The sequence below is a fragment of the Ylistrum balloti genome, unplaced genomic scaffold (assembly GCF_031769215.1).
Source record: "Ylistrum balloti isolate Yb309-2 unplaced genomic scaffold, AGI_CSIRO_Ybal_v1 Utg370666, whole genome shotgun sequence".
Lineage (NCBI taxonomy): Eukaryota > Metazoa > Mollusca > Bivalvia > Pectinida > Pectinidae > Ylistrum > Ylistrum balloti.
The window spans coordinates 555,044-627,132 of NW_026782403.1; the positions used below are offsets into that span (position 1 = coordinate 555,044).

General features: G+C 36.8%; 1 protein-coding gene across 1 annotated transcript; it reads left to right on the forward strand.

Annotated features, from left to right (window-relative positions):
* The first annotated feature begins 18,137 nt into the window (after positions 1 to 18,137).
* LOC132557382 (uncharacterized) lies at positions 18,138 to 27,338 on the forward strand. The gene is made up of 2 exons (XM_060221886.1): positions 18,138 to 18,233; positions 26,230 to 27,338. The coding sequence occupies exons 1-2, from the start codon at positions 18,138 to 18,140 to the stop codon at positions 27,142 to 27,144; spliced, it is 1,011 nt and encodes a 336-aa protein (XP_060077869.1). The 3' UTR covers positions 27,145 to 27,338.
* The last annotated feature ends 44,751 nt before the right edge of the window (positions 27,339 to 72,089 follow it).

A 72,089-nucleotide genomic window follows, 5' to 3' on the forward strand; every position in this document is an offset into this window, starting at 1 on the left:
ACACTGTATGGGTGTAAACACAAGAATTTGATGTGACGAGAACCATATTTCATTATATAGGTACATATATATGTATATTCCTTTCAACATGGCGTTTTATATGCACACCAATGTCTGATTCTTACAGAATACGTCACTATATGGTTAACAGATGACTGACACCAACACAATTCTTATTAGACATTCTCCCTAAATCAGCAGACTGGTTAATGTCATCCCGGACTCCAGTTCCGAAATTAATATCAAAAGAGTTTGTTTCTTTTTATTCTTATTTTGAAAGAAGTGTAAAGGAAATTATAGAATGCCGCTGTCGTGTTTCATTTTTATTAGTTACAATTATATTTGTCATCGCGAAGAAAACAAATTATATAAACGTCATTGTGACATAATGACGTAGATTTTGTATAAAGGTCAGCTGTATTAATACAAATGTGGTTGAGTGTGAATGATGAAATATATACAATATCTACTTGCTTTTTTTCCCTTTAATTTTGTTTCATTCTGCTGCGATGTTTGAATATATCCTAAGTGTAGTTTAGATGAGCTTAACACTAGTAGAAGAGAGACATTCTCACATCACTGAAGGTGTCGATTAACGTTTAGAATGAATTAACAAGTGAAACCCCGTTATCTTGAAGGTCATGCTACGCCATATCGGTTTTAAACATGCATGTGTTTACTAAACAATCTTTATTTGAGTTTATTTGAAGTGGATTTCCATTTAATGAACTATAGGGTTGGTGATAAAATAAACGGTATGTTTCTGGGCTGGAACTCCTTCCTGTTTGACGCCATATTGGGGCCACCATCTGGCACGTTCTGTACGTGCTTTGTAACATGGTTTCAACTGGCCTTTCAATGTAGGTCGTTGATGACGCGCGACAAGCGACCGTGGATAAGAATTTTGGTTTACTCAATTTCGGAAGGCTCGTAAGATGTATAAAATACATACTAAATCACTGAGATGGAAATGTACGACTGGTTTGATCTTTAAAAATTTTCAAGTATACATAAATTTTTTTATTATGGTAAAGTGATAAGGAATGCGATTTCCATATTGTCTGTTTGTAATATTAACAAACTTTGAAGAGATTTTTTATTCTATTTCAAGGTCAATATATTACAATTGTTGATTAGCGAACAAAAATCGACTTATTACGATTCTGCTAGCTGACCTTTCTGTAGTTCAGCTATATCGGTCGGACTTGAGGGTACACGTGGGGTTATGTACACTGTTGTTGCACAACGAGACTAGCTAAAGCAGTAGATACATGTACTATAGATTTGAGTCGATCAGACAATGGTATCCCACCGAACCCACCTTTCCTTACCGGGAGGTAGGGGCGTGCCTGACTTTGTCGTCGTTGTTGGGGTTAACCGCATGCTATAGACAAAAGTTAATCCGCTGTTGAATTCAAACGCAAGGTTAATCCTTATTAAACAGAAAATTAAGGTTTGAGATCTCGCGGCTTTCCAATAAGGTAGTCAAGTGCGCCTAAGTTGGGAGTCAGTATTTTAACACTATACGGCAGAATGTAAAGAATTCGACAGGCTAGAACGTTCCCTCCCGATGTGTATTTGAAGTTGTCTAAAGTTCGTCCTAATGATTTATCTTCAGGTACCAAATGACATTGAATGTATTGTGATCAAAGCTTGATAATTATTATCACAACCGCTGTTACTTTCATGTCTTTGAAAATGGTTTGCTAAGTGCTAACTACCTGGCCACGTGCTGTATATTTGCCTGCCCTGACCGCCACATGTATTTTGTCATCGTCATGAAAGAATCTTACCGACACTTGTAACGTAAGGAATGCGTCAAATGTTGTAAATAGTGAAGTTTTTAATATTTTTGAAATCTAGTTATAAAGTTCTGACTGTAAATCATGTCTTGGCTTGACCCTGTCACTTTTGCAATGAAAGAACCTCCTTTATTTAGCCTGCTATCTCCATATTCTGCCGAACAAGAACTGTGATTAGATCTGTCCAGGGCGAGGTCGGGTATAAACATATCATACGGCTATTTTGGGGTGTGTGTTGTCGGTTCTGGATCACTGGCTTTGATGTCGAGTGTAGAACTTGTTGACTTGGGCGTTATAATAATAACTTATTCTTGAAGTATTTTACAAACTATTACCCCGGAAGTAAACGTCAATTCGTGTCATTACCTAGGTTTATCTCCTTCAGTCAGAAATTCGTGCAAAAAAATCCTACACTGCCAAAGTGGTCCAGGTGTCATTTCAAAATATCCTTAAAATCATTACTAAAATCAAAACACAGTTTCTGTTTTACGTGTCTGGCGTCTCAATTGGATAAGAAGTTTTCAGCATTGTTTGCGAAGAGTGTGTCAAACGTCCACTCATCAATGCTGGATGAAATCTGTGATATCCAACACACTGTAACAATCTTTGTTCCTTCGGAGATGTTTAAAGCCATCCCGAAAACAGCCACTGTCCATTTCGATGGCATATCCTTGACTATATCAGATGTATGTATAAACCTAGCTATTTTATAAACAAGTAACCGTAACATTAATTAAAACTTGTTTACATACAATGATAGATATCAATTATTCAACATCCGTGTGGTGGATATCTTATTATACCAACTGATATGACGAAAATAATTCACGTTTCCTGCCTGTTCCTCTGAAGTGAAATATAAAACTCTGATTATATTGCCGAACATTTTAGATATAATAAAATAAACCATAGTATGCAGATTTTCTTTTCCAGATAAGTGACATAACCATTACATCGAAAGTGAAAAATCATTTGCATTTCGGAAATATATATAATCAATTTGTTCTTTCTAATCGCTTATTGTATTTAACGTTGTACACATTATCGAAATTGCTATCAGGCAAAACCACATGTATTAGCGTTCTTGGTTCTTAAAGCCTATTTGGTATAGTTTAAAAGGATTTACTCAGTAAAATACATATTGCCGTTCTTGTTAGGTTGGCTTGAATCTATAACTTTCTAGCTTGACTTTTTTATGAATTGGTTCGACAGAAGACACTTAACAAGTTAATAAGTTTAAAATCAGTTTTCATCTGTTCTCGTAGGCATTTTCCCTTATCAACACATGCTGCAAAATAATGGTTCGTATGTTCAAAAGTCAAATTATATTTAATAGAACGAAATTCATCATCACAATAAAGTATGCATCGAACGACCTTCGAGTCTGAGACAGAATTATGGATTTCCTAGCTTTACGTCTTGGAAGGAGATATAAAATATGCGGGTTTCTCCTGGCAGTAGCTTCTTGACGCAGGGTCATAAATTTAATTGTCTTCAAAGAAAACTGTTAGTATGCCAAAATCTGTCAATCTAGAAAGCTCGTTTATTGTTTTATGTAGTGATATACCCCATCATCCCTGATACTGATGTAATACGTTTTCCTGTGACGCGAGTCGATTGTTTGTGGAAAACGATACTAAATAAACGCCCTTCTGATGACGCCTTGAAGCGTAAGATTGACCACAAAGACCTTTAATTTGCAAAATTAAACTAGGAAAGCAGACAAGGGCAACTCAGGGAGCGTACACTTTAAAGTATGCATTCCAACAATTATAATTAATTTCAGTCACCACTGGGCACCTCTTACGAAAACAAGGGCGACTTCATTAGGTAGTGGTTTACCACAATAGAGCACGAGGTTGAAACCTTATGTTGCACAGAAGAACGAGGTTGAAGACATACATACATGTACATGACGAGGTCAGAGGCAAATAATTCATCAGGAAACGAGTTTGGAGGCACACAGCGACAGCTGACGAAACTTGGATAGGTCCTTTTTGTTGTTTGAACACAAACACATCACGTGTTCACATCATACCGAGTCGACGTCAAAATTTGTGAATTTTTAATTTGTAACAGTTCTGATTATTTATGTACAATGCATAACTTATATCAGTTGTCTTTACATTGTTAAAATACGGTAATAAAATTAACATCAATTGACAATGAAAGTTGATAATATACATCAACCATAACAATAACGTTACTTTAAATAGGTGTATATCACGTTCTACTTAATAAATATTAGTGTTCTGTAGTATGCCGTATAGCAAGTGTCGAACATGAAAACATCAAAGTATCAATATAATTAGCGGGATCGAGTCTACATAGTTTATTTTCAGAATTCAAACATACAAGAGTGATATGAAACATCTATATTATATGCAAAGGTATGCATCCCTGATGAGCTAAAGCGCTCAAACGACCGGAATGATGCGACTATCTGTACATACGTTTGCACTGGGCTGTACAGACGCATATCAGAGCGTAAATTATTCTGAATAAATGACATTTTAAGAGCCAAGCCTATAGGATCAGGTAAGGAATTTGGGCTTTTCAGTTTGTTAAAAGGCAGTAAAAAGTATTTTTATAATCCCTACAATGCAGCTGCACTCGATTGAAGACGAAAGGCGATTATGAAGCTGATGAGGGCTCGCTACAGTACATCTAGGTGTTTGTTGACTAAACGAGGCACGTCTGCCTTATTTTAGCTCTTTAGGACACCTAAATAATCTAAGTAGTTCACTGACATATTGAATGAAGTCCACAAGAACAAGTAAATGGAAGTCGTGGTCCTCAAAAAGGCTATTCTTAGTTCAGTAGGATAGTTTTGAAATGTCAAAGAAGAGTAATTTAGACAAATGTTTGATATGAATAACAATTTAAAATCCAATGGAATTTTCCAATGCAAACGTGGTGTGTATTCTGGTCACAACATCACAATGATTCAGTATATTATCGAATTATCGCCGAACTCGTCACAAATTTGTCCTTTTAGACCAATTTCATAAATATCACCTGTACCGAAACGTTTGTATCATCCTCTCCTCATTATTTTGGTAGAACTGACTGTCTTCGTTTGGTTTGTTTAAGACATGTACATTGTACTTGAGATTTGGTCAATGCGTTGGTAGGAGGAATTGTCAGGACTTCAGCTGCAATATACCCTCTGCCGGAGAGAACTAAGACAAGAAAACCAGACATCTGGCTCAAACACTGGTTGTAACAATGGATAATAAATAATAACTACCGCTGTTACATTGGCAGTCTTGCAGGGACCCGAGTGTTTTGAAGGAAATACTTAGCCCTGCTCCAAAAGCACTGCTTTCCCCTATGAAATCTGTCGAAAGAGTTCTTTCCTGGAGAATAAGTAGACAACCGTGGCAACTTCTAGCTGCATTAGATCGCTCGAGTAGAGGTAACAATTCTTTAGTTCAGATAGTTAAGCTTGAGACAAGATAGTCATATGCCACTGGTTCGATTCCTGGCAGATGCATGGAAATGATAATGTCCTCAGTAAAAGGGGTATCTCCGAAGAGAAACATGTTGACACTTGAAGTTACTGTAAAACCTATTTATAACAATTTCTGGTATTTGAGTGCATATCTTTGATACAAATATTGACACGGTTGAACGATGGCGTAAATGCCGCTCAATAGAGAATGTTTATGTCCTAATAAGTCTATCATGTTTTCATCCATTCTATGGCCTACATTTACACTAATAATCCGTCGAATAAGTGATGTGTTGAGTGAGCAAGTGAGATGAGGCGAGAATGGTTGCATTGATATTCCGCGTCGGTTTACGCTGAAGACCGTATTAAAATACTCGCACGGGTAAATAACCTTGGCTGTTGAGTTTTGAAATAATATATTTATTTTTCTTACCGTAAACTGAATAGCATCGTGATGAAGGTGTATGGTTTGTGAGGCACTGAGGCGGAACTGTACACGTATAGTATTGAACTGTTCGTATATGTTCATTGCTTATACACATTGTCCACTAGCTGATAATAGGACGACATGTTTATTTTGAAATTACACGATGATGTAGCTGAATTTGGCCTTTTACACAAACACTTGTGGTCAACAGAGTGTCCCAGCTGGACACAAGGAGGACAAAACAAGACGAGCACTGGTCATTCAGGCCTCTAAACACTTAAGGACAGGGAGTCATTACCACACTCTGAGTTATAAAGACTCAAGAATGTACCTGGTCATTACAAATCGCGTGTAAGTGATGAAGAGAATCCGTGGTATTTTTCCGGAATGCAACATCGACACTTTGCTGGCGACAAAAGCAATGTCATATAATGTATTTAAAGCATCTGGGAATCTCAGAGATGGTCTGGTCTAGAAATAAGAACCTATCTTCCGTGTCTGATGAAGACATTAAACGTCATTCTATCATGGGTCTGTAGCATAAGTGTTTTGATAATTGGTGCCTCTGCCCAAGAAAAGTCAAATTATACTGTAAAAACGTGTGAACTTATTTAGGTAAATGTCCCCGTTTGCACGGAATAGTCCACGTGATCACAACAGCTGCCTTTATATGCACTGTGGATACCCGTATTGTGTAGCACAGACATACGACATATAAAAACAAGAATTAATAAAACGACGACGAGTAAATCATCTTTATTCGGCAAGGGATTGTTTCCTTTGTTGTACAGTCGATTTCAGTGTTTGGGAAAACCATTAACAACTAGTGTATCCGATCAAATGGACATTTTTTTCTAAAATGATTTTTGGTTTAAGACACCCTTCTTTGAGTCAACTACGTAGAGTGTATCTCGTTAATAACAGAAATGGTACATTAGTTTTCATGTATCTTTGAATATTCATGAGGAAGGTGTATTATTTAACAAAATAGATTTATCATGTCATCGCCATTTGTCTAGTTATGGATTGGTGATATGTATGGCCTTGAAGAAATGACTAGAAAACCACTACTTTGCCAACATAAGCTAGCGTCGATTGGTATAAAAATTTCTTTTCTTTACTGAACGACTCAAATGCAACACAAATTTCCTGTCACACGTTTCCTAGTCACATGATAATGGGTCTAAGATATGTTCTGTATTCTTTTAACTCATCCCTAATACACAGACTTTGTTATTTGTGTATCTATGTTCCTTCAGAGAAGCATAAACCAATGACAAAGTACAAATGAAGCAGATTTTCATCCCGTTCACTACATTCTGTGTGGCGTAGATTTAAGAATGTTTTTTTTTTGTTTTTTGCGTCAACAATTTGAAATCGAGTTTTTCCTTGCGTACAAATCAGGAATCTTCGGAAAGAATTCAACACAATTTTGCAAAAATTATCACCACAAGTCTAAGATTTGAGATACATGGATGCTGACTTGGTGGATAACTTGAATTTTACGATCTCATAATAAGTATTTCGATCTGTTTCTAAAATGAATTAAAACTTAGAGAAACAATAGCATAGCGACCCCCCTTTTTTATTATGAAAACATTTTTTTTATCAAACCATAAAGTCTTCAAAAGAGTGAAACTTCTAAACATTATCAAATAGATGGTATGAACATTTGTTTACTTAATAATTATTTGTTATTAGCGAGAAAAATAAGAGATATAAGCATAAATGCATATATTCTAGAACACGTATTCTGACGACTGTAGTGATAAAATAGAGAGCAGCTGTTTCGTTTCATTTTGTGTTTGCTTTTAAATTACTTCAGTCATCTTATTCTTCAAAAATTCATCACCAGAAGTAAAGTAAAATCTTAGAAATGTTGGGCGTGTTGTTTCATTCATTCTTAAAACTAATGCAGTAGCATGTCGTTAAGTAGTACATCATCCGGAACGACATTAACCTTCCACGGCCGATTAATGCTTACATTGCTGCACAGAGAGATTATGTCTGATTTTCTGGAGAGTCCTACTTACTTTAAAATATGTATAACACATAATAACATTTTTCGATAACGGAGAGGAGAGCATTAAGGTGCAATATAGCTCACGAAAAGAAACCAAACATCATTCTAGCAAAGGTCTGCCTGCAGATGATGTTGGTGTGAGAACTGTGGGGGGTCGGGCTGACACAGTTGGATTCCTCATGTATACCAGAGAAAATGATTTCTCTTTCTTAAATATGAATCCACGTATTTGAAGTAAATGGCATTAAGATAAATGTTAAAATGTGGTTGATTTCGGACATTAAATCCTGGCTTTATGTTGTGGCCTCGGGTAATTCATATACTGCTGAGGAGTCCCAAGGTTTTAAAAATGTTATATCTGAAAGAAAATGAAATATATCAAATTAGGACACTATTAATCATAAGATATAGGTAAATGTACAATATAGAGCAATGACCCTCAAACCTAATGGATATTGATGAATAAAATTTCATAAAATACACATAAATGATAATGGTCGTTCTCGGTGCGTACTATTGAATGTCCCCATGTACGAACGTACCGCGGGAAAAAGTCTATATATAGATTGTGTACCTGTTTGAAGTGACACGAACAGGGACATTATGAGGATGTTTACCTGTTGGTTTTATGTTTTACATTTGACCTTGAGATGGCCTTGAGAGTAATAGCTGAATTAATCATTAAAGATGATTCTACAAAGTCGTTTAAGCCCACTCATACGGAAAATTAAGTCCCATTCCTTGCGTGAGAACCAAACAGATAGTACACAGAATATCACATTGAAACACAATGAGACAGGACTCTCTCGCAACTATAGTTTTGAGTTCTACACTCTCCAGTCTCAATGCAATTGCACGCTTTTGCGAAAGGCTGGGAAACACCGAATAAAAAAATTCATATACTTCGTTGACAAAGATATTCAACTTAAACGTCAACATTTTTTAGCTGTGGACTTATTCGCCTGCCTACCACATATATGTACTTATTTACCGATATTCCATCACTTTGTGTTAATATTTGACGCTTACAAATATTGGTACACCGGTTTGGTGTCTATTTCACGTGCAGTTCACTAGGTACATGTTACTGTTGGGGAATATGTAAATAAAAGTATATGTGTGTATGTTAGATAAATGATTTAATGCCTTTAAGAGATTTGCATAAAGTTAGGGCATGTGTTAATAGCTTCGTCATCTATTTTGTGGGTTGAGAAAGGACATTGTGTTGTTTATATTGTGGTAAGCATATACATGCTGTACCGTCGTGTTTATTTTACCTACACCAAGTGGTCATAGGTCAAAGTTGACACCAGCGCCGTCTGTGGGCAGAAATCTGACACCTGAAGTGCGCGGTAGTATAAATGATAACTTTTTAACCAAATTAATTTAACACTCGACTTTAATTTCATTTTGAAACCAAAGATAATGCCCCATAAATTATGAATATGTTGTGTACATCACGATGCAGGTTACGGAGATAACTGTTTCGTAGCAACGTCTTGAGGTCTGTATACTTTATCACTAATTATATATATAGGCAGTAAGCAATGTTTGATTTTCAGAAACTTCTACCCCATCAGCTTATCTCTTTTGTTACGGTAAGTACAAAAGCTGTATAGCGTGGTCTCACTGTATCATCCGTGACATATGTCACATCACAGACTGGTCATTATCAGATGATGTCACTTCACTTCAACGCTATATTACAGGCATCAAGTAAGAATGATTTAAAGACTTTTGTATGTAATAGAGATAACAAGACCTACGAGTGTGCAACATGTATGGAAAAACGGTGATATTCTACCAATAGCTTGTGACAGGGTTACATATCTTACTGGTATGTTGACGACATGGCTGTTTTACTAGATATAACAATGTCTACAGGGTTACATATCTTACTGGTATGTTGACGACATGGCTGTTTTACTAGATATAACAATGGCTACAGGGTTACATATCTTACTGGTATGTTGACGACATGGCTGTTTTACTAGATATAACGATGTCTACAGGGTTACATATCTTACTGGTATGTTGACGACATGGCTGTTTTACTAGATATAACAATGTCTACAGGGTTACATATCTTACTGGTATGTTGACGACATGGCTGTTTTACTAGATATAACAATGTCTACAGTGTTACATATCTTACTGGTATGTTGACGACATGGCTGTGTTACTAGATATAACGATGTCTACAGTGTTACATATCTTACTGGTATGTTGACGACATGGCTGTGTTACTAGATATAACGATGTCTACAGGGTTACATATCTTACTGGTATGTTGACGACATGGCTGTGTTACTAGATATAACGATGTCTACAGGGTTACATATCTTACTGGTATGTTGACGACATGGCTGTGTTACTAGATATAACGATGTCTACAGGGTTACATATCTTACTGGTATGTTGACGACATGGCTGTTTTACTAGATATAACGATGTCTACAGGGTTACATATCTTACTGGTATGTTGACGACATGGCTGTGTTACTAGATATAACAATGTCTACAGGGTTACATATCTTACTGGTATGTTGACGACATGGCTGTTTTATGGTTACGGCTGTATGATAAACCTAATTGCTCTTACTCCAGACTCCTTCTTACGAAACATGGTCATCTTATAAGTTGTTCAATTAATTCGGTACCCACCGGAAATGTTGTTTATTACTGAACAATCCATTCAGCATATTTCTCACAGAAATATGATCTGTTCTGGACAATATCATTCACTTTTATATCATGGATAACGAGTGGGAACGTTCTCTCTTTTAAAATTTCTCAACTGATAACACTATCTTTGTTTTCATTGTTGAACACATTGACACGCTGCGTTCTACTCTTACATACAAACGACGCGATGAAAAAATGTTCTTTTCTATGGATTGAATTAGCTCTCGCTGTAGTTCATTTGCCGACTGTAATAGATAGATAACGAAATATTTTCTAATCCCATTAATTCCATTTGTAAAGTAAAAGAAAGTATCCGCGTGACTTATTTGCTGTCAGTTTTCAGAGAAAGTGTTTGAAACGTAACTGTGACAGGAGGATGACGGGTAATCTTACATGGTGACGTCACAGAACGTGTCGGGTGTTGTGGTGCCGTGTCGAGGTTTGGCACGGGGAGGGGCTATAGAGCGAGCTACATGGCACGCGGATCAGATTGCCCACTAGTATAAGGGTTGTGTATAACGACCGACCTTGTGGCGCGCCTCAGTACCCGCGGGTCCTCGATTTACAACATGACAGGTGTTTCTCCACTACACACGTTTACAGACATACCTTAAATTGTATTTTGTATACTGTGAGAGAATATACTTCTAACACTTAAAACAAGTGACTGCCTCGATATTGTTTTGGCAAGGAATGAATGTAACACACAAGTTGATATACAATGCAAGACAGAGTTACTTAAAATATGGAACAGAATGTTACAGGGTATGATAGAAGGTGATTGGAAAACACTCGTCATCAGATGATGGTTTAATCAGAAATGGAAGAAAATCGACGGCTGTCGTGTCCGTAAGCCGTGCTTCTCTCTATGAAGTTTACAGCTTTTCTAGTGTTTTGATTTTCTCTGTTTTTCAAGCCAATGATACTTCACACGGAATCAATAAGATAAAGTTATCATGACCTCGTGGTACTTCTCAAAAGGGTCACTGTGTTGGTACATGTTTAAACCAAGTTGTGGAAGGTTAAGCTGAAATATTCCTTATCAGGCGATGTGATGCCAGCACGATCATAGTTAGCTTCAGAAGGCAAGTCACAACTCTGACAAGTTTAATTGGGGTATCATATCAGAAAGACAGATTTGATATTGAGAAGAACCAAGAAAAAACCCCAACATAACTGATGTTGCGGCACTCAAAACTCTAAGAGCTTACTTAACAACACTTTACATATACCTGGACGTACCTTCGTAAATCCGCTTAGCTGAACCTCACATGCAATGTCTAGTTAACAGTCAGATATAAGGTTAGTAATCTAACCACGTTCAGGCTACAATACATAGCTGACGCAGGAATTCAAACCCCAAAAATCACACATAAAGGTAAAACATGATAGATATGTAAAGTTCATTTTTATAGTTGCTTGACTCCGAATACCCAAATATAGTGAAGTTATATGACTAGCGTTATGATGTATATAAAAGAGAAACTTGCTCTAAAACCATTTTCTATTGGTATGTATCGCCTGAACACAGGTACATACCTGTCTCGTATTATTACCTATCACCATATACATATGCAATCAACAGGTATATCTGCTGTACAAAGTCACACAGGTGTATCGGATCGTAATAACATACAATCCCCAAGTTTTCCTGTACTAGTCTAGGCATCTTCCTTGTTGGTGTTGTAGTTCGCTTCAAGTACTGGAAAGGTATCATCTTTGATTTTGTAATCTATTTTTCTATGAACTCTTTGTACCTTTTCTTTGGTTTCTGTAACAAGTGTAGGAGTAAATACTTCATAGCACTTCTAAATGTTTCCCATAAAAACGTGATGTCATAGTTATCAAAACTACAACTTAGCTATAATTAATTAATGGAAAATCAGCTAATTTCTGCATTTTCTATAACTATTTTGATATTATTGGTAAAATGTAGACATGATATTTAGTGTGATACTGTTATGGGATGAAATAGTTTTCACGTGATACCGTACTGAAAATGAGAAAGTTCAGTTGATGCCGTACTGAAAATGAGAAAGTTTAATTGACACCGTACTGAAAATGAGAAAGTTTAATTTTGACACCGTACTGAAAATGAGAAAGTTCAGTTGATACCGTACTGAAAATGAGAAAGTTTAATTGACACCGTACTGAAAATGAGAAAGTTTAATTGACAACGTACTGAAAATGAGAAAGTTAAACTGACAACGTACTGAAAATGAGAAAGTTCAGTTGAAACCGTACTGAAAATGAGAAAGTCTAATTGATACCATGTGTCATGTTAAATATGAGAAAACTCAGCCGATAACGTACTGACAGTGAGAGACTTCAGTTGAAACCGCACTGAAAGGTAGAGAATTCAATTGATACAACATTGACAATGAGAGAATTCAGTCGATACAGTACTTTAAGTGAGAGAATTCAGTTGATACAGTAATTTCAGTGAGAGAATTCAGTTGATACAGTAATTTCAGTGAGAGAATTCAGCCGAGAGAGTACTATCAGAGAGAGACAGAGAGAGTTCTGCGATAACGTAAGACGAACACCTGGATAATTATTATTGTTTATTGTAGTAAGTTCTACCATCAAACTTTTTGATGACTATGGAAAACAGAATGGTCGTTCACGTTATAGTAGTTGTCAAGAGTAAGAAACAAGATTTAAATATTTCAATATAAATACACATTTAATATTCACCTTATACATATGTATAGAGAGTATAATGAACAGGGTCGTATTGAATACACAATTAGTCTGGGGTCTGATGACAGATCATACACTTACTACATTTATAGAAGGTCTGCTCTACTTTAATCTTAACATAATTCATCAATTAGTTGTAATTAATTATATCGGATGTCTAGGTAGTAAAACCGATATTGCCGGGCCTATTTAATCATTTCATGGTTCATGACATGTACGTCGCCACTGGTTTGGTAAATGTTGGATTTTAGATTTAAAAATTCACAACTACTCTAGTCGTTTTAGTCTAAGATTACCACAACGAAGTCAGAAAGGGTAATACAGATATGGTAGGCCACAGCGATGTAGTGGTGAATAACGAAAGTAGAAGACGGGATAGTGGTACGACCCAGTAAAGAAGGGGCTGACAGAGACATACCTGTGCGCACCTAGCGAGACGATCATACTTAGTATCATAGCGAGCTTGTGACACGACGTACTCACCAACGCTCTAAGGCTAAACATTTATTCCAATGGATTTTAAACAAAAACTGATAAGTCCACTACGATACATACAACCAGTATGGAGTAAAGTGGACACGTGTGTGGTTAAAGTTCGATGCGGCATTGTGACTTCCGCATCCTAAACGTGCCATCATTCGTAATACTTACGAAAGTCTATATGCTGCACTTCGTCCCGCAGCTGCTCATTGTTTTACCCTCGTAAGGGACACAGACGTGTGTGTAGTGTTTTACTAGTCTTTAAACAAATACCTCCAGTTACAGGATACTTATTGGAAAAAGATTGTGGAATTTTTACTAGGATTATCAGTGTTGGGACCCTTGTGGTTCTGTACATGTGTTACCTCGAGTTACCCGGAGTTACAATCGATATCAACCTATACTATGTGACATCAGGGACCTACCGTATGCAATGTTGATCTTTGTTAACGACAGGTAAACAAGCTTTTGTACATCTTCATAATTAAAGTATGTATATGGTTACCCATCAGCTGTTGTGTAATTGTTGATGTGTGATGGTGAGCTTTTCTTATTTTCCATTACAATACACTAGTTAGGTAACCGCTAAATATTTCTATCTTTTTTTATACTTGAAAATTGTTCATGAATGTTTTCCCTTCTCCAGCCTAGGCCAAACGTTTTGCCCTCGTGTCTATGATATGTCTGGTTGCTGTGTGTTGGTCTCTAATTTAGCCTCAAGAAATTTATTGGTAGAGCCGTGCTTGAATTTATTAAACGAAAACAAAAAAGAGGGATTTAGGAATCTTCACAGAGCTTTCTTTCTTTATCAGGTTTTGAATAATCCTTTCCAAAGTTCCATTATATCATAATTCCGTTTTATTTAAACAGTGATTGAATATTTAGATACGTATATTAAATCTGTGAATCGTTACTTACATAATATGTAATTTTTTATGGATGTATATTTGTTAAGATGAACTTAAAGATTTTGTGGATGGATGGCTGGTGTCGTTTTGTAATGTTTCATTAAATATATTTTGTTTTAATTGTTGAAGAAAAATGCCGATGGTTGAAGTATTTTTCAGGATGGATAATTAATTTTGGGGCAAAGGACGTTCAGATATACTTTTAACATTGGTTTTGTTTGTTTTTATTCATTTATCTATTTTTTGTTTAAATAAGCGATATCGGTTTTTGTAAATTACCAAGTCTGTGGATTTTGAATTGGACGGATATATTAAACTCGGTAGTTTTTGTTAAGTGTTTAGTAGGAAGGTGCTTGTTTAGATATCAAGATTGTCATTTATAACTGAAATATTTTAACATTCGATTGGAAACGACATTTAATCAGTGGACAAAGAATAAGCATTAGTTCTAATATAGATTTACATGCGTGTAGGTTTAAGATGTAAACATGACCAGAATTCTTTAAACAAGATCAGGAATCCTACTGTTGTCAAAGAGGTATAGACAAGGATGGTTCATCTTGGAAATATTTACAGAATGGTTCGGTATAGATGGGTATCGGCTATCTAATCGGTTTATTGCTGAGGTTTGGACATTGATGTTGCATGATCGTTTCTTACCTAACACCCTCCCGGGTTTTGTACATACAGCGGGATTCATTCTATTAAAATTTACAAGACTTCCATCAGTTCAATAGACGCTCGGTAGAGTGGACATTGGGCACTCTGCTATTGATACATCTGATGCCGTGACCCCCGATGAACGGTTGACCCTCCATTTGTCCGGCCGGCGCGTGGTCATTCCCATCACTGCCCGGACATACCCACCATTGATTTGTGTGTGTATTACTCACCAAGCAATGATGGACTGTCCAAACCTGGGACTGCGTCCGACACACAATCCGGCAACTAATGAATCACCGCCGTAAACAAACACTCCGTCCTCCAGAAATTACTGCAGCATTGTTTGTCGGGAGAGGATACCATTGGATTACATTTTCTACATCATCATGTCAGAGGCCTATATCGGTACTTCTCTCTTATCGCCGACGTATTATTGGACACAAATTGAGGGATAATTGACAAATATAACTGATAAAGTGGCCATCATTTCAAGGGGTACATTGTCTGGTTCGCACGTGTTATTGAGAAACCAACTCGAAAGCAAGTATGTGATCTGTGTAGGTATTATACCGACCCCTGTAATCCACAGTCGGCTCGGTAGTGCCTCCTAACATGTAAATCTTACAGGTATATAGGTCTTACAGGTAAATATGTATTACAGGTAAATATTACAGGTAAATATAATCGTACGTGTAAACCATAAAGGGAAATCTAGGTAAACCGCATAAGATTGAATTTTATCTTTATCTTATTTGTTACTGTAAGAAGAATTTCCTTCGTGACATTCTTTACGCTACGTAGCCCGTATATACAGTGTGAAATGATATGCTTTGGGGAATTGAGAAATTCCTTTACACTGTTAAAGATGTGTTGTCGTAACATATGTTTTGGAATTTTATGTTATTCAAAGAAATGCACAAGTATTTACTATTTATAGACATGGCCGTGACCAATTACAAGTCAGATGAATTTCACTTTTAAAACTTCAACGCCCAGTTTTCAAACCACACGTTCTTTAAGAGAAGCATTGTAGAATGAAAAAGTCTGTGTTTAATCAAACTTCAATATTTATTCAGAATAGAATATGACTGTGTGCTAAGCAGCATAGTTTAAGTAATTAACATAGCGTTCTATAGGCCCGTTATAGCTATGTTTACTCCCGATGTAGAAGGGACGACCCAGGACACTGTGCTAACACATCGATAGAAAAACAGAATTGAAACTTTCGTTAGAAACCAAAGTTTGGTGTTTTAGATGATAACAAGCACTCGAAGCATTTTCTGTTCATACGTCATCAAGCCCGGTATAGGTGTCGCGAGGTTACTTAGAGTACCCCCTCCCTTCGTACATTGGCACCTGGGCAGGTACAATGATCTCTCTCATACACCTGTTACAGGTGAAAAGACTTTACCTGTGGTCTGTGTCCCTTTTAATTAAAACTTTTGACATACCTTAAACTTGGCGTGTCCCGTTGTGCTTTATCACCACAAAACGTGGGAAGGCGCGACCATGCGGCAACAGTATGTGACAATACATATGCACGTGCGTGAAGAATGTGTTTGATGCTAATAATAGTATTATTTAAATGTTCTTTTGACACAAGGGAACATTTCAAACATGCTATTTAAATGGAGTTGATAACGAATTGATGTAAATGTGAGGAAAAATATAGAAGTGATAATAAAACATGCTGGTACGGTTATGGAATGTTCAATTAGTATTCAAGGGATACCACGCGACAACAGAAATGAGCACGCATGAATGCCCAGCCAAATAGCATGTTAGAATGTGTACCGCCTAAATCTAGCCACACCGAGGTTTCAACCAACTTACGCAACAATCACAAATCTACAGAAACACTCGAGCATTTTCTCGAAACTGTAAGTGAACATTATAATAACCATATGCTGTTTTATCATAATACGTGTGGGCCTTTTTTAACAATACTGCTCAGCTCGGAAAGGAAAAGTTTATATTGGCGTGAGAGACAGTAGCCCTGGAGACTGCCAAGGGTCGGATGGAGGCGGAGGGGCGGACCAACTGTGGGCCTTGCCCGTGGTGATGAGGTGTGGGCAGCACATTATGGACATCGATTCCGTGATATGCTGATGAACTGTTTCACTACTATATAAGCTTTATGACTCACAGGACGCTATGTCTATGTGTCGCCTTCTGCACATGTGGTCAGACTTATAGAGGGTATCTGGTCAAGCTTTCTACAGCGAAATATACCTCTTAGCGTTTGACGAAGTCTTGGTGGACACTATCCGACCCCGATGCTTTTACAAAGTATTTGAATTCTTTAGCTGGTTATCGCACATATCTTTTGCAGACTTAATTAGCACTGATCACGCAAGAGCAACACGTGAGCACATTCTGTCTGAAAGTTTCAGCAAACTATCAAACCTTATAGAAACTGATTGATATATGATTTGATAATCAATTAATCGGTAAAACAGCCATGTAAATCATGTTTTTGTTTTAAATAAATTTTGTTTGATATTTTCCAGATATGACCCAATACACTGCACGTGTATGATATCGATTCTGCGGCTGTCCAGCGGGACGTGCGTAGGTGTTGTGGAGGCTAGGATACCTCCCGGACGTTAAGGGCTGTGACACTCAGGACGGATTAATTCTGAGATGGGATTTTTATTTCCGGGGATATATATATTGTAATTCAGTTCGGATTACATTATTATTGTTGTTATTCTGACCTAAGGATTTCCGAAGTGAACATCGGTGTAAATGAGAGAGAGTCGCATTGTCCCGCGGTCTTCCAAACGGAGGGGCGAAATACACGCTTAAATGTGACTCAAAGTATTTCCAGGATTACAACAATCATACTGTTCTATGATAAAACAAAAATCTGGGAATTATTTTTTGTGGATTTAATACGATCAAGGGATATTTTGTGTCCTCGGGGTGATGGCCGAGCGTCCCGTGGGTGAGACCGGTGAGCCTACACCCCGGCGCGTTTGCGCTACCTGATATGATTGCGACTGGACTGCTAACAAACAGAGCTGTGAGAAGTCCTAGTTACCGTTCCAATGGTCGTGAAATGTTTTCTCCTTTGATTGTGACACAGGTATGTATCCCCGACACCATAGGTTACGGGGACAATAAGGTATAAAAACCAACTAAGTTTCTTTTCAACTTATTTTGATGGGAATGTTAGGGTCGTTTATCGGAACATCTTTTTATGGTTTATTCATTGTCTGTAAATGTATTGACCAGTACAGCTGTATACAGTCAAATCGCATTATGCTTGAAATATCAGGCACTATGACTGCTCATTTTAGGTAGAGAGTTACCTTACTTTTCAAAAGATTTCGTCCTTATTGTTTTGAATGCTGTAGGGATAACATGTCCCTCTCAACGCTTTGTCTTGCATCCTTTGGTTTTGGAAAGTACATGGATGGATATTACCATCTTCACCTGGTCCTTTTCTGGAAGGTACATGACTAGGGTAACCCTGGTCTCCATCCATCTGATTTTGAGATAATCTTTTATTGAACTTTTTGCCGTGCTGTCCACAATTCTAATCTATTTTATTTGAAGTATACACTTGCTGATGTTGTGTATAATATTATGCCAGAAGTTGCTGCGGTGACGCTATTGTTATGTCGCCGTGGTATATATTTTATATTGTATTCTACACTTATGTCGATGCTGCTATCATTGTGTGATATTTTATCATTATTGTTGTGTTTTTTGATACATTTGGAATCGCTTGGCTTTAGTTTAGGTATCCTGTTATCATTTTTATCGATAATTATTGAATAATTTCGCGATTATTGTTAATTCGAGTTTTGTCCAATTAACCAAGGGCAATGATTTGAGAAAAGGAACGTGAACAATTTGCAGTGGCTGTGTCCAAATGACTACAGGCAAGCGTTCTGACGACGTTATACAAAAGGAAATTCAGTGAAACATTTCAACAAATTTAAACAAAATAATGCACAGTTTTTGAAGATGTTCTTTACATTTAACGGTCAACTGATAAAGTGAAACCATTTTCGTTTTGCAATTGTTTTGTCAAACTAGATCACATATCGGCATACAGACTTCAGTTTTACGAACATTCTTAACAGAAATTTCGAAACGAATGTTTTTTCTACATGTCTTGCAGATATTATTCGAATTAAGCCGGAATACGTTGATTTGACAAATTTGCGTAACACGTTGTCTAATTTTTTCCAAAAACGATAGAGAAGATTTCGAGGAGTTCGATGTTTTCGTCTATATATCAAAGGGATTATCGTGTGTTAACCGATGCCCTGACCTTGAGATGTAACATCAAATGTCGCTGCTTTCAATGATCTTCCAGAAGTTGATTGCTTAGTTTGTGGCCTATAATCTGAAGTTTTAGTCCTATCTTTAACTATTAGATTTGAACAGGTAGGCTAATAATCTGTTATATGCGATTCCTGAAAAAGGTTTTTTATTGAGTAAGGAGAGTATTATGAGTTGTGGTTCGAATATGAAATGAAATATTTTCTGTGATAACGAAGGGATATTTTGTAACCCGTAATGACCATATCTAGATTTAAACTGATGATGGGTGTAGCCTGATTATGACTATGTATTAAAGACCTAACGCCGTGGTTGTTTTATACAAAATGTAGATTAAAAGATTTCTAGATTTGTTAAAAAAGGTTTTGGCTATACTAAATATGATGTGATTGTAGGTATACTCAATGGAATTTGTAGGAATCAACCCCCTATTATGATTATGAGATTTGAGAGAATACATTCTATCTGTGTCTGTATATATTATAAGTTATCATTACATCTTTTAGTGTTATTAACATATTTCAGAGGATTTGTTGTTTTTGTGTTACTGATATTCGGAAGATATTATAAATCATCTGATTTCTTACGATTTTATTTGATCAATATTGTAGGTACGTCATCAATTAAACTCATACGCTGACGGTATGGGAATATAGACTGATATATAGACTGATACACTGACGGTATGGGAATATAGACTGATACACTGACGGTATGGGAATATAGACTGGTATATAGACTGATACACTGACGGTATGGGAATATAGACTGATACACTGACAGTATGGGAATATAAACTGATATATAGACTGATACACTGACGGTATGGGAATATAGACTGATATATAGACTGATACACTGACGGTATGGGAATATAGACTGATATATAGACTGATACACTGACAGTATGGGAATATAGACTGATACACTGACGGTATGGGAATATAGACTGATACACTGACGGTATGGGAATATAGACTGATATATAGACTGATACACTGACAGTATGGGAATATAGACTGATACACTGACGGTATGGGAATATAAACTGATATATAGACTGATACACTGACGGTATGGGAATATAGACTGATATATAGACTGATACACTGACGGTATGGGAATATAGACTGATACACTGACGGTATGGGAATATAAACTGATATATAGACTGATACACTGACGGTATGGGAATATAGACTGATATATAGACTGATACACTGACAGTATGGGAATATAGACTGATACACTGACGGTATGGTAATATAGACTGATACACTGACGGTATGGGAATATAAACTGATATATAGACTGATACACTGACGGTATGGGAATATAAACTGATATATAGACTGATACACTGACGGTATGGGAATATAAACTGATATATAGACTGATACACTGACGGTATGGGAATATAGACTGATATATAGACTGATACACTGACGGTATGGGAATATAGACTGATATATAGACTGATACACTGATGGTATGGGAATATAGACTGATACACTGACGGTATGGGAATATAGACTGATACACTGACGGTATAAGAATATAGACTGATACACTGACGGTATGGGAATATAGACTGATATATAGACTGATACACTGACGATATGAGAATATAGACTGATACACTGACGGTATAAGAATATAGACTGATATATAGACTGATACACTGACGGTATGGGAATATAGACTGATACACTGACGGTATGGGAATATAGACTGATACACTGACGGTATGGGAATATAAACTGATACACTGACGGTATGGGAATATAAACTGATACACTGATGATATGGGAATATAAACTGATACACTGATGGTATGGGAATATAGACTGATACACTGATGGTATGGGAATATAAACTGATACACTGATGGTATGGGAATATAGACTGATACACTGATGGTATGGGAATATAAACTGATACACTGATGATATGGGAATATAAACTGATACACTGATGGTATGGGAATATAGACTGATACACTGATGGTATGGGAATATAAACTGATACACTGATGGTATGGGAATATAGACTGATACACTGATGGTATGGGGATATAAACTGATACACTGATGGTATGGGAAAAATAATGACTCTAAGACAACGAAAAGTTCAATACTTAATAACTTCATTGCACCGTGTGAAAAATTTTGAACATTTTTTTCTCACAGCTTCGTTCTTCCTGATAATGTAGTTTACATGCATCATTCACGATTTAGACTGGTGATATGTTCTAGGAACACTCATAATTTAGACAGGTTATATGCTCTAGGAACACTTATGATATAGACAGGTTATATGTTCCAGGAACACTCCCGTTATAGACAGGTTATATGTTATAGGAACACTCACGATTTAGACTGGTTATATGTTCTAGGAACACTCCCGATATAGACAGGTTATATGTTCTAGGAACACCCACGATATGTGCAGGTTATATGTTCCAAGAACACCCACGTTATATGCAGGTTATATGTTCTAGGAACACTCGCAATACAGACTGGTTTATATGGCCCACATTTGTTTAATGAGCCACTTCTAGGTGATAGCCTAAAGGTTATTGATAAATACACAAATATTTAGACCATTTTAATGTTATTATTTATGATATCGTTTATTTTTGTTCATTGATTAACACTAAATGAATGCCCGAATGCAGAAGTGTAGCCTGCCGCCCATTATACTGCCAGGTGGAGGACAGTTTTATAGTTGTGTAGATGTCGTGTCCTTTGACGAGAGATCCCTACATGTAGTGCTGGTTAATGTCCTCTGCTGGGGTAACCTTATATACATGTATTTCTTTGTGCAGTGATCTATCCCGACAGAAAGTGTGTTCTTTGCTTAAATGTTCTTGAATAAATTGTGTCTTTTGCCGAGAAGTTCCTGCACAGCGAGGCACATTGAAGACACATTCTTCTCCCAATTTTTTTCTTCGTATTCCACCTGTTTGCATTCTTACAGCATCGATGCTCTGTACTCAACAATACTGATATTGTGTTGGGAAGTGTGGTGTATACCAATATGTTGGGTATAGAGAGTTGTGAATTGTAGTGTCTATAGCTCTGTTGTTTGGTTTACTGACAATTGTGTTAATATTACGGTATATATCGCTGTGTTAATTGGTATGGTGACGGGTGTTTTGGGTTGTATTCTCCTTGGGTGTGAATATCCTGTAAGGTGCACTGCAGTGTACATTAGATGATTGTATGTCAGTTGATATTTAACATTTGATCCCTATACATTTTGTTTTTTTAGTCCCAGTTGAATCTTAAGCATCTAGACGTCAGGTAAACTGATAGGGTTTAGTTGACACACCAGACGGTATGATTCAAACTCTAACCCCGGTAGAACAAACCCACAATAATGATGCTTGTGTTTCTGATACGTTTGAATTATTCTACAAACACTGGGATTTTTCACGCAAACTCTACTTGTCATTCTGTGTGTAATTACAGCTGTTTGAAGGCCTATGAACAGTTACCTCTGATTCATTGGCTATTGATACGTAACTAGTCAGGTTTTGTGAAAAGGTCAACCGACATGACTGTATAAAATACAGGTCGCTGTTGATTGAATATTTACAAAGCTGATGAAATTTGAAATTAAAACCTATTTAATTCTCATGAATAATTATTACGGTGCAAATAACATTCCATACTTTCAATAGCGTTGAGTACTCTACAAATCTATCGCTTTAATTGAAACGGCCAACACCCAAATTTAAATAAAACCCTTTATCAAAGTCGTTCTAACTCCCCTACGTTTTTTTCGGAAGCTTTTTTTAGCGGAGTCACTACAAACACTCTAGGCTATATATGGGATTGTATTGACATCTTGTCTTTAACCGAGAATTTCAAGTATGTTGGGGAAACCTTTAACAGGATGACGCATACTTATTTTTATATTACACACCGTTACGACAGATTAGGGGGGCGTATTAAAACTACTTCATAACTCAGACCACAAAAATATTGTGGGCTACAAATAGACAAGTCGCTGGTAATCACCGTTAGATACTAGAGACATCGTACACGGGACACGTGGGCTGTAGGACAATGTCATTGTTAATTTGTAACTGGACGAATGGACAGAAATGGAATTCCACGGACATTTAACTCGACTTGGGTAATATACGACCATTTCTATATTCTTTTAACTGTTTTTGATCAATGTTTACTCAGTAATTTCCTAGATCGTCTTTGTAACATTTAAGTACCAAATCATTTCTATGTATACTACAGGCAGATTAATGTTTATTAAACAACACTGATATCAAATCGGGGATAAATAAGATTAAGTATTCTAATGAAGACCCTTTCTCGTTTGTAGCTAGATGCTATACTATCTTTTAAGTTGATAGTGGTATATAGAGTACATATGAACTTACACCTGTCACTATATGACTACATATAGTAATGATTACCGGCAAACCCATATCGTTACCGTTTGTTATTTTTCTTGTTAAAGATCTATGAAGACATTGTCAAACCTTTTTGATAATACTCAAGAACTCACCATTAAATTATTGCGCTTTTAACAATTTTTGCACTGTTATACAAATAATAGTCAATGCGATGTAATCAATGAAATAATTTCATCAGCTGCTATATTCTATATCTGTGCCTACCTTGATTAGTATGAAAATGTTATCGGAAACCGACATGGATATATTTTTTGTATATTGTTAAAAAGTTTAGAGTTACAAATGAAATACGCGAATATTTGTTGTCGCTCGTGATATACAAGGTGGAGAGTTTAATTTCATAACAGTCAGATGAATGTTGTGATTTCATAACTGTCATACATTGGTTATACGTGTAGTTAGTAACATAGAACTGTCATACATCAGTTTTACGTGTGGTTAGTAACATTGATCTGTCATACATCAGTTATACGCGTGGTTAGTAACATTGAACTGCCATACATCAGTTTTACGTGTGGATAGTAACATAGAACTGCCATACATCAGTTATACGTGTGGATAGTAACATAGAACTGTCATACATCAGTTATACGTGTGGTTCGTAACATTGAACTGTCATACATCAGTTATACGTGTGGTTAGTAACATAGAACTGTCATACATCAGTTTTACGTGTGGTTAGTAACATTGATCTGTCATACATCAGTTATACGCGTGGTTAGTAACATTGAACTGCCATACATCAGTTTTACGTGTGGATAGTAACATAGAACTGCCATACATCAGTTATACGTGTGGATAGTAACATAGAACTGTCATACATCAGTTATACGCGTGGTTAGTAACATTGAACTGCCATACATCAGTTTTACGTGTGGATAGTAACATAGAACTGTCATACATCAGTTATACGTGTGGATAGTAACATAGAACTGTCATACATCAGTTATACGTGTGGATAGTAACACAGAAAAATGTTACATAATACATCTACCATACTTTTAGTAAATGGTAGTAGATATTTGTAACAGACGGTATGGGGATTGTTCAGTTCACTGAAACAAATGAGTACTACATTGTTCTTTGTCACAAGAAATATGTGCATGTCTATCTTCAGATGCCCCTTTTACGATTTACTTTAAAACAGAAATAGGAATACTTTGTTTTGATTATAAGATTTTATCATCAAAATGGTATTTGGTCACCGAAATAGATATTTGTTTGTAGAAACTTATTTCACTCTATTATCAGTAACACATCCTTGTAAGATACATTGGAGCGAACGCCTTGCCTAAAGTCAATATATGCACATACACTTACACCACAAACGGTCTAGTTTTCAAATCGCACACTATGAAATTGACACCAGACATAGAGTATTTCTCTATCAAATGCGGTATTGTTTATCGATAACTGCAGAGTTTTTTTCATTTCAATTAAATAATACGAGAAAAAACGTAAAATATTTTGCGTTATGTAAGGAATGATTTTAAAACTGGATATAAAGGGAAACCTGTCTGCTTTAAACCATGGAAGTAATTTCCAAGGCAAAATCTTACTTGTAATGATGAATAGTAGCCACGGTATGAAACTATGTCAGAATGAAATTAGATTTATAAAAAAATCCATTTTTTTTCTTTTATTTGTTTGCTCATCGTATCGTGCTATTTTCCCCTTCCGATAAAAAGTGTTCGTTAAAACACGTAAATTGTACATTCGGTGTAGGAAGTAATGTATATGAAGGATAAACAACTAGGAATGCCTATTCGCCAAGTAGCCTGATAATAGGTCGTTATGACAACAACAAAGCGCCGAATTACCCACAGCAGTTTATATTGTTCATTACTAGAGTGCAGATCACAGTGAATAAATAATAACTTTATCAAATATTCCTTATTTTCCACTGTGTCAACAGCATGGTGGACATGGCATGTTTAGTAGCATTCGCTTTCTCCTTGTTACGTATTTTTGTTCTAATATCTATCACTTCGGAAATATATAATAGTAGGAAGACACAGTATTTGTTTCTTGGTGTCAAGAAACAAACTAATATTAAAGTCAGAGATGGCTCGTGTTTTGTGCAGGTTCAATTAGCTTAATAACCATCGCATCACAGCTGAACAGTAAGACTACACATTGATATGAGATTGTGCTAAGTTAAAACAAATAGGTGTGTCCATGTTGATATATTATTGTTTCGGTATACGAAGCCCACCCTTTTGGATACGAAGAATGACGCCTGTATCAGAGATGTTCGGAACAATATATAATTTTCTGGTTGATGAATTGCTTTATTTCTCAGTGTTGCATTATGACTAAATGTCAACTCTCCTGTTTGTTTTTTCAGGCAAAGAGAACCAGTGAGTTTCTGTTCCTCGTGCTTTGTATTGTGATGTTGACTAGCCCAGCGTTGGCCTACCCTAGAAAACGTCCGCCGCCAACTAAACTAAATAACATCACGGAAATTTCCGTGCCCCGCTGTCGTCAAGTGGACCCCGAGCACCTTCGCTACCGTATGGGAAAACACTACGACGATTCGATGATGGCAATGGACGAGGAAGATGTGAAAAGGAGCACGTTAAGAGAACGTTCTATAGAGGACGACGATGATTACGAAAACGATGATGAAGATGATGAATTCAGTGATACGGTAGATGATTTCGATTCGAATATAGATTCGATTTCGAATACAATGCTAAGTGATGATGGTTACAGAAACTCACAAGACAGAACGGTTCGAACGCAGGACTCTGCGTATCTAGATTCTAGAAAATTCATGAGACGGAAAAAACGACAAGCTATAGTCGAAGATGACGAGGAGGAAGACGATTTCGATGATGATGTGACATTTTACCAAAGATTAATGCAATTAAATGTAAGACATAAGAGAGCCGGCGCTCGCAATGGAAGAAGACGAAAGCAAAAACTTAAGCGAAAAGAACACTTGTCATGGAAATGTAAGATGAAGAAGAAATGGAATAAAACTAAACCAGGGTATTTTCCCAAGTATTATAATTCCGTGGAGTGTTTAACAAAATTGTGTTATTATAAGTTAAACGAGTGCGTTGAGCAGGGATACACAATCAACTTGTTTAAAATGGACCCTAACCGGTGTAATCCGGTCCCCACGGTGGGGCTCAATACCACGTATGAGGAAGTTTGGGTGTTCGAGAAACTTCATGTCAACGTCTGGTGTGAGTGTGGCAATCCAAAGAACAAACGAAAAAGAAAAAATCGACGGAGACGGCCACGAGATGTGTGATGGTTATAGACTAGGGATTTACCGTGACATTGACGTGTTCGTGCGTATGCGCCAACTGTGATACAATGGTGCCGCAACCCAATGGATTAATTTTAACAGAGAAAGTTTTCCAGGAGGAGTATTCATTCCATCTGTTGCTATAAAGGACAGGCCTGACTGACTCTTTGGCCTGTGTGTACTAGCCAGAGTCTTTATATTTATTACGTATGTTATGAAATCCAGCGGGGACCGGGGCGGGGGGAGGGGACGACGTTATGTAGCCAGTACATATATGCCGCCCGTCAAGATATGACTTGTGCACGGGCGGTGTCGTGATAAGGATGTGTGCAATGTTCTTCAGACACAGACCCGTGCTTACGTGTTTTGATATATTATTAATTATGAATATTATATTACTGCATTTATGGTTGTTAATGGACAAGTGTACTGCCAGTTTTGTCGACATTCCCTGTAAGTTCCGTGGCGGCGGACATTCAAACATGAAGCATGACAAGTGTGCTAGGGAGGGAATGCCTCCCAGAAATCCACAGGCATATCGTGCAAGCAGTACCAAGGTATATTTATGTGTTCAGTAACGGACGCAGGTGTCCGTCTTGTGTGTACGTCCGAGTGAGTTGGTCATCGGGTATAAACTGAGCACGCACTAAGGACACAAACACAATCCAACGTGGAAAGGCAACATGTTTTTCCAAAACTTTTCAGTTTACAGCTACAGTCATTTTAGGAAGCTTATGGGAAAACTGAATACTGACGAGACGATACAAAGGGCTTTACGAACCATTGTAGTTGATATTTGCCATAGTGAGTAGAGACTTTCGGGCTCGCACCAACAGCAGGTGTAAGATATGCTGGTGCGCGGCGTGTGGTAGACTGTTATTGTATGTATGCGTCTGTTTGGGTGAGAGCTATGTTATTGCTATGAAAGTGGTATTTGTTATGACTATTTAAATTATTGTAAAATTTCTACAAAACATAAAATATAATACAAAAATACTGAAAAAATACGTCTCCATGTTTTTTTTCGCAACGAAGTAAGACCAATCAACGATTTTTCCTCGAAATTCCAGGACAAAGTTACGTTCCTGGGTATACATAGAATACTGTATGGACCTACAGTTCTCACAAAGTTGGAGTGGGCATTGAGTCAACCGTTTGATAAAATAACTATACTGTATAAGCCGATAAGTTTGACAGTACGACATAACTGACTATCTTTAGTGAGTAATATTGTTCTGCATTACTGCTGATGGCAGGAAGTCATCTTGTTAAACGTATTAATTAATACACCACTGAGAGAAATATGTTTAAAAATTCGGTCATACTATGGTGGCGTGAAAGTGGATACACTACTGACAATATAAGCAGAGAACATTAACTGCCCAGATAAATTCGCCTACATGAACATTTATCCTACAGAAAGGACTCCAAGTGCACCTGTAATTTCAACCACATTTCACCGAAAGTAAACCACGCAAGTCATATTGAATACAAGAGCTAACAGTATAAAGAGTAAACACAAATAACTAGTCAAGGGTAACAACAACAACAACAACAACAACAACAACAACAACAACAACAACAACAACAACAACAACAACAACAACAACAACAACAACACTGACACGGAATTATGTGATGTGCAGAAATATTAACGATCAAACGGACGCAAGATTTGTCAGTAACTCGACAAGAAAAAGTACAAATAGTAACTTGGATGATATAACCAACAGAGTACACATCGTAACCTAGGAGAAATAACCAACATACTCACTCACAGTATCTTGGACAACATAACTAATGAGGTCACGCATAACAACTTTAGTGACATAACAAACAAACATCACGCGCAGTAACCTGAGGAAAATAACTAAATAAAATCACTCACAGCAACTTTGGTGATATAAGCAACGGAGGAAGTGTTACAACCATCAAAAGCTCGCACATTTGAAACATGAACAAAATAACAAACATATAGTGTCGTGGGTATTGTAACCATGTGACAATTAAATCCAGAATACTTCCCACAGGAACAAAAGAACAAATACTAACTTTCATGAGTGCAACAAAAAAATTAGTGACAAGGTTGCAATATCGAACAATCATAACAAGGGCACTGGGTGATCGATGAAAAGTACTCGATATTATCTCTTGAAAGAGAGTAGAATGTAAACAGATTTTACAGAAAACAAAACAAAGCAGTCGTAAAATAAAAACTCCTACAAAACAGTGGAACAAAACCCCGTGAAAATAAAATCTTATAAATATATCCCGGAGAGTAAAACAGACAGACACATAACCCAAGGACGACACAGGCAATCAACTTTGTGAGTAAAAGTCTCAAAAATACTGAAGCATAGATCAAGGTCGATGAACAAATCCGAACACAGGTCAAAGTGACAAAGACACCAACGGCACAAACAACCAACAAAACAAAATTATATAAATATCGTATATGAAAAAACTCGCTAAATACCCCCACCGCCTATAAAGGAAATGATGTAATCATATTTTAGGGCTTGTTGACACTTTATTTAACAAAAATAATATATCAATGAACATCAGCGCACTGATATAAATACACGGGCATTAGTTAAACATGTTGTCTGGCCGATAACAAATCAACATTTCACACTAGCGTCGCTGTCGTGTACCTAAATATATTAATAATGCACACGTTTTTCGACGAGATTTAATCAGTTTAGAAAGAAATGAGATGCGCTGATTACCAGATGATGTCCGAATTTATTCCGAAGTTTCGGACTGGCAATACGCCTTTTTTCTTTATGTCTATCGTATCGGCAGCTTTATCGCACGTTGTCGCTGCGTATATGGAATCATTTGAGTGGTTGTAATCAATTTGGTGGTGATGTAAGTGATTCACACAAACCACGCCACTATCTATAATTGATGTAATGTACTAGCGTCTTATCTGCCATTCCATCGCTCAATTAAATATACGTAAACTGTTTTGGATTTTAATCATTTCCATACAAGATGCCCGCAGAGCAAAAATCATTGATATTTCCCTATACGTGGTTTTGTATTCAAGGCTATCCCAATTTTAAAGCGTATAATGTTATACATGTCTGGAGAGTTACCCTGATAGGTATCGCCACTCCATCAAGTGAAGATGATGTATAAGGCAAGGCTTGCTGTGTACTTTTACCTGATCAGACGAGCCTCAAGAAGAATTGAAATAATACTGACTGGAGATAGGGACCAAAGGCATGACAGAGCGGGCAGGGATGATCGAAAGTCGTCCTTAACACCAGTTTGGCAAACAAAAGAAAAATCCAATATGTTGGTAGATACTTCTGGGATGGAGATAAGTTTTTTTATGTCCGTTGAATGAATATATATATACACTCAGTATCCCTCTACGGATGACATCCACGACAAATTTATTTAGCTGGTTTTGCCTTTTCGAGGATGTCCCATTTATGAATTATGTGTGGGATGTTTTATCGTCATTTTCCATGTCGGAAGCGGAGTAAGCGGAGATGATTTGTCAGCCTCACTTTACGGGACAGGGCGAAGATCGCCGTTCACTTTCCAGGTACTTGTCCTCCACTTAAAGACCTCTCGTCAATGCGGTGACTTGAGTCCGTCCTTTTATCTGTTGTGAACCACGATACTTGAGAGTAAAACTGATGAAGTTATCCTGAAACACAGACGACACCTTGTATAATACCGCTTGTTTATACAATTTCCGCAGTTCATTAAGTTTCATTCCATTCAGCTTCCCAAATGAAATAATAATAATGATGATATTTAAACCCTCCTCGCTTTCATTTTACGAGTAACAGATTGTAGTATGATGAATGTAAACGTTTGAAGTTTGCACACACGACTGAAATAGAAAGACATTCACCAAGTACTTGTCCATTAAACATATAAGCATGGAGGCTGTGAGTTTGCAAAAGCATTGGTAAGGTACAGCACCTACACAGGTAAGGTGTTCACACCTAGAAATCTCGGTCCATAAAGTCTATCGTACTTCATAATATCTCGTTCACGTTGGGTATACAGAAGAAACAAATATTATATTAGAAAAAATTCGAAAAAAATGGAAGTGTACCTCTTTTATTATAAACTGACACGAATTATCAGTGACGAGACATAATACTTACTTAATGATATATATTCATTCAGAAATGTGTAACACACGTCCATTCTCTACATCACACCCGCCTGTTCGACGGACAACAGTGTATTTTCTATCGTTCATTTGTAAGGCGCGGTCCTAGATACAGCCTACCTATAAAATCTACATTTTATGCATGATGAAGCCGGGTATGGAACGTGAAAATCTACAGTGGTGGCAAGAGAGAGGAGACAAATTAAGCGAGAATTCTGCCAACAAAAGGGCCGAGTCTAGGGCGAGGTGAGCGCGTGACCTTGACGTGTAAGGTTGGTATGGATAACTATTGTCCATCGAGGCAGATAGATTGCTGTCATGTGATTAACTCCGAATAATTGGAGGATCCGTCGAGCCCCACTTGTCATAGTAGACCTGGTTGGTCTTCAAACACCTTGATTTTTCGCCATTGTTTACAAACATATGTTTCTGCATCGCTGCTCCTAACATACTGATACGCATCCGAAGTCTACCTATCAAAATTCATAAGAGGATTTTTTTTTGAAACTGCCAAGTATATCTTTTGGATCTTATTGGTATATCAGTGGCGTGGAATAGGCCTGCTGTTGTCGTACTGGGTAAACATTGAACGGTTGATCAAATCTGACCAACTCGATCCGCCTATCTCCATCTACATACAAACCGTCTTTATTACCTCTACTTTCTATTGTCTCATAAACACGCACTATTATCACCTGATAATAATCGTCTTAATCACACGTTTATAAAATATACAGATAAGTATTTATCTATCTAAATACGTGTCAAATATAGAAATCCTACCAATGGTGGTATGTAATAAGGATTTAACTCAACGCTTAGTATTAGCACAGTTACCCCCTTGTAGTAACGCATTACTCTTACACGTGGGCTCAACATGTCCAGGACGAGCGAGCTACAAACACTTCAGCCAGCTATTGTCCATTTCAAGGAGGCATGTGTCACAGTGGTGCAGTCCGAATAACTTTTAAGTACCGCACACAAGAGAGTGAATTGATTATACGAAGGGAGACAACCTCTGTTTATGCAAATTACAACATGTTCTACAAAATGAAGAGTATGCCATCTGTTTCTTGACAGTGATTGTAAGGTTGTGAAGGCTCTTACGCATGTGATGAATTGATATACACATTTTGTGCTTTTGTGGATGACAAAGACTTATACAACAAACCTACAAATAAAACACCAGAAGAATAAGGACTTTGATACACACTCTGGAATCAAACGCGGCCAGTTTTCTTCAATACTGAGTTGATGCAGGTTTATTTATGATAGACACTACAGACTTACTATTATGGTAGATCTATGTTTTGCAGTCGGCTTGTTTGTAAAGTTTCATTGTTCTTATAATGATATATATTACCTGCTTTACAATTTACCAATGGTATGACAAGGGTTAACACACTTGAAAGAAAACTTCTTTCCCTCTTAAAGTCATTGATTCAAATTGTATGAACATGAAGAAAAAATGAGATTATAAAAAGAGACAAAACGAGTTTGGGGGAGAGGTGTGTTTGTGTGTGTGTGTGTGTGTCTTTGTCTGCCTTATTAACCAACCGCATTTTAAAATTATCTATTGTGAATCGTTTAGTGACATCATAGCTGCACGCTGCAGATACGAATTGTCGATCTACATATCTCACGAGGAACTATTCCAATTGATATCATGGCGATTACCCTAAAGGATAGTTTCCATCAAACAAATTGTCTTCTACATGGCTGTGTAAGTTTAACGGTCATCAATATGTCGTACATATTGTTCAAATTTCTTGGGATGAAAGAATCACTCATTGCACGATATCATGGTTAAGTCGTAATTCGTGTATAGTTATATGTCCTGTGTAAGAAGATATGTGATTTGCAATTCCTAATATATATGTAAAACCCCTTTATTTGTGTAAGCTATGTTAAAGTCAAGAATAAAAATGGGATGAAATGATCTCTCTACTAAGTGTTGGATGCTGTTTCGTTAGATCTGATCGAGTGTCCCTATTTAGTGGCTAAGTGTACCTCGTCAGGACTGGGCGTGTCACTATAGGGCACCTCGTCAGGACTGGGCGTGTCTCTATAATGTATCTCGTCAGGACTGGGCATGTCTCTATAGGGTACCTAGTCAGGACTGGACGTGTCTCTATACAGTACCTCGTCAGGACTGGGCGTGTTTCTATATGGTACCTAGTCAGGACTGGGCGTGTCTCTATATGGTACCTAGTCAGGACTGGGCGTGTCTCCATAAAGTACCTCGTCAGGACTGGGCGTGTCTCTATATGGTACCTCTTCAGGACTAGGCGTGTCTCTATAAAGTACCTCGTCAGGACTGGACGTGTCCTTATAAAGTACCTCGTCAGGACTGGGCGTGTCTCTATAGGGCACCTAGTCAGGACTGGGCGTGACTCAATAGGGTACCTAGTCAGGACTGGGCGTGTCTCTATATGGTACGTAGTCAGGACTGGGCGTGTCTCTATAAAATACCTCGTCAGGACTGGGCGTGTCTCTATAGGGTACCTAGTCAGGACTGGGCGTGTCTCTATAAAGTACCTCGTCAGGACTTGACGTGTCTCTATAGGGTACCTCGTCAGGACTGGGCGTGTCTCTATAAAGTACCTCGTCAGGACTTGACGTGTCTCTATAGGGTACCTAGTCAGGACTGGGCGTGTCTCTATAGGGTACCTAGTCAGGACTGGGCGTGACTCTATAAAGTACCTCGTCAGGACTGGGCGTGTCTCTATAGGGTACCTAGTCAGGACTGGGCGTGTCTCTATAGGGTACCTCTTCAGGACTGGCCGTGTGTCTGTACTAAGTATTTAAGGATATCTCGTCACGACTGGGCGTGCCTCTATAGGGTACCTTGTCAGGATCGGCCGTGTGTCTGTATTAAGTATTTAAGGATATCTCGTCAGGATTGGGCGTGTCTCTATAAGATACCTCGTCAGGACTGGGCGTGTGTCTCTACTAAGTATTTAAGGATATCTCGTCAGGACTGGGCGTGTCTCTATAGTGTACCTCGTCAGGATTGGGCGTATGTCTCTACTAGGTATTTAAGGATATCTCGTCAGGACTGGGCGTGTCTCTATAGGGTACCTCGTCAGGACTGGGCGTGTGTCTCTACTAAGTATTTAATGGTACCTCGTCAGGACTGGGTTTGTGACTCAACTAAGTATTTCATGGTACCTCGTCAGGACTGGGAGTGTCTCTATTGGGTACCTCGTCAGGACTGGGTGTGTCTCTATAGGATACCTCGTCAGGACTGGGCGTGTCTCTATAGTGTACCTCGTCAGGACTGAGTGTGTGTCTGTACTACGTATTTAAGGATATCTCGTCAGGACTGGGCGTGTCTCTATAGGGCGCATCGTCAGGACTGGGCGTGTCTCTATAGGGGTTCTAGTCAGGACTGGGTGTGTGTCTCAACTAGGTATTTTATGGTATCTCGTCAGGACTGGGCGTGTCTCTATAGAGTATCTCGCCAGGACTGGACGTGTCTCTATAGGGTACCTCGTCAGGACTGAGCGTGTGTCTGTGCTACGTATTTAAGGATATCTCGTTAGGACTGGGCGTGCCTCTATAAGGCACCTCGTCAGGACTGGACATGTCTCTATAGGGCACCTCGTCAGGACTGGGCGTGTGTCTCTACTAAGTATTTAAGGATACGACGTCAGGACTGGGCATGTGTCTCTACTAAGTATTTAAGGATATATCGTGAGTACTGGGTGTGTGCCCCTATTAAGTATTTAAGGGTAGCTCACCAGGACTTGGTGTGTCTCTTACAAGTGTCCAAGAGTACCTCGTCAGCACATGGATTAGTGTTTAAAAGCACCTCGATAGGACTGGGCTAGCGTCTCTGTTTAGTGGTGAAGACTACTTCAGTAGGAGACTGCTTGCGTCTCTACTGTGTATATATGAGCCCTTCGTCAGAATAAGGCTTGCGTCTTTAATAAGTGTTTAAGGAAAGCACAAGTCATGCGTCTTAAGCTACCTCATTAGGTCTAGACACGTCTCTCTCCGTAGTGTTTAGGATGCTTTTGTATCAACAGGCATACGTCTCTACTTAGTAATGAAGATGCATAGGATAAGAATGCGTCTATACATTAATATTAAGAATACGGCTGTGACTCTACGTGGTGTTTAAAGGTGCCAGAATTTATGATTACCGCAGTTAGGACACATTATTTAGATTTATGTTGTAGGATAATTAAAAATATATAGAACCCTTTAATTGACGTGTTTAAGATGACAGCATTGATATGTATATTTACACTGTGGCCTGTGACAGGCACCTATTACATTCTGTAACATATAATGTATAACTGTAGTGAATAACATACCCATCGCGCACTTAGTCTCAATCTCACACTTGATATAAACTTTTTGAAATTTTTAGGCATTTAGAAAAAAAAATCGTATCAACATGAATATCCACGCAGAAAATACAACATTATTAACATCACACTGAAAACGGATCTATACTGGATAAGTGATAGTGCAAAATGGTTTGCCCGGAGGAGTGCTTTCATTGCAAGGCGACCTGGTCACACAAAGGCCGTGAAAATGTCCTTCCCAAGGTCAGCCCACTGAAGTAGTGGTGGTCACCATTATAAGACTAACCACAACCAAACTGCAAGTCATCATCTTCAAAGTGTGTCCTATCGCCCATCAATCCAATGATAGAAATGGCCCCGGTCGTTAATTGATTTTCACGGTTCAGCAGTATACATTCATAGTCAACTTATCTTCCCAGATTTCAACAAGAAAATTATATTTTATAGTCGTTACCAACTTTTTGATTTAAATTTGTGTGTATGGGCCTGATACAATTTCTTTACTAGTATCAACTTCACGAATTTTTTCCTTTGATACAACGTTCAAACACCTCTCAGAGCAAGATACTATCTATTACAGAAGGCGAGTTGACATAACGTGAAATAAATAAGAGTATTCGTGAACTGTTTATTGGATGTAAGACTTAAATCTCTGGAGAGCTGAAACAGGTAAATGTATATCTTGTCCTATTGTCAAAACCGCTCGCGCTGTGTTTGTTACTCCCATCTGGTGACTACACCTGACCGGGAGTCCTGATACCTAACCACTTTACCACACACGTCCATATAATCACACTACTTCTTACATCACAATGAGGCGATCAACGTCGATGAGGTCTGAATCCGTCATTTTCAAAGTGGTGTTCAACATTGTGGTACAACAAAGAAGGGTTTGGTAGTATCACGTGGTTTAAGAAATATGACGTACTAGTACCTCCACAAATATATTTCACAACAAGGAAATTGTTGGAATTTGTTGGCGTTATAAAATTTGAGGAATGACAAATATCCACGCAAGACATTATAACTGCGATATAGTCCGAAATTTATAGGAAGAATTATACACACACCTGAACAAGAAAATGATGAATTAGTATAAGATGGACAGATACATTCCATTATGTGGCGACATACGTCATTCGATGTTTGGTAAATGCGCTTTACGAATGGTGCAGTGAGGACTGTAACTAAACATTCCATTGACGTCATTATCTATTTGTTTAGCTGGTAGAGATTTGAATATGGTATGTCTACAACGAAAAACAATTTTTACTATAACGCCACCAGAAGATGAAATTAACAAGACAAATAAAAGGAGAAAGCATAATGAGAATTGAATCATGGGATAATTTTGGTGAGTATATCTGTTGAATTAAATGGCAAGACTATCCCCAAAATATCTTGCGATCAAACTCTACCATGATATCATCAATCGAAAACATTCTTCTTCTTAGGTTTGCAGCCTCAGCAAGTTTTCTTTTGGCTTTAGAAGTACCTTTCCTGAAAATCGTATCGACATCGTTTTTAGCCACATACATGTACTTTAACCGCCATTCACTTCTCAGAGTCCTCATGACCAGAGTATGAAGGCGTTCCTTTTGTGTGGACTGGGGTATTGTAGTGTACAGATAGAGCAAATTTCAACGTTCTTATAGAAGAGAGTTTTTGTCGGGAGCGGCGGTTGATAATCGATCAAAAGCTTTTTGGCGTTCTTCAAATTCTTATTCCATTAATTCCACTTCTTGAGTGAGAATTAACAATTTTCTCACAATTTTCTCAAGATAAACGTCAAATCATTTTTAAAGTCGATTAAGGTTTTCTGATCAGAGTTTCTCAACAGCTTCTTGATATGACTCGTGATATTAACCAAGTATCGATATCTACCCAATATATTCCGGTAGGAATTGAATTTAGAATAAATTAGTTTTCTGCAACAACCCTCCATGGACGTTTAGTTGGTGTTCATAATTTGGCATATCTGTTTTTTAATATTACATGTGTCTCAAACGCGATTCATAAATTGCTACAACATAGCTCGAAGAGGGCCACATTATCCACAAGGAAGATCTATGACCGAACGCGTAGAATAGAGTGGCTCTCTGTGTCTATTTAAACATACGTGTATGGAGTTTGACATTTCGTTGTTACTGGAGTAGAAATTGAATACAATAATGGATGATTAAAACACTTTTCCTACGCAATAAATTTCAAATCAAAATCGTTCTTCATATAAAATCTTCTATGACATTGTGATAAGTATAATTTGTCTATATTTCCTCTGATGTAGATAACTATAGCACACCCGATGTAAGGGGGAAATGATTGCTTCACCTCTGTATGATGCAGACAAATAGAATATTTCATCCTTTAGGGATATGTGATAATCTGAAGGTAAAGATTATCATATAGTCAAACCGATTGTATGCAAAGCTTTCGAGCTTAATAATGTTCCCCCGAATGTTGAGATCCTCCATCACACCAACAGGAGTTCTCATGTTTTGTCCCCTTATACCACTGGGAAAATCTAGTGAGAAACAGGAGTATCCACACTGTGGAAAGTTTGGGAATAAGTGTTCAGGATGAAGGAAAAATGGTCTGAAACCCTGAGATTTTTAAGTTAAGCAATTCTTTGTTGAGTAACAAACCAAAGACACACAAATGCCTGATAATTTTCTCCATCGATGTGTTGAGATTTTGATCAATTGTAATTTTGAAAAGTGATCAGATTATTTTTTAAACAAAAAACTTCTATATTTTATTAGCTTTTAGGCTAAGACTTATTTCATAGATATCATTATGTCAACAGCGCGACGAAACAATGTATCACTCAAAAGAAGCCGTTGAACTCAAATAAATGTGAAAAAGCACTCATCAGCACGTTTTTAATACCGTTTGAATGTCTCCTACCAACATGAATTTCACCACAAAAATACATTGAGGATTAATTCCATAACCTGGCGAGGATAAAACCAAATGAAACACAAAAAACAACTACAAAAAGAGGAATATGATGATGTTAAAATGTTCACAGCCAATACTAATTTATCTATACGAATGTCATAGTGCGGTTATCAAATAAAACATATCAGGTTCAATCAAATAAAATGACATCGAAATAATTGTCATAGAACGCATTTCATAATAAAATCACAATAACTGGGATGAAAATGTCATGAACTGTGGTAATAAAACCCACGTTTAGGACAAGACGAGGTGGATAACCCGTTTTAACTCAATCCTGATTATAATAGTTATTTTACTGGCATTAATGGCAAAAAACAACATTAATAATACATTGCCACCTCAGCATAGAGAACTAATGTGACTGCTATCACCACCGACCACTGCTTAACAGCAATGTCAACTGATTTGTTTTATGGTTCTGTAAAAGGACCTGGTAGACATTATTTTCAAACACGTGCCTACGTTCACACGTAGCTTCAAGCCGAAGGACACTATCTGGTCTTTATTGCTTGCATTGATTTAAAACATAAGTCAAATCAAGTAACGTAAATCTGGTGATAAATAAAATACGGTTAATTACTGAATCCAACATGTTGCTGTTTGACTGTGTTTATATGCAGGTGAAATGTATAGAATGAGTTTGTTTTGTGTAGTGCAGATTTTTCTTAATCCAAACTTGATCATTTGTTGTCAATAATTTGAAATAAGTCTGTCTACACTTTCCACTTCTATTTGACAAGGTAGACATTATCAGGTGTCATAAGATGCTTACACATTCTAGGATCTTGTTTTGCATGTACCAGACAAAAGTTTAAAAAATGTAACGCCTAACCAATCTGTTGGTCAATATCAGTTAACATTTAGAAATATCAGTCAGTATTTCACTTTAGCTGTTACATTTTCAGATGTAATTTAATTAAAGAAAAATTAAATGTTTTTTTATATGTAAAGATATCAGTATCATTTTCGTGTGTATCATATCTTATCATTTTATCATTTCAAGGAAATTTCCGTCGTAACTACAAGGGGACTCATTCAAATATACCTTGGACGTTGTATATGGTTTGTCAAGTAAATAACTTTTCGCATTTTGTTCTCGTGTCAACGATTGTAAACTAAATTTAAGAATTTGTCTACATGTAGTTTTATCATACTATTTTCATTAGTATTATTAATGTTTTGTCTTTGAAAAAAGTGTATTATTCAACGGATAAAAGTTCCACTTACGAATAAATTAAACAAAATTTATTCTTGTGACATTTGCTTCTAGAAGCAATTCATTTTAGTATAAGAAGCAGTTCTTCAATCAAGTTTTAACAACTGATTATGTTTGTCAGTCAGGTTGTTTTAGTGCTTACAAGACCAATTATCGTTTTCAATAAATCACCAATGTATCAACTTTCGTTTGATATGTACGAATGAAACATGATGGATACGGAGATGAAGTTGTCACTTATAATAAATCAGATTTATGAATCACGTCATATCATAGATACTGGATATAGACTAAACAAAACACTAGAGATCAAAGGCCAATTTTATTGCATATTCCGGGATTAAGCTCCACTTAGACGCCATAAAAACACGTATTATTCCAGAAATAACCAGACTCGTTACCAAACCTAATCACACATAGCAACAATTACAACGCTATGAAACCCGAGGCCCCCAGTGACGCGGCGGTGTTACTATAAATAGATATATTGCCGGTAAATCATTAGCCTTATCGGAAGTGTGTACATAATAGTGTATAATTACAATGATTCCGTACCATTTGACTCGGTTGTCGTAGCAGTATTACGGTTGTAAACTGGTAATATAAACCAATTCCAACATGGATGACCAAAGCAGTTATAAGTGTTAAGATGATATTATTACACTGGTTCAACGCATTTACAGTTCTTTCTACATTCTTAACTGATGTAAAACAAATAAGCGTATCCTCCCACGTTTATCTACACAAACAAACAATATATTGGCATGATATTGGAAAGACGAACCTTTATGAGTACTTTAGAAAACAAGATCGTTGGACTTTGATGTGTTGACACAGCACATTCACGCCACTACCACCGCCACAAATGATTGTTTTTGATACGTGTTGCGATGTCTCCTTTCTGTCCCCCTTTCCTGGTCATACTGCCCAATTCATTCTGATAAAAGCATTTCAAACACTCAGTATAATGGTCACCAGATATTCATAAAAAGAAGTTGTACTTTAAAGGGTCAACAGATAGTTAACATTCCACTAACTTTAAAATCATTTCGAACATCATACAATGTGTACAACGTAATGAAGTAATTAAGACCACATCAGATCAATTCTCAGCGCACGCGATACGAGTTTCTGAGGGTAAAACCCACAAACCACGCCCATTCAGAAGAACACCAACTTTCAACACACGGTTGATTTGCGGCAGACATTTAGAAGAGAATTATAATGAACTAACATTCAGAGGCAGTGTGACCATTTTAAAATGTATCAAGAATAGGACATTAAGGGTGGGCTAATGTCTGCATTGTGTTACAAAACATCGTTCCTAAACTGTAATTAACATTGATGTCACATTAAAAAGCAACGGTAAGAGATTTTCTTCCCTCCAGACATGGTTTGAAACATTGAAGTATATTCTGGATAAGAGAAAAAGACTTTTCAATGAAATGGGAGACATGTGAAAGTCACGGTCCCAGTTTCGACCGGGTTGACGTCGTTTGATACCGAGGGGGTGTGCCCCTGCTGTAACTGTTTTGGTGTGACAGAGAAAATTGGACACCAAATTGTGACACCGCGGACAACATCAAACGTTGTTAAAGCGAGTAACACCGTATTGTATTTCTAATTAATAATAGAAAAGTGCAGCACAAAAGTGCACGGCACATCATCTGGGTCTTTCAGACACAATTCATTCCTGCTATAAGAGTAGACCTCGACACATCACACCGAGCAGGTTTAAGCATGTGATAATGGAAACCAAAATCAGTGAGCATATTAAGTAGGATTGACAAACAAGTCTTCATGGACAGGACTGTTATATTGCGTCCGGTTAGATGATACTTGTGTGCTGACATTTGTGACGACAATGACCCTATGCCTCATAATATTCTAATCAAACAAACATGCTGCATTTAAAGTAGCTTTTAATTTATAGTTCTTATTGAACAATACGAACACATACTTTGAGCATGTCTCTACGTTTGAAATGAATACAGTCGAAACAGTGTCGTGTTCAGGCTTAGTGCTAAGTTATTCTTTTTAGCAATGAAATACATGTTGTATAGGCATTTTTGTATAAAGGAAGTACGGTGTGGATCTTCTATTGCAATATCACACTCCTAATTGTTCTTTAAAAGCATCCAGGTATGAAATATCGTAGTCTTCTGATCAAATATCGCAACAATTGTCATCTGATTATCATTGCCTCTCTCGTCCACTTTTCTATCATCACACCCAACATATATGATTAAATGTACTATCCATCCATCCTTCCATCCACTCGCTGTAACACTAGTATACATTCATCCATCTATCATTGCAGCAATCAACGTTTTGTACATTGCATCAATTATCCATCCACCTATAGTTGCACCAGTCACCCATAAACATAATTTTGCCCTATTCATTTATCAGCCTATAATTGTACCAGTTATTCATCAGCCTATCAGTGTAGACGTCATCCATCAACATCTCGTTGCTCCTTTCATCCATCTACCTCTCATTCCCTCATGTCACCCATCCCCCTATCATTGCAGCAGACATCTATTAACATATTTAACTATTCATTTATCAACCTATTATTGTGCCAGCTGTCCATGCACCTATCAAAGCACACGTCATCAATAAACTTTCGATACTCTTTTCATCTATCCACCTCTCATTCCACCAGACATCCATCCCCCCTATCATTGCAACAGACATCCATCCTCTATCATTGCAACAGACATCGTCAACCTTTCATTGCACCAGTCATCCATCCACTTCTTATTGCACAAGTCATGTATCATTACATCAGTCATCCATTCATCTATTATCTCACCACTTGTCATTGCAATAATGATTGGAAACCCTTTCACCCAAATCTTTCCCTTTGCAACACCAAAGCAGTGTAGTATAATTGCCTATGAAATTGTGTGTCGAATGAATGAATACGGAGTAAATTACTTTACCTTCAAAAGGCATAAGAATTATCTAGTGCAGTTTTTATTGATGAAAGAAAACCTCATCGTAACCTTAGTTTATCCTTTTTGTCATTGAGAATATAACATCGTGACCTACTTAAACTTAACTATATTTACACACGAAATTTCCTGCAGACTGTTAACATAATATTAATAAAACTTTATCTAGCAAGTATCATATCGACAGTCAGAATTCAAATAATTCGATGAACAGTTTAAATATAGAAATATTTGTTAGGGCAATGTGACAACTATCTGTCATCACACTAACAAGGATCTCTCATATCATACTAGGATAACGTCTATTTGCTACCTTATGACGACTACATCTAAAGCATACCAAACATCGCTTACGTAATACCCCCAGTATTCGATGACAATGGTTGCATTACAAGGAATAACATTCATTCCTTTCAGATATGTGTTCATATATTTCAAAGTGGGTGACATATCATTAGAAAGAGAATTATCTTATGCGCATGTTACGTTACATATTGATCACGGCATTAAAGGGTCGTATTAGCGGATTAGTTCTATAGACCAGGATCTTTCTTTTATTGCAGTTATGAATTGTAGATTATCGGCCTGGTATTTTATGACGTAGGATCTGTAGAGTCGTGATACCCAATTAGAAGACCACTAAAGACCGTCAGGTTATCCCGCTGTGTTTAACAGTCTACCTGTTTGCGACGGTCCGCATTTAATTCCTGTCAATTGCACCTCTCATTCAGAGAAGGTGTTAAATTCCACATTACTTTCTGTGTTATCACGAGTTTAAGTGTATGACTCCTAAATAAGTTGAGTTGTTTTTTTTATTTGTTTGTGTGTTTGTTGTTTTGTATTCCTAATATTTAACTATTTAGATTTTTTATTTCACTTTTTTATTTGATATACACTTTGCAGAATTTTATCACCACATTATATAAATGTCAAATAGTAAGATATGTTAACAGATAAATTTCCCCTTTTGGTGGCCCCTATGTATGGCTAGGTGATGTTTAAGCACCTGTTCGGACTAGAGTATCTGGTTTCGGACCCTGATCTTTGAAGATCGTCAATACCACGTCAATACCATGCCACTGAGATACAATACTGCTGATCCAATAATAGATAAGAAAAAAGTACATTTTTACGGATTGTGTCACTAATTTGCTGGCTATTTAATTGATTGTTTGTTGAAAGGATAAATATGTGTAATGTCCTACTAGAAATATAGATTACAGGAAGGGGCCGGCAATAGGTCTCGATACGGTCTGATTTATAGGGTACTGTGTTGATAGCTACCACGACTAGACAATAGTCATGTACTATTGCTAGAACATGTTTGAACAATTAGCCTAGTTGATGTGTACTTTTGACTAAGACAATTACGTAAAAATATCTGCTTATGCACTAAAACCAACCTACATATTGATCATCATCGACGGTTTTTTCAATTCCGCTTTAATTGGTGGCATATCCTCTATCGAAACATCAAAAAAGTGTCATTTTTCTTTGCCACATCACCTGCATTTTGACAAACAACCACAATTAGTAAGAAGCGGAGGGTAGTCTGATGGCACAGTGGTAACGCATAACCGTTCTGGGTGGAATTCCCGGAACGGACAAGCAAATTTATGGGGTCACCTTCCAGACTACATGTTTCTCCCCCGGGTATTCCGGTTTCTTCCCACAATAAGACTCCTCGTGCGTTTATATCCGGGCCAATAAGGGTAGCTGGTATATGTTGAAATAACTGGTTTTGCAATTGTCATAAAATAAAAAAAAAGATTGTTTCATATCATATTAAGGAAATTATTGCCTGGAGAACAGGGCAAACGACATAGCCATAATAATAATGCTAATAAAATATTTAACCAATATTTGAAGAATTTACCATTGCAATTGGTATTTAATGCTCTCGTTTTTTACCCAACAGCTGAAGAAATTATTTATCATCTATTTCCAGGTGATTAGAGACAATACAATTAACAGGTCTTGAGAACATAAAGGATATTCATTGAGAAACAATGATTTTATTTCATTACTTTATAATACATTTGCACATTTCTCCTAAGGTTTCCAGCATTTGTTACCTCAGCAAGATATCTATGTAAAATTCGAACAGATTCAACATACCTGGCCTCATTCGGGGTCTGAGCAGTAAAAGGATATGCTCATATACAGCTTAGAGGACACCTGTATAGGAGATGGATTTCAATCACCACTTTTAAAACGACGCAAAAAGTAATTGCAAGGTATACTATTACTAAATGGCCATTGCGACAGGTTATATGTGTTATTGTTACGAAAGTCTACAGGTGTTTTATCTGCGTAAACAGAGCTAATTTATAACTTGAACCACAACGGTTAACTAAACTATGTACATTCTGAATAAACAGGATTGATTTACAGGTATAACAAACCTATTTCTAAATCCTAATTTCAGCGGCTCTTTAGAGTTGCTCGTGATTTGTACAGCATGACATGTTTATCCTCGTTATTTTCATCAGCATATAAACTCAAGGCTATACTTTTTAGACTATATTGGTCTAACCTTGATACAGCCATACGATGCCCATAAACAAAGGATGTTTCGGGCACTGAATTCGTCTTAACACGATACCATAATTAGGCATGAATAGCTCCAGATTCATCTAAATATGTTGAGAATTTCTGCTGTAAACAATACAAACAAGACACCACTGCAGGTCGGTCGTGGGGAAAGGAATGTTTCCACGTGTACACTTTATCGCTGGAAATTTTTATTTTTTTGTTTGTTCCAAATCACATATCTGTTTCGCACGTCCTATCACGTAATGTTTGACAATTGTGACTGACGGCGTAAGACATACTCCCGTTGCCACGTTCAGTCTACATCAGTATTGTGGCGTCATGATACGATCAGTTAATGTCGGAACGGAAACGACGCCATTTTAAATATTTATGAGGGCACATGAGCGTATGCACGTTTTGTCTCTTATCATCTGTCTATTGTACTTATGTAATATTTTCCGAGGTGACTCAAAACGTTAAGCAAACCATATGAGAGCGGAAGCCTTGGCTATTTTCAAATACATCATTTTATAATATATTTTCTGTCGTTCAACTAATGAATAATAATCGCCAGCAATTGTTACTATAGATTTTGAAGTACACAATGTAAAATGTTTTGAATTAGCCATTATAGAGTGGATACAGTTTTGACAATTACTGAGGATCGTTCATGTTATGTTATTATCAGTATGTTTCAATTGATACCCTTATCAATAGGTATTGATACAGATTTCGAATTAGATACATTAAAGTCAAGCAATGCCTAAAACTGCATCAAACAGCTTTTTCTCTTTCTGGAAGGCATCAGTGATGCCAAGGGTCTGAAATAAATATGTCAAAATCTCGATGGAATGACGAACTAGCTCCATAATTCGACAAATTTCGTAATTTTCATATACCTGATTATCTTAGAACAACGCCAAGTATACGCATATATTTGGAACAGTGGTACTACTTGAATATATTTAAACGTGGCATTCAGGTAACGTCTAGCATCGGAGACTAAATGTCCACCAAATGTGTATACCGCCTGCATTCTCAATGATTGTATAAATGACAAACAAGACAACTTTAAATACAAAATTAGAGTTACATACATTAGAGTTAACTTATAGAAATTATTTGTTACCTTGAAAGTAACATTTTGCCCGCACAAGTGTGCTTTCATAAAATCTTTTATTTTTTCCCTTTTATGAAGACCTTTGCTTTCTCGCGTGGATACTGTTTATAGTGAAGTTTTCCTTGTATTTTCAGCTAACACATCACTAACTCATCATTTATCTTCTGTAAGAAAACCGTGATGTGATATTAAGTATCCTGATGAATGTGCGGATTGCTAGGATTGTCTCAGTATGCTAATGGCCTGAAATATGTAGCTTTTGAGACGGCTGAGAACGATACAAAAGAAAGAATTGTCAAAATCAAGAGGAATGTTTTGACAATCTCGGGGTCCACCTGCATCGTCTACCACATAAAGTATCGTTAACCAAAAACACAAATACACGAGAGAATAGAAACTTTTAATACAAATTAGTGTGCAAAATAGGAACAAAGAAAGATTTACACGGTGACCCTAGAAAACGATCAAGAATCATTTTTAGCAGTTGCAAATATCATTAGATGGGCCCACAAAGATTGTGTCATTATTTGTTATTGTTAGTCGGTCTGAATAAGCAGCTGATGTTACAAATATCAAAGATCGATCCTTCATTTTGTCACGTCAATATTGTATCCCTGGTTACAAATACCAATGTTCGAAGTTAAGAGACCAAGAAGAGTTGTCCCTTGTTGTAGCCCATCTATTTAAATGGGGAAACAATACGTTGCCTTGAACTAATTTTGTACAATCCTAATACAAGTATAACACAATTCATATCATCGTGAATAGACGATAAAGATTTACGTAAGGTATGTATAATTCAGTAACAATTGCGTTTCATCTCGTGCACGTCCATCAAAACGTCGTTCAGCGTGATGAATATACCACAAGTTGTAGGGTCATAAGGCTGTAGCAGCCTTTAACAATATTCAAACTGTCTGCAAAATTACCATATGCAAAGTATGTATCACATTATATTTCAATTATGCATAGTGGAAATACGAAGTCGATCGATACCAGATCAGATTGCTGTGAGATGCTGTGTCAAAAATGAGGAAAACCTCTCCATATGCACATCATCCTCCGTGCATTCAGATTTGGAAACTGTTGATTATAATTGACGAAACCAACTACAGAATAAGAGAACTATATATACTGATGATGACAGTGTAAGATGATTCCTACCTCAGTCCTTATAGATACAGACAGAAATACTAGTCTGCTGATTTCCTTTCAGGCAGTGAAATAACATTTCATTTCTATTGTGTTCCTTTCATATCATTTAGGTCACGCTCGCAGTTTGATCTTCATTAATAATCCGTACTCTACAATTTAATTAATATTAGACATTGAGTCGTGTTGTCAGTTTGAATGACAGGAGATTGACATGCCTGACAGGGGCGTTACCCAGACCGCCGGGATGGCCGGAACCGCGGATTCCACAGGAGCCACTATTCTGTAAAACTTTGAACTCAAGATATAGTTTTCCTGGTTTTCATATTTAAGTCGGCGACAAATGATTATGAAACATGACGTTTATCATGCTAACAGTACGAACAGCGTAAAGTTATGTATTCATTACAATAGTAGTATTGTGGCTAGCACATTTGTAGCAATACATTGTTTTATCGAGAGAATAAGCATATGCATATTTTCTTTAGTATACACAATGTTTAATATGTGTAGGTAAATATGAAGTATTCATTAGTGAAATAATTTTAAGATTTATATAAAAAAAATCAACATGCCGGCACACACACCATATACGTGATGGCATGTACTATATTCACACTGTTTCCGTTATTCAAATTATCTAATTAAAGATATGTCATGAAATTGCAATCAAATGTTAATCAATGAACATTACCTCGCGTCCTACCTGTCTGTGACTTGTCACCTTGACTGTCGCACATGTCAACTCTCCATCCATCAGAACGACAATATGACAGCTGTCGCCAGCCTGTTGAAGCGGTCTGCACATGTATTGCTCGTTGTCTATTACAATATATTTCAGCAGTTTTAGTTGGCTGTTAACTAGTCTCTCATACGTTGAGTATTATTTACAGGTGGTCGTTTTGGCTATTGACGCACACACGGATAACATTGCAATGTCATTGTTTACATTGTGTTTCATTTCAATTATTAAGTTTTAGTATACATTTTTTGAAATTTCTGTCTGATGATTTTGGTTCTGTTAAACTCTTTTTCATTTAAGTCCTAATCATTTATGAGATCTGAATTAAGTAAAAGTCACCACGTCATTGCAGGATAATATTGAATGTGTTAACATGCTTCAATTGTTTTTATCCCTTATTGAATAAATAATCATTACGAAGGGAACATAATTACACTTCTGAGAATCAGTAAAACATTTCAGTAATATTTTAACCTCATTTCTTGAAAATGTATGTCATGCAATCGAATTTGAAGAATATAATGTTTTTTTATTATAATATGTCACATGATCTAGGTTTTCTACATGACAGTAAAGGTATGTTTGGCAAAATCGAAAAGAAAATAAACGAGATGTACGATAAGATGTTAATACATATGAATGCCCTTTTTTTTTAGATAATTGCTGTGTGAATTCGGAAATATTGTCAAAAATTACATTATTTCAGGTTTTGGGGACATTGAGAACGCCATGTCAGAAAGTAGACTATACTTAACACTTTATGATTTTCTAAAGTTCTGTGTAAAGTATTGTATGTCGGAATTGTTATGAACATATTAATATCATTGCTTTGCCCATAGAAGATTTTTTAAATTCAGATAAAAGTGTTTGGTTTTTATGGAAAAATTTCGGTTTGTTATATATACCTGTTCAATGTCATTTTGTTTTATTGAAACGGTTGTTTTGATTTCGAGGAGCATAAGTGCAGAAGGTTTGTTTATGGATTTTGATATCTATAAACAGATTAACGTCGACTCCAATAAAAGCAGATGATAAATCAATTTATTTACTTACTCTATTTATGTCGGTATTTAATAAATCAATGAAAATGTTTACATATAGTTACCGCTAAAAAGATAGTACAAAAGACACACAAGTGACGAACACATTTTAATACAACTTAAGACTTAGGTAGAGTAGAGTCAACAATGTATCAAACTGCATTATACAGCTGTTTCTTCCTCTAGGACTTGTCAGTGGTGCTACGGGCCTAAATTTTGAAGCCGAGGAGGAGGAAAATCCACAGTGATCGGAAGAAAAGTTGAAACCTTGGTAGGGAGGTACACTAGCCTCATTATTCAACGATTTTAGCAATTTTCATTTATCTTCTAATTTAAGAACGTCAAGTCTGTGTGTATATTATATATATAAAAATGTGGCATTCAGGATTCATTTCGATGGATTTCTATTTTTAATTGCCGTATTAGGAATTCAATACCATCATAAGTTAGGGTTGGAGTCACAAATACAGCTTGTTCAGATTTCATTGTAAGAAGAATGTTAACTGTGATAAAACAAAATATTGTATATAATCTATCATGGCTAATAGAGAGTCATCAAGTGCTGTCGTACTTACCAACTACTGTCATTGCTATAAAGAGGTATCGGCATGTATTAGTTTGTTCTATGTCCAGCTACAAAACAGTCAGCTACAAATGCAAAGTATACTAACTTCTGTGTTACTAAGAATCTAATTAATTAACAATAACGATATTTCATAATAGGCATTTGTGACGTAAGCGTCAGAATACATAAACGAGCACTTACGTCATTTAAGTGCTTTAGGCTTTTGACTTGCGTTAGATAGGTCTTCATCCATTGAAGTAAATTCTGTTTGATATGATGAGCGTAAAGGAAGAGCGGGATCAGTGCCAACTTTGCGGCTTTTGGACTGCAATTGTATGGAACAGAGAAGTCTTTTCTAGGAACATGAATCACACTTTTCCGGTCATAATGTTAACGAGCCACAAGGGACTTTGGTCTGCACTAGTTGTATACAACGGTACATAATCGTCGGCATTACTGCCTTCAAGTACATAAAATATTGTCTCATCCGAAAAACAGATGTACCAATGGTCTGTATCAGCGTTGTGGACCAGCGCCGGGTCCCAACCTACTGACACACTTCTACTTGACGGCTGACATATAGCAGTGCGCGCCTTCTTATTGGCTGCAAAACAAACGCACGATTAAAGCTGCTATATGCGTGATTGTTGGTCACCTGGGACCGATAACTGTTCTTTCAGTTTTATTATGGAAAAGACCAGTACTATTCAGTGATATGCGTCCAGCATGAACGGAGCGGGAATTTTTTGCTGTTTGTTACTTTGTTATGAATTATTTGCTCGCAAGTTTGTATCAATCGCAAAGTAGGGGTGCCAGTTGAATATTTTGACCTATCTGTTTCCATTTAGTGATAAGACAATTTTTTAAGAGACATATACTCAAATATCAGTTGCATATATTTTCTTTTTACAAAAGATCATATTTTGATTTGATAGTTCAACACAATTAAGGTTTATATATCAAATATAGTTGCCTTAGAAATAACTACTGAAAGGGAATGATAATATGTGCGAAGCAAATAATCCCGTAGAGTTTGGTCAAGAATCGATCTGCTAATTCTCAGCTTTCAATCAGTTTTCCTATGAGACTGCATGTCTAGGGGACCTAGAAGCTCACAAAGAGTCGGGCAGCATTTTCCTGAAATTGTTAGATAAAGCGTCGCTAACATATTTTAACACCGAAAAGGCACTGATTCAATAAAATTTTAATGCATTAAACTGTAGGTCAGAAGTTAAGAGGAACTAAGCAAGGAAGACTAGTATTTATTTTGTCTGTCGTTAATAGGAATGCACAGACAACAAAATCCAGGAATGACCAGTACCCGAAATAAAGATTAGGGTAGAAAACAAACCCTGAGTGAAACGACTGCTATTCTACATTAAAACGAGCGGAAACTCGTATGTAGAATAATGTTATTTGCATTCAACCTTCGTCATTATTATAGCTGGGGTTTTACCACAAATGCTTTATCAATAAACAGAAAGCGTTATTTTTTTTAATTTGCTAGACGCATTTTAGAAAGAGAATAAACGTATCATAAACAGTCTAATGTGATAAAATTATTCAATCAGAGAGTGGAAAGCTATGATTTCTACGTTTATGTAATGATGAAATGAATAAGTACTCCATTTGGATCAGGTATGAAATAAATCTTCCTGTGATAATATCAGTATAGCATCGTAAACATTTAACTGCCTTAATTCATTTTTCGTTTCATGCGGTTTATTACGTGAGTGGGTGGAAAGTTTATGCATACGAGTACAACGTCTTGTGGATAACAATCTAATTAAATCACGTACTGTTTCTTTTAATACGGATGAACAATTATTTTCTTTGCTGATGTATTTATAAATATATTTCTGATAAAGTCATATATATATATATATACCTTTTTTCTGCTTTAAATTGACTTGACTTTTAAAAATTTCCTTGATTTGAAAATAGATCGTACTGATGTCAAAGAAATGCTGGGTGTGACTGTCATTTCATGGTAATGGGGTAGTGGTTTATAATTCTTAAGCACGTTCAGTAAATCCTGTATCTTCTAATTAACTCTCAAACAATTCAAATCAGCTTAGAAATATATCGTCAACAACATTTGGTACTTCGGTCATATACTCCGTTCCTTCATCCCGAGACAAAACAAAAGTGCTCCGCCCACACATTTAAAAGTATGCGTTTCTTGTATAATTTCAAATACCGAGTTGTTTAACATATAGATGAAATGTATATATCAAAATTTAACGACTGTGACGACAAGTAAAATGTACACTTTTCGAAGAGATCATCCTCTTCATTAAGAATTAAAATATTAAACGGATTACATCACACAAAGGCAATGATAAGTGAATGACGTGTCAGCTGAAAATATTAAGTACGACTGTGATATAAACAGTTTCAATACGAGGCAGCAAAGGTCTTCATCAAGAATAGAGTTATTCTATAATAACATACATTTGCAGTTAAAGTTATATTTTCAAGGCATCAAATAATGTCCGTCACTTTACTGTATCGAAAGGTGCTATTCTCTTGTGCGTCTTTTGTACACTCTTCGAGATTGTAGGGGAAAGTTATTGCTTAATGATTCTTAGTCCTAGAGGTTTGTCGTAACGTGAACAGACGAGTCCAAGTATGATGAAACAGCTGTATGATGTAGTTTATTTATTGTTTGGCTCTACCGTGTCTTTCAATTAATTTGCGATAAAAGGTGCTATTTCACTTAAGTGCATTTTGTATAATTTTTAAACAAGTACAGAACAAAACACTTTGGTGTTTATAAAAAGCGTTTTCATTGTATCATTTCAGTGGAGATTAATTCGCATTCACAAATATGAAGAGTGGGATATGTTTACATTGATTTGATATCTATTTCTAATTGAATCAACAGTTCCAATCAAACCTTTGGCAATCGACCACAGCCGTGATAAAAGTACATTTTGTTATTCTAAATGTAAAACCAATCACCTGATGATCTCTATGGCTGGCTTTACTAATACGGGGGTACTATGGTTTGAAACAAAAGACGAACCTCATAGCGAATTGTATGTTCACGAATTTTAATGTTTTCTGAAAGTGTTAGACACGCTTGCTTAAACTTGCTAAGGGCAACTGAATCGAAACATTTACACACAAAAGATTAATTCGAGAGTTGCGTTGTATTTGTATTGTTTCAGTGTTTTCCTTTGTATACTTCATAGACAATTAAAATATGACCAGTAAATGAATAAAAGACAATGCACAGATACATGTTGTATAAAACTCTAAATGTCACGTCAATATTTCTTTTATTTCAGTTGTTTCCGGAAAGGTCCGTTTGGAACAACCTTTTAAATGATGATATAATGTGATTCTCAATCATTTCCTTCAGGTTCGGGAAACACAAATCATACGTTTATAGAAAAACATGTCCTCTAGTCTTATATCTCAGAAAATATTTGTACATCCGTTCAGTTTAGATAATTATATGTCCATGGATAAAACTGTAAACTGTTTTATGTCTATCAAATACATATAAAAAATGTAGGAAATATCCAACAAGTAATGTCCATGTTAGTGTAAAATTCTTTCGTAATATATATAGTTGAACGATCATATTATAACCATCATTATTGTTACCAATAATTTGATCAGATTTTTTATCACATATCTACGAATGCTATCATAATATTCTTTACAAAATTTAAATACATTGAGTCACTCACAAAGGAAGCAAATTAAATGTTAACATTGAAATTAACAATGTTTCCATCAAACAATGAATTTGTGTACACTATATTTATATGCAGTGATTGTCAATTATATATCGATACATTTACAACTTATATACATAATATAAAATATAACACGGCTATTTCATAAAGTCCCAGAGGTCAATATCGATTACCTATGACTACAAAGTCTTTATACAGCTGCAAAAAAGGCTGCTGCTTAAGAAAACTATACTCTTTTTATAATTGGCCTTTTCTAATATTAGAAATATACGACACAATGATTAATGATGTTGATATCTTTTAGTTGTCATTTTATCGATAGATTTGCAGGTACAAAGTAAAGGGACCAGAATATTAAACCCTATCGCTGCAAATAATTAACTCTAGATGAGTATCAGTACAAATATTTTGTTGACAATACGTTCACATGTATTTCGATGTTAGCCATGATCCTAAGATATATTTCCTTTCAATGTCAAATGATAACTTACATAAAGTGTTCCGATATTGGTGCTGTAGCTAATATCACACAACTTTATAATATTGACCATTAATACTACCACCACGGAACCCTATTTTGAAATTAACATAGTTATAGAACGGCCGTCAAACACTCTAAGTCTCTAAGTTCCGGAATATAATACATATATAATTAATTTCTCGGTTTTTTTGCACTCCTAAAGGACAGCGATGACAAACATATTAACATAACTCTTCCAGTCAAGGGACTATATTACAATATACATGAGTCTATTTGCAGGTAGAATTGTAATTAACTTTGTACCTCTGAAATGCTCATAATCATTATACGTGGATAAAGTTGAATGAAGGACGTAACGTCATCGTATCGCACACGAGGTTGGAGTTTTTCGAATAGCTTTAAGATGCCTCCGCGAAATGATGTCCGTTTGAAATACGGTCCTTCTGTCGATCTTTATCAAACGTTTGTCGTTTGAATTTCATGTTAAGCAGATAATATATGAATGCGTTTGCAACATTGAAACTTAGTTTCGTTACGGTTGCTGTGGTTTAAGAGATACTGAAACAATTTGCTATTGAACGATGGTAGTTTTTAGGCCGGTAAGATGAATGTTTACGTTTATTTTTTTGGTTGGTAAGCATACGAATTTATAGAAACGACACTGTATTTTAATGGAAATAATATAAACATAACGATTATTGATCGATTTTCAGATTACCAGAGTTATTTTGTAGTTTTCCCCTATGATCTAAACAAAACAGGAAGTTAATTTTTGAATATGAAGTGAGAACCTTTTGACAATGATGTACCAATGTTTAGCCAATTAATTATGACCCTGTATCAATATATCATAAGTATTTCAAAATAACATAATGAATTATGATAATTGGTAATGTTGTGACGTCACTAGAGACGTCTTCCGGAGTGGCACGTTCTTCCGCCAGCTATACGTCACGAACCCGGCGGAACTATCGGTCACCATCAATCATTTCCCAAACAATAGCTATAAAATAAACAATGACCAGGCTGTTTTCTTATCACTTGTTGTTTATCAAGGTGAGTGATAAAAATATGATAATATTATCAGAGGTCATTATTACAAACATCTCACTTGTTCCACTATAATGACAGTTGGACAATCAGATAATTAGTAATTATCATTAATTTGCTTGATATACATATCTGTCAGGTCAGTAAACAATCAAATCATTAACCAGGTAAGGAGAAACATTAATAGCTGTCTCATCCTAATTTATTTCTGGATCGAATTCTTTACGAATCTGTTTTATGTATTTCACCTTGAATCACATCCGAGGCACTATTTTGGTATAACTTATATAAAACATTTTCTCCTATATCTCACTAAGAGTACACATAGTCGTGCTTTTTATTTCTTTCTATGTTTTCATTACAAAGGTATCGATTCTGCAATATCTACATTTATAGTGTATGTGGTTACGTCGTGAGTTTACGAGCAATAAACATTTCAAATAAAACACAGATAATGTTAGTTGCTGTGTAATCAGAATACGCTCTGGGTATGACTTGTGTGTACTCTTTAGATATGTGAGTACTATTTGGTCTGTGTTCCTGTACTAATACCCTACAAGTGTCACAATAAGTAGCACTACACTATAACAAAAGTCTTATCAGCACTGCGTTATGTGACGTCAATTTAAACAGCCGTAAAATTGAATTATCTGTGACGCTTCTCTATTTCTACATTCACTTGTATATCACTTTACATGGATTATATCAAATTTAGCCAGTCACCGTAACAAAGATTCATAGATACCTCGCAAAGAAGCTACAGGAACACATGTGATGGCTGACCTCCGTATAAGGTATTTGACAATTAGGGCATCAAAAATGGCACAAACACAATTGTCATAGATGAGCCTACCTGTAATATAGATGTAGCTGTCGTGATTAACTTGTAATATCTACCTGTTTAAAATGGCATCAAGATATTATAGACATAGGTGTCATGATTAATATGTAATATAAACATTGAAATGGTTAGGATATCCCAGAAACATCTAGGAAATACCAACTCAGATTCAATAAAACTAGGGCAAAAAATTAACAAAAATACTCCCGAAAAAAAGCACAAGCAGAATAAGACCAGAGGTTCCGGAAGAGTGAACGCCTTCTGCCTCATCAACGAGACTCGCAATATAAATCCTGGTCAATCCAAGTAAGTAATAACAGTTCTCAAATGTGAACATTGGCTACAACATCGGAACCAACAGACAAAACAACAAGCATTGAAAAGAAATAGAGATAATTCTCCCTTTTATCACTATATCCATTTGTAAAACTTTCCCATATAATTTTCAACCTGCATCTTTTGAAACCCTGTGATACGAGTTGACGACTACTTGCACGAAAACCGTGATAGTAGGCACATGCCCTTGAATATCGAATCAACTGCAACATATTATCACCACAGTTGCAAAAAGGAAAAGTCGGAAAAGGCCTGTCAGAATATCTCTATCAGAGAACCGTCTGATCTTACATAGGAAACATTCTTGTTAAATATTTCAAATGATATAACAGTGTTTTAGACTAAAAAGCAGATTGCGAGAGCTGGAGGAAGAAAGTAAGTCCCTGGATATGCAAAGTCTGATTTATATTTTTGATGGAATGGAACAAGTTGCGCCGTTTTCTGACTGAAATTTTTATTCGATATTACATGCCTCTCTCTCTCTCTCTCTCTCTCTCTCTCTCTCTCTCTCTCTCTCTCTCTCTCTCTCTCTCTCTCTCTCTCTCTCTCTCTCTCTCTCTCTCTCTCATTTAGCATTATCGTATGGAACTTCCATAGAAAATGAATTTGTCTGCTTTCAATTAACGGAAGACGGAAATGTAGAAAAGGATGTTAGAAAATCACATAAAAAGTTTATGACAAAATGAATTCATCTTGTATATAATATATATATAATAGACTATCCCATGTCTGTATAAGATAGGAATTATGAATAAATGTTTATAATGTTGGTATTTGGAGATGTCTTATATAAGTTTCAAACTAGAGGGAGAAAATGTAGTGTAAGAATTTAGCTGTGCAATTTGTTACAAAAACCTAGAGGGTGGTAGTGTAAGGATTCCATTAAGGCTGGCGATACAGATCGCCATTTAAGAACATTTTGTCAAATAACGTTTATATCAATAAGCAATCTTGGCGAAGATGAAAGTATAGATGCCATGGACATTAACGATGTGGGGGCAGCAAGTGGTTACCATGCACGCGGTGTGTGACGGCCAGCGCGCGCTTGCCGCCCCCGCTCTCATAGCAAATACACGCTATCACCTAGCCGGGGATTTCTCAATGATCGTCCTTGGTCGTAAACGTTTAATTATTGAACAGCACATACATATCTAACAGGTCGCTGTGGCACAAGGAGGCGATAAAAGTCATTTACGGCAGTTTGATGATTTGAACATATTTCTAGTCGCATACTCTGTTTTTTTCGTAACACCAAATGGTTCAACCTTGACCTTTGTAGTAACTCTGCCGTAAAACTCAGCCCACCCTGTATCGGTGTTACCGGCAATAATATCACAATGTTTAACCAGTCTAAACTCCTTCCTTCAAAATTTGAATAGGGTGTGAACAAGCAAACAGATAACAGAAAAGATATTCTTACCTGCATCTGTACAACGAGCATCACATGAATAACAGGAAGTAAAAAATCACAAAGACTACAAAAAGATTCGTCGCCTACGATTTAATTTGTAACATTTTCCCATTGGTCTGCTTATTTGATGCAATCAAAAACGAAAATTGATCAGGGACAGACTGCGCTACAGCACACTTGTTTACCATTGAAATGTCTAATGCAGCCAATTATTCAAAAAAACATATTAGTAAGAAAATAGACACATTCCAAGGTTGGCCATTGCGTAATAATAAACATGCCTACTTTAATTTGCTATAAATCAAACAACAACAAATATCATTGTGGTTTTGAGAAAAAAAGTGCACAGTAGTTAACTCGATGTATAGACTGGTTTTGTGTGTATGTGCAGTGATGAACTTTATTATCATGGTTATTCTTTCTGTAATTTTAATACTGACAAAGGTAATATTTAAAACTATTTCTCATAATAAACATTGTAAAGAACAAACCACAAGTCCATCACTTCTGTTATTTCCGCTTTAGCATGTTCTGGCCGGAAAATTGCTGCGAAAAAAGTGACAAAATATTGACTGAAATAAAAGACCTTCGATGAATCAAATTAAGAGAATCCAGCATATCACTGACGAAAATATCATCAAACAAACGCTGCAATATAAACAGAGAGCTACAAATAATCAGAACGGCACTAGAAATCTATAACAAAGCAAACACACAACCAGCAAGGTGTACATTAATTGTCAGCAGAAAGCAATGTCAGCAGAGTGTTCAAGTAGGAATATTTTGGTGATAAACCGAAAATAGACGATGATATGACAGATGAAAGTTGTTAAAATCGTTCAGATAGAAGGAAGTGGTCTAAATAGGGAAAGTGCGTCAGAAACCAATGAATGACGCAAAAGAACCTATGAAAAGAACTAAGATACATATTGTATGGTAATTGTCTATTGACAGTCGTCCGTTACCACACCATATATAGATATCAATAACACACATAGACAACAACGTGTTCAAGTTTCCTATTCTTAGTCAGAATTTACATCTTTCAATTATTCAAAATCATGGTTTGGGAAATAGGCGTGTCGTTCTTTTCATTACAAGAGACATGCTTGTTTTGACTTAGCGATAAATCGAGGAATGGTGTTTTCAGGAGAAAAAGAAAGAAGACCAAGAGCAATGAAATATTTTGATAAGGAAATGTTACTGCATAATATTTGGATCACTCTAATTCTGATTAATGACACTAATTACATCTATAACAGATGTTTTGTCGTCTATAAACCGCAGGTAAACCAAGCAAAACATCATATCCTTACAATTTAACTGATGCTATATATGTGTGTGTGTTTAGATAGAGATAGATTAGATAATAAAAATGAAAACATTTACTTGATTGCAAATGGCAAAGCGTGACAAATATTTGTATGTCAGATTCAATTTGTTAACAAAAATGTATCCTTCTATTTCGAACGATAAGCCAGTCTAGATAGTAATGCAGTAGGCGACGGGTATACTGGTATACTGAGACAACAGGCCATGGCGACAGGGAGAACCTGGTATACTGAGACACCATTGCATGTCGACGGGAGGAACCTGAGATACTGAGACACCAGGCCATGGCGACGGGGGGAACCTGGGATAGTAAGACACCAGGCCATGGCGACGGGGGAACCTGGGATAGTGAGACACCAGGCCATGGCGACGGGAAGAACCTGGGATACTGAGACAACAGGCTATGGCGACAGGGAGAACCTGGGATAGTGAGACACCAGGCCATGGCGACGGAAAGAACCTGGGATACTGAGACACCATTGCATGTCGACGGGGAGAACCTGGCATACTGAGACACCATTGCATGTCGACGGGAAGAACCTGAGATACTGAGACACCATTGCATGTCGACGGGGAGAACCTTGGATACTGTGACACCCGGACCATGGCGACGGGGAGAACCTGGCATACTGAGACATCCGGCCATGGCGACGGGAGGAACCTGAGATACTGAGACACCAGGCCATGGCGACGGGGGGAACCTGGGATAGTGAGACACCAGGCCATGGCGACGGGGGGAACCTGGGATAGTGAGACACCAGGCCATGGCGACGGGAAGAACCTGGGATACTGAGACAACAGGCTATGGCGACAGGGAGAACCTGGGATAGTGAGACACCAGGCCATGGCGACGGAAAGAACCTGGGATACTGAGACAACAGGGCATGTCGACGGGAAGAACCTGGGATACTGAGACACCATTGCATGTCGACGTGGAGAACCTGGGATACTGAGACACCAGGCCATGGCGACGGGAAGAACTTGGGATATTGAGACAACAGGCCATGGCGACGGGAAGAACCTGGGATACTGAGACAACAGGCTATGGCGACGGGGAGAACCTGGGATACTGAGACACCATTGCATGTCGACGTGGAGAACCTGGGATACTGTGACACCAGGCCATGGCGACGGGGAGAAGCTGGGATACTGAGACAACAGGCCATGTCGACGGGGAGAACCTGGGATACTGTGACACCAGGCCATGGCGACGGGGTGAACCTGGCATACTGAGACATCCGGCCATGGCGTCGGGAACAACCTGGGATACTGCGACACCAGAGCATGGCGACGGGGGGAACCTGGCATACTGAGACATCCGGCCATGGCGTCGGGAACAACCTGGGATACTGCGACACCAGAGCATGGCGACGGGGGGAACCTGGGATACTGATAGACTACGAAGGAAATTCTGAGATACCTGTGACATACGGACGGTGATGACAGGCAGACACTGAGACACCTACATGAAAGTGTGATGAAAGTGGCTCTGAAACACCGGACAATGTTACCGAGAGACATTAAGACACCAGGCTATGATATCGTGAGACATTAAGACACCAGACTATGATATCGTGAGACATTAAGACACCAGACTATGATATCGTGAGACATTCAGACATCAGACTGTGATATCGTGAGACATTAAGACACCAGACTATGATATCGTGAGACATTCAGACACCAGACTATGATATCGTGAGACATTAAGACACCAGGCTATGATATCGTGAGACATTAAGACACCAGACTATGATATCGTGAGACATTCAGACATCAGACTGTGATATCGTGAGACATTAAGACACCAGACTATGATATCGTGAGACATTCAGACACCAGACTGTGATATCGTGAGACATTCAGACACCAGACTATGATATCGTGAGACATTAAGACACCAGACTATGATATCGTGAGACATTAAGACACCAGACTATGATATCGCGAGACATTCAGACATCAGACTGTGATATCGTGAGACATTAAGACACCAGACTATGATATCGTGAGACATTAAGACACCAGACTATGATATCGTGAGACATTAAGACACCAGGCTATGATATCGTGAGACATTAAGACACCAGACTATGATATCGTGAGACATTCAGACATCAGACTGTGATATCGTGAGACATTAAGACACCAGACTATGATATCGTGAGACATTCAGACACCAGACTGTGATATTGTGAGACATTCAGACACCAGACTATGATATCGTGAGACATTAAGACACCAGACTATGATATCGTGAGACATTAAGACACCAGACTATGATATCGTGGGACATTAAGACACCAGACTATGATATCGTGAGACATTCAGACACCAGACTGTGATATCGTAAGACATTCAGACACCAGACTGTGATATCGTGAGACATTAAGACACCAGACTATGATAGCGTGAGACATTAAGACACCAGATTCTGATATCGTGAGACATTAAGATACCAGGATATGATATCGTGAGACATTAAGACACCAGATTATGATATCGTGGGGCATTCAGACACCAGACTATGGTATCGTGAGACATTCAGACACCAGACTGTGATATCGTGAGACATTCAGACACCAGACTGTGATATCGTGAGACATTAAGACACCAGACTATGATAGCGTGAGACATTAAGACACCAGACTGTGATATCGTGAGACATTAAGATACCAGGCTATGATATCGTGAGACATTCAGACACCAGACTATGATATCGTGAGACATTCAGACACCAGACTATGATATCGTGAGACATTCAGACACCAGACTGTGATATCGTGAGACATTCAGACACCAGACTGTGATATCGTGAGACATTAAGACACCAGACTATGATAGCGTGAGACATTAAGACACCAGATTCTGATATCGTGAGACATTAAGATACCAGGATATGATATCGTGAGACATTAAGACACCAGATTATGATATCGTGGGGCATTCAGACACCAGACTATGGTATCGTGAGACATTCAGACACCAGACTGTGATATCGTGAGACATTCAGACACCAGACTGTGATATCGTGAGACATTAAGACACCAGACTATGATAGCGTGAGACATTAAGACACCAGACTGTGATATCGTGAGACATTAAGATACCAGGCTATGATATCGTGAGACATTCAGACACCAGACTATGATATCGTGAGACATTCAGACACCAGACTGTGATATCGTGAGACATTAAGACACCAGACTATGATATCGTAAGACATTCAGACACCAGGCTATGATATCGTGAGATATTCAGACACCAGACAATCATAGCTGAATACACTGACACAACGACCCATGATGATAGGAACATTGTACATGCAATTACGATTACCGCGCCAGGATCAAGACCGCATACATAGCATAGTTCAGTGAAAATTAAACACTAAATCAACTTCCTTCTTTAACATAATCCAACACCACAAGACAAAAGTGTGGTGATGGCTGTCACGATGTGCACAAATGTTACAAGGAAATATGTCTGAATAACTTCCTGACGTCACGCTACAGTTTAAGTAGTATGGTAGGAGTCACAGTAGATGTGTCTCGTTGTGGTATTTTCCTGACTATCCCTAACGACTTCCTAATTGATCTATCTAAATGATTGTTGGTACACGAATAAGATGTCATGATGGATAGAACTAATACCGTAGGTAAACTCTAACAAGGACAAACACAGGTCAATCTCCATAACCAGACTAATAGACGAACCTCTCCTAAAGGATATACCTCGTGTCTAGATTGTTTTGTTTATACAACTATAGGATTAACAGTAAAAAAGATGTAGACATTTGTACGTGATAAAAGTAAGCAACTTGACACCGTTGTCAAAACAATGTAACGACATTAGTCTACAATCAACAAGTTAGATGACAAATACGATGTCAGCATTTTATGTTTGATATTTTCATGGTTTCCTAGAGAAAAAAAAACATCAACGAAGGAAACGAACTTATATTTTCTTACGCCGAATCGAGGTGCAATACTATACTGTATTCCAATTAAGTAAATATTTCTTTCCTAACCTCCACATTAACTTATCTATTCATTTTGTTTTAACTTGCTTTGTTAATATTCATGGATGTCTGTGTCATAGAGGACAAATGTGTGAAACACAAACTGGAACAATTTTCTATCTTAAGAACATAATTACTATTTCTAAGAAATTATTTAACAAACTCACAATTAATGTTTAGCAGATTAAAGCCATTGAGGGGTTTTACTGTAGCATGAAACCCGGAAGTACCCGGGGAAAACCCTTTTGATAAGTATATTGCAGAAAAATGTCACACTTGAAACTATTTGATAATAGTTAATATTTTGTAGAGAATCCGGAAGTAAGCGAAGCGACATTTCGTCTGATTGATTACCTCGTACATAAAGGGTTTTAAGAAACAAGAAACGCCCCTAAAAACACACACAGTGATTGCCAGTTTTAATGTTTATTTACAAAATGAGTGAGTGTAAAGCTTGTCATTAATATCTAATCACAATACAGCTGTGTTGGTGAAACAATTGCTGCATTCATTGGTAAATAATATACTCGTGCATTAATTGACAGTCTACCACATTCACAAAGCAATGCCTCTTTTCATTGGTAGATCCATTGGCAGTCTACCACATTCACAAAGCGATGCCTCTTTTCATTGGTAGATCCATTGGCAGTCTACCACATTCACAAAGCAATGCCTCTTTTCATTGGTAGATCTAAACATGTGCATATGCATTTGTCCTACAAACCATCCTCATGTAATTCTCGTCTGCAGATTGCAAGTAGAATTAAGTTAGAGGTTGCGTGATCTTGGCGATTTGATGGTTCCTTTCTTGTTAACCTTCATCTCATTTAGGAACATGACATTACTTACATGTATTTACATTTTGTAGTTGCCGGGTGTTGGCGATAGCATAGAAGACGCGACCCTTCCACAACACTTGATCGTATCATATTCTACATGTACATTTTCAGGAGTATTCGTTTAAAAGTTTCTTTTATCATATTTTCACGGAATTTTAGATTCTGTTAACTTGTCGGTACTCTCAGTGATGAGGTTTGTTTTTATATCGAGTAAGTGAACATGTTCACGAGCACATGCACGTACAGGTAACAAACTGACACGACAGAACTACTTGGTCAAAATTCTTCAATACGTAACATTTCAGTGGCAAAATAGAACCACCTGTTGAAGGAAGTTAGATCATGAGTATCAAATTAAAAACATGGCACCATGTGACAGCCATTTCTACGTGCGAAACAACTGTTTAATTAAAATAACTGGATTTGCTGGAAAAATCCTTTTCAAACTGAAGTGGTGGGCATGTATAATTCAATCATTCCATTTAAAATATTGGTGTTATTATGTTATTGTGCACGATATACTGTTGATATTGAATCATAGGTTAACTGTAAATATTGCTGAGATTGTTTTTTTTTTTAATTCCTCTGATGAACTCAAAAAGAAGTAAATTAGATTCTGAAAGAATATCGAACTACTGCCTACGTTACAGTCTAGCATCTCCTTCTCTGGGGAGTGTTCCATCTACACTCAAGACACGTTTTCGCCGCCATGTCCGATTGTGAACAATGACATTTATTATACTCGAATGAAGGAGACGTTTCCAGTGAAACTATACGATTAAAGCAGTCCTTGGAATTTAAACACAGACATATCAACGTGACTGAATTTAGTGAATGAAGTCTACAGTATTTCAGGAATTTAATTTATGAAGAAATTTTGTATGAATGGACCTAGCCGCGAGCTATCTATGATAAAGACATGATCAGGCATAACAAGATAACATACCCTACTTGCACCCTCCCAAATCATCCGTCGATATATGTAGACAATCTCACTGCCAAACCATATAGTACCTCAGCTGATTTCGCGACTCTAAAATGATAATGAAAAAAATCTGAGATGAATTCGGACCAAATCGTGTCGAATATGAAAATAAAACGAACAAAACAAATTGGCTGTGTTCAAAAATAAAATCAAGATATCATCTTGATTCTTTATACTGAAAATATATTTCATATTAGCTCTTACTAAGTTATAAATCTAAATCGAGAGCGATAACGAGACACCTAAATTTACACAACCGCTCTCGATTTAGATTTATAACTTTATATTTGTTTTGTGTTCTATGTATGTGATGTATTTATGTAATAATTGTGTCTTGATAAAGGGGCAGGTGGCCTCGAAAATTTGACCGTTCGCTTGTCCGTGCTGTTGCTATTACTTCATGATGTGAAGATGTGAATCAAAACCAGGAACGGAGAGATCACTAGCAGTGTCCACCATGCATCATCATACAGCTGTTCCGTCCTTCTATAACTATATTTACCTTCAATAAAACTTCAAAATACATATCAATGATTATTTGAGATAAATCAAATGCCCCAATGTGTTATCGTGTGACAAGCAGTAGATATGAGAGAGAGAGAGAGAGTTGTGAAGTTAAGGAGAGGGGTTATAGTAAAGACAGTGTGGGGCCCAGCGAAGTTGGCAGAGAGGGCGTATGACACGCCGTGACCTAACATAATACGAATGTTTTTAAATGTACTCTTATTTTATGTATCTATATTCGTAACACTTCATGGCACCAAAATGACTAATTATGACGTTTAACATATCATTGTGAAATATACAAATACTCATATTTAAATCACAGTCCACATATTCTCATGTGATTATCTTCCGGCAATTCCTGAAGTTTTCTTTAAGATATCCCATCCCGGATCGTGATTTATCCGCCCCTAAGAGAACTCTTTAATGTGTCGGTAGGGTTTTCACACTTCCGTCGTTAGTCACCAGGGGCTGTTCATACTCAACTCTCACCACGGACGTGTCAAGTCAATCTGATAAACGAAAGATTAAAAACTTAAGAAATAAATGATGAAATTTGAATTTTCGGAGAAATATCCTGAAATATAGGTGATGGAAAACACAATACATAAGTACATAACTGTATAATCCGGTTCTGTTAGTACATCGTTATCACAGAATATACATGTATTTGTACAGTACATTTTGTAGATGCTACATGTCAGGATTTGTTGTAGTGATTTGTCACTACCGCCATCTAATAACTCCTTAAGTTATTAACCGTCATAAGTGTGAGCAGAGAATTTATGCTACAAAAAGGTGACAGTAAACTCCGTTAACACAGATAAACTGTTACATGTACGTATATATATATATGTATATAGGTATCGATATATTTACCATGTTTTGACAAGAAATGTGTCTATATACACAGCCTAAATTAAAGCATTGAATAAGCCAAACTGACAAATATGGCGAGATACACCTATGTAGTAGAATGCTCTCTCTATATGGGAACATGTGACAATGACAAGACAAGTTTGATGATTAAATTTGATTCCGGTGATACGAGTTAGCTGTACAGAAATAACTATCGGCATCGCCATGGTTCCCCGTTAACTATATAGCCCCGTATTTCATGATCTTTGAGGAAATGTATATTACATGAATTATGCAAACTGTTGACACCAGTTAGGGCACTTTGGTAGCGATAAGAGTTCGATGGCGTCTGGTGCACTGTAAGTTAACGTGCCCCGGGGTAGATGACCGCACGATAGGGGTTAGTGTATTATATGTGGGGGTGGCAATCACATTAATCAAATATCAAGGTAGTTAACTAAACGAGATGCACATGTCTTATTACCCTGCACAACACACTGCAGCGTCATGACGACTAAGTAATTCGATATGTCATAAGCTAGGTTTCCTCTGGGGTGGAGGATTACAAAATATCTGTATATACAGAAATAGAAATTTTAGATAAAAGGTCAAAATAAGATATAAATTAATAAATAGTTATAGCTTTCTACTGCACCGTCATGTGCTAAAAATAAGCGTGTCTTCTTTTTAAAAATTTAATTTCACTATGAATCTTTACATAAACATTAATCACAACTATAACAAGTAACGATGCTATACGGAACATAATTAACCGAAAAGTCTATCAGGTGAGTTGATGATATCCAGTTTATTAACCTTTAGCATGCAGACAAATATTATACTTGGTCATAATTGGTACAATCTCTTGATTCCGCTTAGCAACCAACACTGTATGTGTTTAGGCTACAGTACCAACGACACTGTATGTGTTTAGACTACAGTACCAACCAACACTGTATGTGTTTAGGGTACAGTACCAACGACACTGTATGTGTTTAGGCTACAGTACCAACGACACTGTATGTGTTTAGGCTACAGTACCAACCAACACTGTATGTGTTTAGGCTAGAGTACCAACAAACACTGTATGTGTTAAGACTAGAGTACCAACCAACACTGTATGTGTTTAGGCTAGAGATCCAACCAACACTGTATGTGTTTAGGCAAGAGTACCAACCAACACTGTATGTGTTTAGGCTAGACTACCAACCAACACTGTATGTGTTTAGGCTAGAGTACCAACCAACACTGTATGTGTTTAGGCAAGAGTACCAACCAACATGTGTTTAGGCTAGAGTACCAACCAACACCGTATGTGTTTAGGCTAGAGATCCAACCAACACTGTATGTGTTTAGGCTAGAGTACCAACCAACACTGTATGTGTTTAAGCTAGAGTACCAAACAACACTGTATGTGTTTAGGCTAGAGATCCAACCAACACTGTATGTGTTTAGGCTATAGATCCAACCAACACTGTATGTGTTTAGGCAAGAGTACCAACCAACACTGTATGTGTTTAGGCTAGAGTACCAACCAACACTGTATGTGTTTAGGCTAGAGTATAAGGTCATGTCCTTATCTTTATCGGCTGTAAATGTTTACGTGGTTTATGGGTGTAGAGGCACGTATGCCATCTACATATAATGTCACATGTATTTGAAAATAAAAACATTAATTCAATCATTTGCTCATGAAACTGTCTTAAAACAATTTACCTGTTGATATGTCAGTTTTTATCAATGTTTCTGCACCTTCTCCCCTTAAACAAACTTGATTATAACACTGTTAATGTAAACATGTCAGGAATTATACCTGTACAGGTAGTTTTATTTTCCAATATGTGGTTTAACGAGTTTTGATATTTCTAAAACCCTGTCCTTGTCATGCATGTAACAATTGACCTTATGTGTGCAGAGTATATAGCGATCCGTTTGGGACGCTGTGGTATAATCACAATCTAGATTATTCAAATTGCCAGTTTTTTGTCAGGGGACAATTCTGCAATTTCGCATTATATCATGTTTTTTTTACCTCAGACAGCAGGAAACACCGATCAATATAAAGCGATTTTTAGTCCAAAACTATGAATATGAGGATGATCGTCAATGTTACTTCCGGTATATATCAATCATTTCTCAGACATCAGTATTCGTTTCATTTTGCGCGCTGAACATATTTTTTCTCCAAAAGGAAAAAAAAGATGCAAAATACAAAAAGGTCGGCATAAGTGTCAGGTGATATTTGCAGGTAAGATAAACAGACGAATGCATATATTAGGAAACTTTAAAAGTCATATGTAATAGTGTTGCTACCTTATTCAGCGGACACATGATGGATTGGAACGGAAACCACAATGTCTGTGATATATAAACAAGCTACTCGACACCATTCTGTGCCACTTCTGATATACACACGATATAAATCACATAAGCGCTTTTACATCATAAGATTATTTATTTTACATAAAGGATTAAGGATGTGTAACTTTATATTTTTTGAAATATATCAGTGAAATTTCTTGACAGTGATGTGATACGGGCGTTGTCTCCATCCTCACACAAAACATCCGACCTGTGTTATCTAATAGCAGGGCCAGTGTGGCTTGTTTTAAATATATTTATCTGTCACTTCAATCGACCGATGTCGCCTAACGTTTGACACCACGCTCTCCAATATCTTACTACACTGGAAAACGACGTTAATTAATAACTATATTGTGCTTACAAGCAAAAATAATCATTATTTTGAAATAAATCGTACTCTGTATGAATATGAGCGAGAATACCTACGTCATATGTATATGAAATATGATCAAGCGTTTGTGTGATAGAAATATTGAAGATGAAAAGTCTTATGTTGATGAATGGTTTTGCTATCAATGGCAACTGGGGGATTAACCAGACTGGACAAATATACCACATTCATGTCTTATATTGCAGTCATGAAATGGCAATATCAAATATTTGTATCGTTTATCAGAAATAGTCAACTTTGATAAAAGATTTAAGATTATCGCCCAACGTGATGACGTTTCATGAGAATCTTAATCAAAACAGTTTAATTTACATCGAAAAGTATCAAAGCATGATATGAAATAATCGATTTAACGGTCTTAAAACATTATCACTAAACTTTGCTCTTTTTGATAATCATATTTTGTTGTCTGTATATAATAGTTTATTTCATTATCTATAATCCTTTGTGTTTTAGTCGGTTCATTAGACACCAATTAACAAAAGAAAAAAGGATATGGAGATACGTACTTATCCTAAAATGCGGTAAAAGTATTTTCAGACTTAGCTTGGTGAATGTTTTAGGTGTGGAGGTTTTGGAAAAGGAAAATATACGTCACTTAATATGTTGTGGAAAGCTGGGGTCAGAAATCTACAGAATCTGCGGTGAGCGACAGAAACAAGAGAAAACATAACCAGTGATTACCAATACTGATTTGCTGGAAACTTCGACAATCAATCCCTGAAATATAACCGTATTCTAATTAAAATTTGTAATTAAGTGTTACAGACCAAATACCTATACACAAAAGATTCCTGTATGGTTAACAAACATATGACAAGAAGTGACGTCATTTACTGAATACAAAGAAGTGGCAGAAAGATGGGTGTTATTGAATGCAATAAAGCTAAGGATTAGAAAAGGCACAAACTGTTTGTTATCCGAAAATAACAGGTACCAAAATAAAATGCGACAATAAATATCGTGCCCATTACAGCTTTACTGGTATTTCCTCTGTGAAAGTGTGTCCCTTAATTCGAGATTTTACAACATCTCCTTAAAGAATTTTACCAAACAATCAAGGAGTGAGTCACTCCCTCCTGACAAAGACATGATTTGTCCAACAATAATTTTTATGACTTTACAATATCTCCTCCTTAAAGAATTTTACCAAGTAATCAAGGCGTTAGTCACTTCCTTCTGACAAAGACATAATTTGTCCAACAATTTGTTTCTACTTACATTTTGCTAATACTCGACCAATCAAATGTTGTAGAAAACATCCTGTTTTTGTATTTGACATAATCATTTTATTACTATTTACCAGTATCATCGTGGGAATGTTAATAGCGGAAAAAAAAGATAACAGAGGCGAAACATTTTGTAATCATATTATGAATGTGAAAGCAAGACTTGGTTAGATTTTAATGGCGCTATCGCCTTTCGCTAGGTCTGCCGATTTGTTTTTTTCAGCAACAAATGTTTTCTAATTGTTTTACTATTTTGACTATTTAGACAACAAAATATGTTTAACTAATATTTGAACAACGTTTTCTTTTTTGTTAATATGCCCCACCAAATCAGCCAGTTTGGAAACAACAATCACGAAATATCGTGCTCTATGTATCTAGGGTATCCCCGCTTTTAGAACAGCTCAGACGGGATGGGCCACTTCATCATACAGCGCTGATTGTTTTCGCGGACATCTGACAAGGGAGAAGAAAATAAAAAAAAAATAATAACTTGTAGTATAGGAATAATTTCCGGGGTTATTCCGACAAGGTAATAACGCAACTCTCGCCGGAATATATGTCTAAACGGTCCACAAATGCTACTCGAGCAATAATTCCTAAATATCAAATATCAAACAGAAGAGAGACAAGTGAAGTCTATTATGTGAAAAGACGAACGTGAAATCCATAAGGACAACGACTTGACACCCACACAATCAGTGTTCTGCGCAGTGGGGAACTACAACGGACGATAACTCAGTATGTAGATTCGAATTCCTTCGCAACAGTAACAATTTGTCTTGCCGCTCCCATTATTGTGATTCTTCAAAACTTACAAATTGGCTCATTTCTTTTCCAATAACGTTACGCGAAGATGAAATAATACAGGTTACTGAAGCTGACAAATAGACGCCATATTTAAACTCCCACACGTCTGAAACACTATCCATTATACATATCTAAAAAAAAAAACTGCAATAACTTCAAAAGCACAGGGGCCAGACACATGCCATATGGCCATGGTAACTTAAAAGCCTTTAACATTACATATGCAGGGGACGAATTCTTTAGCCGTAAGTTCGTGTATTTGGGTTTTAGTGGAGTTACATAAGGTTGTTACGTTGTCACACATAAAGTGTGGTCAACAGAACAATAATTAAAATTTCAATGAGAGTGGAAAAAATATGAACAAAAGAGGGATTTACACGCAGATCCTCGATGTAGAGCCAGGTGCAAATGTTCCGGAAATGTAAACATCTTCAGAGTCATCTCGGCGTCACTTTCTTAAAGCATTATAAGATTTCACCAATAAAAGTATATTGTCTGTTACATTGTAAGAACACATGACCATAACTACATGTATTTGTTAATCGACGAACGAACAGCATACCGCTTGCTATCCCACGTTGTTTATATTTGTATATCCGAGAACGAATTACAATCCTCAGATCTATAGCTAATTCATATTTCCATCTAAAACCACAAGAAGCTGGCGTAATTTCCTCACACTTTTTGTAAAATTATGATTGACATCCAACAGACCTCTACTTCTTGGTTTTTATGAAGACATTGTGCTATGAATTAAGTGTACAATTTATTAAAGGAATCCTAAAATCAAATCTTTTGTCAATTGTATTATTTCTTGTTAGATGATCCCGAAAATTAATTGAAAGATTTTAAGATCACGTGATATTATTTTTGGTGTGATTACCACGTTAAATGATTATGTTACGAGGTCAATGGAGGACAAAATGACACACGTGACCGATGTTTAAGACTAATGTTGCAAACTCATGGCATAGGTTTTCGAGGGGTGCAGACTGATTCAGGTTATAATAAAGCTGTACTGTGCTAATAATGACA

Excerpts from the sequence above, each read along its gene's own strand:
- LOC132557382 (XM_060221886.1), top strand. The coding sequence starts at position 18,138 with ATGATTGCGACTGGACTGCTAACAAACAGAGCTGTGAGAAGTCCTAGT. Across the intron at positions 18,234-26,229 it reads CTCCTTTGATTGTGACACAG|GCAAAGAGAACCAGTGAGTT; the intron begins GTATGTATCCCC and ends TTGTTTTTTCAG.